Genomic DNA, 52261 nt, shown 5'->3' with positions numbered 1-52261 from the left:
GATAGCAATATAGTCAAGCAAATTTGTGGATATTTTCTTTTTATAAATTGTTGGTTTCACCAACAGTAATGATCAGTTATTTTATTATTATTATTATTATTATTATTATTATTATTATTATTATTATTTTTATTTTTATTTTTTTTAATGTATTTATTTATTTATTTATTTTTAATTTAGTAAATGCCTTTACCTACCAAACATGAACTGAACTGAAGTGAGAACCAGACAAAAACTGTGAATTCAGGTTTAAGAAGTGGTTTTATTTGTTTTTATTTTGCGGTCAGATCAGGCAGCGATCCATGTTTCGCTGTGGTGGAATAATGCCTTTATTAAAAACTGCTTAAATCAGGGTTCACTTGACATGTGGTTATAGTGCAAAAAATGTCAAAACTCCTCCACCCACCCCACTCATAATTAATGGGTGTGGGCAGATTGCTTCCATTGTTGCGATGACTCCCAATCCTTTGTTCCAAATTAGTCGGCGGCCTCCAGCTCGTCCAGTGCATCCTGGAGCCTGTGCAAAACACAAATGAAACATTTTGACTTCCAGAATATTCACATTAAACTGGCCTTGAGACCATGACCAGCTGAGATTTTTGCCTCGCATAATGTCTTGATGCATGCATCAATCATCCAGGTAAGGAAATCCCAGAAAGCTGATTCTGTTCATCTAGATGTAGCGTTTTGATTCTGCTCATCTAGATGTTGCGTTTTCAGAAAACACTACATCTAGATAAACAGAATCAACTTTCTGGGATTACCTTGCATAATGGTGTAGTTATTTTTGGCCATGCAACTCATGCTATCAATTGATTTTCATATTCACCTCCACCATCACCATCATCTTGCCATGACCTGCATTTTTTTTTCTTCCACCACATCTTTATAGCTCTTACTTGAAGTCTCCACCATCCAGCAGAGTCTTGTAAGTGCTGATCTCGCCCTCAAGTTTCATCTTCATGTTGAGCAGCGCCTCGTACTCTTGGGTCTGCTGCTGTATGTTCGCGCGTAAGTTAGCCAGCTCCTCCTCCAGCCGGATAATGAGGGTGTTATACTTCTCCATTTCTATGTTGTTACGTAGCTCTGTGTTGCGCAGGGTGTCTTCTAAAGAGGCTTTCTAATAAAAGGAGAAATAAAAGCTGTAAGTATAAGAAAAGATGAGGAAATATATGCTTTGCTAACTAAGAGTGGGCGCAGTGGTCATGGTATTCAACTGTGCCAATTTTGTAGTAAAAAGATATAGAGAATGCATTATGGAATAGGGTCATAAACTTAGAAAGGATTTGATAATTTCATGTTTATAAATAAAATCAGTGAAAATGCTTACTAAGCTCTGTTGAGATGCAAGTTCAATTTCCAGAGTCTGTATCTGTCGTGATAAGTCGCTCTTCTCCATTTGGGCCCCCTGGAGAGCTTCTGTGTTCTGTGATACCTGCACCTGCACATCTGCAATCTGCCAGGGACACGAAAGGAAGATGGTCAGAAACACAGTGGCTCAGCGTGTCTTTTGAATCAAACTTCTTGATGTCCACCGCACCTGATTTTCATGCCACCGTTTGAGATCTTCTGCGTTTTTCAATGCAATCTTCTCGTAGTTGGCTCTCATGTCCTCCATGATCTGAGACAGGTCCTGACCTTTGGGAGCGTCTACATCCACCTGCACACCTGACTGTGAGATCTGACTCCTCAGCTCCATCACTTCCTGTTGGATCAGCAGAATGAGAAAAGAAATGAAGAAGACAACAAAACGTGTGACTCTATATGTTATTATCAATCTGATGAACCGCAAGCTCACGTTCTCATGGTTCTTCTTTAGGAATAGAAGCTCCTCGTTCACGGCTTCAATCTCGTTCTCGATGTTGAGCCTGCTCATGTTCGTTTCGTCGAGGACTTTCTTCAGCCCGCCAATGTCGGCCTCCACGGACAGGCGGATTGCCATCTCATTCTCAGATCTGTGGGAATGAGCAGACACAGTGTATGAGAGACACAATCGCAGAGTGTAAGAATGACTCCACATGCAAAGACGAGACGATCACATACTTGACTTTGAAGTCGTCGGCAGCGAGGCGGGCGTTGTCAATCTGAAGCACTAAACGGGCGTTATCCATTATTTTATTGAAGATCTGGACAGGAAAATAAAACATTGTTTAAAAAATTATTATTTTATTATTTTCATTTTACTTGATTCTGCTGTTTAGAAAGAACAGAGCTGCTTAACCCGTGCACAAGTCAGTAGCCAGTTCTAATAATTATGTGCTTTGACACAGCATTTTTTGTAGGCCCGACTTGCCTTATGTAACCACCGATACTCAAAAAGTCAAACTGCAAAAACCGACCGCAGCATGATTGAATCCATAGTAACCTGTAGTCATAAAAGAAGAACCATAAACTGAAGAACAGGAAGCGAGGGTGTTCCTGTGCCAAAACAGAATCTGGTTTGTTTTAGCGTTGCCAGAGCAACATGTATCCTGTCTCAATAAATCATAGAGAGAAAGTTTCTCTTCTGTCCACCCAACTGCACATGTCTCTGTCTGTCTGTCTCTGTATGCATCACCGATCGCATCTATGCGTGCACAGAGGGGAAAATTCTTTATCGTGACTGTGGCAGTGAGTCTATGATTTCTTCTTGTTTCCTGTCACAGAGGGGAAGGGGAAATACTTTAGTGTGGTAGAAAAAAAAAAAGAGTAAAAAACTAAAAAACCACCATGTTTATAAGATGCAGAAAAGCGGGACTCTGGAGAAGAATGTGACATTTGACTCTGCTGATTGTTATACAACCACTGCACTGACACGCATCTATCTGTGCGTGTGTGTGTGCACACTCACTCTGGCACTATGAGATCGCTTTGTATGTACGAGTGCCACACATCTGTTTCCCATTGAGCGCCTCCTACACTACGCATGCTTGTAGAATCCACATCTAACAAGCAGAACCATTTAGAAATGCTTTTGTCTGCTGGTTTTCTGAGAGCTTCGCAGTCCGTCTCTCGTGATGATACCCTTGTGTTGGTGATTCATCAGAGGAAGTTGGGGCCAGTCGAGAGTTTTATGGGGGAGGGGACTGGCTACAGTTGAGCTGCCACACCCGTCGTTCTCTTTAAAGAAATTTGATAACTTACAAAGGAAACACTGCTGGTCTCAGTAAAAGCATTCTCCAGCTTCATTTTCAAACACAGGTGATCTTTAAATAAAGATTATGTTAAAACCTTCTTGCTGGAAATATGTAGTGTTGAGTGCTGTCACATGCACTCATTGATTCTCAAATTTTAGCCCAGCTAAACTATTTCTAAAGTATCTTTCTCACTATGTCTTATCAAACACCTTTTCACTTTTCTAACATTTTCATTGTCTTCTCAGTTCTTACCTGTCTGCGTAAGTCGTCTATGATGGGCTCATACTTGCTGTAGTCTCTAATGTCAGGGCCTCCTTTCTCCAGGGCCTCCATGATCTTCATCTCCAGTTCCTTGTTGGCCTTTTCCAGGGTCCTCACCGTCTCCAGGTAATTGGCCAGGCGATCGTTCAGGTTCTGCATGGCTCCCTTCTCATTGCCCAGGATCGAAGCACCGGAGCCACCGCTGGCTGTCACGGACGCGCTGGCACCACCGTAACCGGCGCCCATGCCTCCACTCAATCCACTGCTCAGCTTAAAGGAGGTTGAAGGTCTAAGTGGAATACCAGAACGCAGGGAAGATGCAGAAGCAGAGGAGATGCGAACATCCTGTCCACCAGCACCAGCATAAATACTGGCAGCACGGTACACTGGGGTAGAGCGGGTGAAAGACATCCGACTAGATCTTGTGGTCATGTTGGATAAGTTTAGACACGGCAGAGGATGAAGTGAAAAATGAGATGTGGAGACTCACTGCTGGCTGGTCTAGAAAATGACGCCGGCAGTGGGAAGTGGGGAACTTATACTCCCGCCTCTCTCCCCCAATGAAAGCTGGTGTCTCAGACCCTGCCCACTTCAACATCACCCCAGTCTTTGTTTCCTGTTTCACTCACTCACTCACTCACTCACTCACTCACTCACTCACTCACTCACGCACTCACTCACTCTCTCATATGCTTCCTTTTTAACCCACAATGTTTTTTCTGTCTCCAAGGAAATGTGTTAAACATATTTTGTGGTGTAAACATGTAATAGCCTTCTGAGCAGATAACGGAACTACAGAGACCACATAAACCAACACACACAGCAAATAACAGAAAGCAGCAATGGACAAGCATATGTTTCTAGTGAGAATTAAAAGCAAATATTAAAGGGTAAAATATGGTGAGTATGCAACGAAATACTTTTGGTTTGCCCGAGAAAGGAATAATGCCTAGTACTTGCTGCGTGCTTGCAAGTTTGTGGTCAGCCAGGCCCAAAATAAACAGACTGTGCCAGCCTTCCTATCTTAACTGAACTGAATACAGTATGAAACAGCTACAACTAAAACATGGCGTTAAAGAAATGTCTCGATCAGATTAAGCAGATTTAGAAAAACCACACCAGAAGTGATGCCATCTGATTTACTAACAGACTCAGCCACGACTGTGATCGAATTCCAGCACACTGAGTAGGATATACAATGATGAACAAAGAAATCGGACATAGTGCTATACCTGTGAAACCCAAGCTTCAGCTGGATCTAAAGGCTCTGCAAGAGATGAAAAACAAAGGTTAGCTGATACCCGGGTCAAAGTACAATAAAAAGGAAATAAAAGCTGCCCTCATTCAACTGTCACAGTATAGGCGATTATGTGCACAAATCAATTTCTATTGAGGATTCTGAACAATTATCTTTGAAGTCTTATCTTATTTTGTGCCTCTGGACATTTTCTCTTATCCTTTGAGAACCTCAAAGAAAGTAAAACAGAATACTGCAGTGCTCCTTGTAGCTGTCCTAAAAACGTGTTTGCAACATGATGAAGGTGAATAAATGAAGTGGAACATACAAACATAGAGGACTGATATATACACTGGAGTAAAACCCTGTGATAGACTCTCAAACACAAAAACCTTTAATTTTCTTAAATCCAGTTACAGTATTTAGTGCTCCAGCATGACCTTGGAAGCGCTTAAGTGAACCTAAAGTTGTGGCCAGAGAGGGTTTTCCTCTCTGAGCCCTTAGAGACCTGGATAATGAAGCACCCACAGGGGGAAATTCCAAAGACTCAAACAACCTCCTGCGCCCCCTTACAACCTCATTCTTTTCATTTCTGTTCCTCCCCTCGCCTCCAAGCTTGATCAGCTTTCACCGTGTACATTCCCACCCTATTACTGTGTATGTCTTTACTAATTTAATTTAGTAACACTCAGTAAGAAGAGAAGAGCTTGTACTGTAGAGTGGCAAAATAGCAAAGAAAAAGCAAAGAATGCACTGCAGCAGAGGCAGATTAGAGGAACGATGAATGAAGTCCGCATGACTCATACCTCATGACTTGTGGCTGCCGTCTCGTTTGTTTGAATGTGTGTTGGCAACCTTTTCCCCAGGCCAGTAAGTCCTAAACCTTGCAGTGACAAACAGAGAAATAAACTTGAGCTACAGGTTTATATAAAACAGCTTAATCTCTAAATTGCAGAAAACATCCCAGATTCAATCAAGACTCTTATCTTTAAATCCCGACTCACACCACTAAGATTTCTTTTTAAACCAAAGATAATAAAAGGAAAATAAGGGGATACTGGAGAGAAAGGAGACTGTGAGTCATAGTAACACACAGCAGGAGTCTGGAAACCACTGCAGAAGTTTCTGTTCTTTTACAAATCTTGGCTAACTGTCAGATTACTGCAATGCTCAGACTGCTGCGGCCTCGAATTAATTTTACTTCCCTCCTTCTTTCTCTTTAGTTTCCTTTCTTTACAGCGTAAACCGTATGCTCGTAGATGTATACAAAATCCAAAATCTACATTTGCATAGATGCATTTGCATATTTATTATCATGCATATTGTATCTGTGGTCGTGTCACACATACACAAAACAGTGCTGACATGCATGTGAGTATGATACACTCTAAGTGACTCACATTTCTCCATCCTCCCTTCCTCTTTTTTGTCATTCTTTCACTGACTCATCCAAGATGCTCAAAGATACCAAAGAAGGGACCTTGTTTAAATTTGTACATACAGTACTGTGTAAAAGTTGTGAGCCATCCCTGACTTCTTTATGTTTTGCTTCCCAGGAGCCAGACTTTTATTTTTATTTTTTTAATTTTTTTAAGTGGTCTTGAGCAATAGTTCTCCAGGCTTTCTTAAGGTCTTTCAATTTTTCTTTGGAGATTAGCAGCTGTTATACTTTTAGTCCATTCCTTGCAGCTGACTATTTTTAGAGCATTTTTGTATGTTAAGCCACTCAACACGGACCTATGAATCATTCAAGTATGAAAAAGGTACCTAACTGAAGATATAAACTTAATAGAGAGTACATTTTATGTCTTCAGGCACTTTTTCTCTAGCAGCCTGTAGACTTGTAGTCAAGACTGCCTAAACCAAGACCAAGACAAAGACAGACCGAGTCAAGACCAAGACAAAGTCGAGACGAGCAAAGACCGAGACAAAAAGGTCTTTAAACTGCAGCCAGATGCTGCTTCGTTTACTGGTGTCAGGCATATTTATGTGTTTTTGGGATGCACTCGCACAGCCCTCCTCACCACTGTCTACTGTCTCACTCACTTACTGAGAGGACAGACGCAGCTCCACTTGACTGTCACATCTCTCACCCTCTCTGTTTTTCACATAATGATATTATCCTATATCCTTGCATGTGATTGGCCACAGTATGGAGGGATTGGAGCATAGCTGAGTCACTGTGTGAGAGCTGAGCAGCGAAAGGAAATTAAGTGAGGAGCCGGCTCTCGCTCAATGGGAGTCGACTCTTCTGATTCACTACAAAGCACTCTCTAAGCACGGCTCTTAGAGCTGATGCTTTTGCGCATGACACATTATCGAATGTTACGTTGTGTGTCATGGATACTGTTGACTCCAAGTCTCCCGATCACTATGTCGATCTGAGACAGCAAGACCGAGAAAGCGAGACCAAGACAAGACCAAGATCAAAGTCTGTCGAGACCAAGACAAGATCAAGTGAAGACCAAGACCGGTCTCAAGACATCCTACTCTAGCAGCTTGTCACAAAATATGTTCTCATTTATTTACTTGATTCTATGAAAAATGTCAAAGATAACACATTTTGAAAGGCATAAAATGCTATCTTTGGATCAGTGAGGTAATTCCCAAAGAGCTATTAGCTGAAAATGTGGCATATCTTAACACTGTGTGCAGTGTGTCCTTAGTGTTTCCTGTGACGTAAAAACTATCTACAGCAGATAATCAGTGCCTGAAAGTCATGTCCTCTCCACAGAGCTTGGACCTCGACATTACTGAAGCAGTGTGGGATCATGGCGAGAGAGAATGGAACAAAAGCAAGCAAGCATCCAAAGAAGACTACTTAAAGAAATGATAAGAAAGCTGCCTCAGAGATTCCAGGCTGCGTTAAAGAATAGAGGTGGTCACACTGGATATTGTCAGTAGAATTGTACAAACACATTTATCTTCTAGGTTAAACGTGGACCATTGGCAGACAAGAAAGCTCACACAGCAGAGGTTATTGAATTGTGTCGCCTAAGAGACATTTTCTCTGTGAGATGTCATTTTCATTTCTGGCACAAAGACATTTCACAGGAAGACCTAAAATGAGCCTGAGCTACGAGTTTGAGCTGATGCACTGGAGAGTCACCTACATGCCCCTGTGCACGAGAGATAGATTAGCTTAGGTTCATTGCAGAGTTCAGCAATATAACTGATTTAAAAAACATCTGTTTAAGTGGTAATTTCACGAATTTATCCATTGTGTTTCAAAATGTATTTGAGGAAATGTGCGAGTTTATTCTCTACCAAAGTCCATGCCCTATTTCTCAGTTTTAAAGTGATTCACACTATAATTTTTCAGTTTAATATCTTTTACTATGCACCTCCTGTAAATTAAGATTCACAATGTAGACGTTTTCACAATACCAACAAATAAAGGACTCGCTTTATATATGGGAATGGATTCACTTTACTGAATCTACCTCTGCGCTCCAACCACAAGGGGGCACAAGTCTCAAAGCAAACAAACCTACTGGAGCAGAAGAAGGGTGGTCCTCTGCTTTTAGCGAGTTTATGTCCATTGAGTTTATATACCTCTTACCAAGCGCGTAAATGTGTATTTCATCACTGTATGTGGGTGTTTTTTGTTTGAACAGGCATTCAAGGGTGAAGCAGGAAAAGAGTTTTATAGCACATACTTTTGATTGCTTTCAAGGCTTGGCAAGCTCCTCTAAACACAGCAAAGTCCAACTTTGAAGACCAAAGAAGAAAAAAAATAACAGCAACGCCACTTCTTACTGTAATGAATATTTTTGCATGCCTGCTTTTTATGCCATTTCTAAGTATATGCATTTTAATCTTTTATCATATACCTGTCAAATGATAGCTACACAACGGGGGAAATAATTGGATCACTTGCTGAATTTGTAACTTTTCTCATTTCTAAAGAAATGATCCGTTTGTCATTTTTATTGTAGTTTAATTTTAATGAGGAGAGACAGAATATCAACAATTAAAAACAAAACAAAACACAATATACAGGGTGGGCCATTTATATGGATACACCGTAATAAAATGGGGATGGTTGGTGATATTAAAGTCCTGTTTGTGGCACATTAGTATATGTGAGGGGGCAAACTCCTCAAGATGGGTGGTGACCATGGTGGCCATTTAGAAGTCGGCCATCTTGGATACAGCTTTTGTTTTTTCAATAGGAAGAGGGCCATGTGACACATCAAACTTATTGGTAATGAAAAACAATGGTGTGCTTGGTTTCGACATAACCACTTAAAAAATGTGTTCAATGTGCTGCCCATTGTGTTGGATTGTCAATGCAACCCTCTTCTCCCACTCTTCACACACTGATAGCAACACCGCAGGAGAAATGCCAGCACAGCCATCCAGTATCTGTAGTTTCAGGTGCTGCTCATCTCGTATCTTCACACCATAGAGAATTGCCTTCAGATGACCCCAAAGATAAAAGTCTAAGGGGGTCAGATCGGGAGACCTTGGGGGCCATTCAACTGGCCCGGCTCTGAAGGACTCGGGGGTCCGTGAGCAGTTTTGACTGTTGTTGTTATTATTATTATTATTATTATTACTATCGTTATTATTTGGTGATGTGTGTGTCTTTCTGCACAATGCTGTGTTAGTCTGTGTTCCACTCATTATATGTATAGGCAGGGTGTGTACATGTGTGGCTGGAGGATGGAGAACAGCCACATGCAGGCCTGATGGGTGTGGCCCTGCAGGAGGACTGGCCACACCTGAAGTTCCTGCCACACACCTGTTGGTGGTCAGGGCTCGTCGGGGGAGCTACTTAGGAGAGTGTTGGAGCTCCCACCGGCGTGGGATCATTGAGTTGTCATCCCAAGTCAGTGTGTGTCAGTGTATGACAGTGCTGTTTGTGTATGCCCGCTGGGGTTAGTGTTGACGGCTGTTTCTGTGGTTTTCCTGCAGGAGGAAGAGTGGACCAGAAAGGCAGCACGCACGGGGTGTGCGGAAACACAACAGCGGGGAGCACGAGCACAGACGTCGGAGGGAAGCGCACACACGGGATTCAAAGGAGCAACGGGGATTTATTGTGTTTACAGCTTTCACTGTAAATAAAGAGCACTGTTTGCATCGCAGAGTCTGTGTTTTGGGTCCTCATTCCCCACGGTCTGGCTGGCAGACCGTGGGGACCAGACCTGGCACCAGACCACTTTCCAGGAAACTGTTCATCTAGGAATGCTCGGACCTGGCACCCATAATGTGGTGGTGCACCATCTTGCTGGAAAAACTCAGGGAACGTGCCAGCTTCAGTGCATGAAGAGGGAAACACATCATCATGTAGCAATTTCAAATATCCAGTCGCCTTGAGGTTTCCATTGATGAAGAATGGACCCACTATCGTTGTGCCCAATATACCACACCAAACCATCACTTTTGTTGTTCCAACAGTCTTGGAGGGATCCATCCAATGTGGGTTAGTGTCAGACCAATAGCGGTGGTTTTGTTTGTTAACTTCACCATTCACATAAAAGTTTGCCTCATCACTGAACAAAATCTTCTGCGTGAACTGAGGGTCCTGTTCCAATTTTTGTTTTGCCTATTCTGCAAATTCTGTGCGCCGATCTGGGTCATCCTCGTTGAGATGCTGCAGTAGCTGGAGTTTGTAAGGGTGCCATTTGTGAGTAGCTAATATCCGCCGAAGGGATGTTCAACTAATGCCACTCTCCAGTGACATGCGGCGAGTGCTACGCTGTGAGCTCTTGCTGAATGAAGCTAGGACAGCCACTGATGTTTCTTCATTAGTGACAGTTTTCTTGCGTCCACATTTTGGCAAATCCAACACTGAACCAGTTTCATGAAACTTAGCAAGCAGTTTGTTGACTGTAGCATGGGAGATGGGTGGTCTCGTAGGGTGTCTTGTATTGAAATCTGCTGCAATGACCCGGTTACTGCGTTCACCAGATATCAACACAATTTCGATCCGCTCCTCACGTGTTAACCTCTTCGACATGTCAATGGCTGTGAACAAAGAGAAACTTGTAAATAACTCATGAAAGAATAAAGTTATGTTGAAACCAAGCACACCATTGTTTTTCTTGTGACATTACCAATAAGTTTGATGTGTCACATGGCCCTCTTCCTATTGAAAAAACAAAAGTTGTATTCAAGATGGCCGACTTCTAAATGGCCACCATGGTCACCACCCATCTTGAGGAGTTTGCCCCCTCATATATACTAATGTGCCACAAACAGGACTTTAATATCACCAACCATTCCACTTTTATTACGGTGTATCCATATAAATGGCCCACCCTGTATAACAGTTATAAATTGATTTGCATGTCATTGACTGAAATAAGTATTTGATCCCCTACAATTCAGCCAGAATTCTGGCTCCCTTATACTGGCTATGTTCCCATATGGCACTCAAATTGCAATTAATCAATCACAGATACTCCTGAGCTGAATTCATTATGTGTGTAAAGTTGTCCTCAGAAGTAGTTTCTTCTATTCCAAATGGTACCACCACAGGAAAGACCAAAGAGCCCTTAAAGGATGTCAGGGAGAAGATTTTAGAGCTGTATAAAGCTGCATGGGCACTAAAACCATCAGCAATTGTGATTATTCATAAATGGAAGAATTATACAATGACCATCAGTCGCTTTCGGTCTATAGTTAGATGCCTCATGAGAAAGGTGGCAGATCAGCCCAAAACTACAAGAGATGATCTTGTTAGTGATCTGAAGGCAGTTGGGACTACAGTCACCAAGAACACTATTGGTAACACACGACACCGTTACAGATTAAAATCTTGTAGATTCCCCTGTAACACACACAATCAGTTTCAAGGTCTGACCAACCATTTCAGCTGTGGGAAAAAATGACAACCAATAAAATTCTAAAAGACAACATGTATTAGTACAATGATCAAAAAACGAAGGAATAGTCAAGTCCAGTGTCCCACTTGCAAAAGGATAAAACACACAGTCCAAGGCCAGAGCCAGCTATGCCACAACTCAGTTACACTTTACATGTCGACCACCCTGTAAGTAGAAGGCCGGTAATCACTCTGGCCCCAGCAACACAACTATAGACCCAAGTCTATAAATCTGAGTCTTTATATCTCTGTGAAGGCAGTCCTTTTGTTTTTTCTTGCTGACGTCTAAGTTCTTGATAAATGAGTTCTGTCTCTGCGCCTTCTGGGCCAACTTCTGGAGAGATTCCTGTAGAAAGCCAAAACCCGACCCGGGTGGAGCAGATCTACAAGTCTGTGGCAATTTATTTACAGATTTGAAACTTACTGGTTGATTGTCTCCACATGACTATCAGATTCTGAATTGCAAAGGTCGTTAATGTTTGTTAATGAACATCTAAGTGATTCAGAGAAGGCTTGCGAGAAAGTTCTGTGGTGAGATGAAACCAAAATCGAGCTCTTTGGCGTCAACTTGGCCCGTTGTGTTTGGAGGAAGAGAAATGCTGCGTAGGATCCAATAAACATCGATCTTACAGTCAATCATGAAGGTGGAAACATTATGGTTTGGGGCTGTTTTTCTGCTAAGGGTACAGGATGAGATCACTGCACTGTGGGGCCGATTGAGGGGTCCATCTACCATAAAATCTTGGATAAGAACCTTCCTTCAGGAGTTCTGAAGATGGGCCGTGGAGGGGTCTTCCAGCTCAAACAATCAAACATTATTACCCCAAGTGTATGTATATTGTATAATAATGAGCATATTGGTCTGTAAAAAGAATGAGTCACTGATAACTGCTCATGTAACTATAAGTTAACTTGTTGTGCATCCCACCCTGTCCAAAATGAACTTCTCAGTGAGAGTCAGTGGTTGTGAAATAGCTTTGTTTCTTATCGCTGCTAATTGCGTTCTCATATACCCCACCAGCTCGTCTTCTCAGCACCTCTCCTCACTGGCTTGTAGCATGTGTGTGGATCTTTCTCAGCACATTCCTGTCCTGATGTGTCATCTAGCAGCTTCACACAAACCATAACATCACCAGCCTCAGAGGAGCATTGGGGGATTAACTTCTGAAATGAACCTTTTCACTTTTCTCACACAGAAAAAAAAAGGAATTATCAGGAGAGATGAGACAACTAGCTCTAATCATGTGTTAAAAAATAAAATTAGCACAAAGTGCAGCTCTGTTCATGAGCTAGTGCTCGTCGGAGAGGCTGAGTTAGTGAAACAGCAAAAAGGCTGTACATATGCTGTGCAAAAAGACTTGTACATATATGGTTGTCTCCAACTTTAGCACAAGTGCTCCATTGTGAAGTACCACGTCACCGTTTGAGATTAGCCAAGTGAAACACACATTTTTTGATCAGCTTACAAGTCTTTTTTTCAGGTTGTACTTTCCATAAGATGTACCCCCTTGTGTCTGTTCACATTTATTTTGCACATGGCAGTGTACCATGGGATTTCTCTCTTTCCGTGAGCTCATAAATAGGTGGTCTTTTTTCCCTCCCTGACAGACAAAACCTGAAAAACAAAGAACAGACGTTTGCTAAAAATGTTGTTAGAGGGAAGACGTTGGGTTATTCTGGTTAAATTAGGCAACAGCCATTGAAATGCCCTGAAAAGATTGTGAGTCATAAATCTGCCAAGCGATAAATCAATGAAGATTTCCACAACGTGAATTGATGGAGTTGATGGATGTGTGTATATCAGCAGGTGAAGCGCAAACACAGAAGGAATGTTTATCAATGTGTGTGTGTACATAGCATAGATCGGTGGCAATTATTGCTGATAATGAAACACCCAGCCCATTACATAGTTTCTTTGTGCAAGCTGCACATTTGCACAAATCTGGTCCAACAGGTAACAAAACATTTGGTATAAAATGTTAAAAGACATATTTCAAAAAATACAAAGACAAAAAAGTGGTGGAACATATTCAATGTTTTAAATCTGCAGTTGTTTTGCTGGGTTTACACAGTCGATGCCCACCAGCTAGGAGAGGGCATCATACTGTCCAAGCACAGTTTACTTTGCCATATATCACAGCCTGTCAGAGGTGTTATAAAGTAGAAGGGAAGCTCATAAAGTGGTGTACATGTTCCTTATACCCAGTGTTTGCTGTGTGTGTATAAGTATATGTAAAATACAATGAGGATGTAGATCGTATGTGTCCAAGGTGTGACTAAAGCATGTGAAGTAAACTTGGTTGCAAAATAATTTTAATGCAACTGTAACTATGAAGCATGGAAAATGCAACTTCACAAAGGTTGTTTTCCAGGTTTCCAGAGCTTCTGCTTTCAGAAGCTCTGGAAACCTTTTTTTATATATAAAAAAGGCATTCTGATATTACGTAATTCTTGTGCTTTTAATGTGCTGTAAAAGTGTAACATGATGCAATTTTCTCCCCTGACATTCCCTCATCTCTCCCCCTCTTGCTCTTTCTCCCCCCTTATCCTTCACTCCCCTACTGAGGACACCAGCCAATCGCACCTCAGCAGGGTTCCTCCCCTACTCTAATAAATAGTACACAGGACCAGGGTGGGTCTGTCTGCCTGACTCTCCTCTCAGCAGTCTCTCCTCTCACAAAACCTCAGTGCTACAGACTTCCTCCTACACCATGTCTGTCAGAGCTGTGAAGACCACCGCCTACTCCACTGTGTCCTCACCCAGAAGCCCAACGCAGGGCTTCAGCAGCCGCTCCTTCTCTGGCTATGGAGGTCATGGTGTGGGGAGTGCCAGGCAGAGCTACGGTGTCCGCAGCTCATATGGAGGAGTGGGCAGCAGTGGTGCAGCTGTGGGTGTTGGGGGCTGTAAGACGGTCGGTGGGTTTGCCGCTGGGGGATCCGGACAAAGATTAGGTGGTGTAGAGTTTGGATATTCAGGCTTTGGTGGAGGTGTAGCAGGTGGCATGGCCAATGAATTTGTGGCCCCCATCACAGCAGTGACAGTGAACAAGAGCCTGTTGGCTCCCTTGAACCTGGAGATCGACCCCACCATCCAGGCAATCCGTACTGAAGAGAAGGAGCAGATCAAGACCCTGAACAACCGCTTTGCTTCCTTCATCGACAAGGTCAGTCGAGGTTGTAATGAAATGTGAAATCTTGTGTTTGAAATTCATGCTGCAGAAAAGCACATATAAACTGCAAAACACCAACAGCAAACGATCCACACTTCTATAAGTGACAGGAGTGCTGGGGTGAAACTGAATGTGACGGCAGTAGCAGAACAGCACAGACAAACTGCAGAGATACGCTACAAGCCAAAATGAGTGAAAGATGAAAGAAGTTTCATTTCACAGAAGAGATCATCCTTAAGACATTCCCTGTCAAAACTTCATAACAATCTATACAGTCTGCTGGGAATATTGCCTGGTTTGCTTAATGGCTTTCCTGCTTCCAGTGTTTTCACTCTCAGGCGAGATCATAGAGCTCAGATAAAAGGATCAACCTGGATACAGAGTACAGGAGTGGGATGAAGAGCAGATGAATTTTGCTCAAAGGAGTGCATTCCCCATACGAGCAATATTCTGCAAAACGAGTGGTTGTGAAAGTAGAGAGCGAAGTGTCAGGTGTCTACCGAACAGAATCTCATTTACCGAATTATTTTCAACGTTTATGACCTGAATTTTCACCACCAGAGACCACATTCTTTCGTTATCTGTCGCTGAAACCCATAAACAGACTAAGGTTCACAAAGCTTTCAGGAGAGCAGGGTGGGACAGAAGTTGATATAAAAATCAATCACGCTGAGGGTAATTCTCCTGCTTGTAAAACACAGCTCACTCGTCCACTCCTATGCGCACTGGTGTGATATGGCACACCCACAAACAGCAGTCTGCCTCTCCTGTGTTTGCTGAGTGGTAGCACAGACCCCACCCAAGGTCATGACGCTTAATGAAAGAGCTGTAAAAGGGGCAAGCTGTGTGGCAAGTGAGAAACAGTGCCACTTCGTGTTGAAACGCAACACAGTGGGTTAAACTTGAGATTGGAGTATTTGCTGTGACAGATAGAAGCAGCTGGAGGCCAGAGAAGTCTGGTTACTCATTTTTTCCTTTCAGTTAATCTCTGTATGTTTTGGATTCAAACAAAACTCTTCAGTCACACCCACCCTATCCACCACATATCCCAGTGACCAACCACTCCATTATTTATTGTTTTCTATGGAAAGGTTTTGATATTTGTGTAACTCCCCCATTGTTTTTTTTCATCCACCAAGTCAGAGCTTCAGTCATCACATACACCCACACGTTTCTGCCCATTACATGTTTCCTTCCTTTTTCTTACTAAGCATTCATCCACCTTTCAATCTTCAGGTACGCTTCCTCGAACAGCAAAACAAAATGCTTGAGACCAAATGGAAACTTCTGCATGAGCAGACCATATCTCACTCAAACGTCGATGCTATGTTCGAGGCCTACATTGCCAACCTGCGCAAGCAGCTGGACAACTTGGGTCACGAAAAAGTCAAACTGGAGTCGGACCTGCATAACGTAACGGGCCTGGTGGAGGACTTTAAAACCAAGTGGGTGGAGTTGAGATTTTTCACTTTAATCTTGCACTCAAGCATAAGGCATGCTTTATTTGTCCGAGATTTGGGAAAGTCTTAAACTGCCAACGATACTCTGTTTCCAGTTTTCCTAGACTTGTGCAGTTTGGCTTTTAGAAAGCCTGCAGAGCTATTTTTAACTTCCTGTCAGGAACCCAAAGTTTCAACAAGATAGAGCGGATAAGAAGATAAAAATAATCATTTGCAGTGTGGTGGAGCAAAAATAACAATAACCCTGAATATTCACAGTTAATATTCACTGTCAGCACCACATGTATTCACGGAGGTTTTCTTACTAGAATAGCTTATGATTTAAACAGCTGCTCCTTTATTCAGAAGGGGTTGCCACAGCACACAGATCTGCATGTTTGCCCTGGCAGACTCTGGGATTTTTCACATATTAGGCAAAGATGGTAACTTATGGAACCATTTCCATATTAACTTATGGAGCTATCAGTTCTGACAAAGCACCTTTCCCACCATGATGATTGCACACTGCCGGTTTTTCTTTATATACAGACTAAAAAATTCTCCTTTTCTGCAGGTATGAGGACGAGATCAACAAGCGCAATGAGTGTGAGAACAACTTCGTCTTATTAAAGAAGGTCTGTGCAGACTTTCTAGTAAATGCTTGATCTTGAAACTACAATTAGCCTTCATGAGGAAAAATAATGCCCTCTTTTTAAACTTTGACTGTAATGAACAATGAATGTTCTCAGTGCTGTCTTTTTTCCAATAAAGGATACAGATGCAGCATATATGATGAAAGTGGACCTCGAGGCCAAACTGGATGGACTTTCAGATGAGATTGAATTCTTGAAGCAGCTCTACGATGCAGTAATTACCTCATTTCATTTTTCACTTCCAGCCTAATAAAAAGTGTTTCTACAGGAGGCATCAGTTGTATGTTTTCCCTCTTTTTTGTCCTTCATAGGAAATTAATGAGTTGCAGAGCCAGATAAAGGACACATCTGTTGTGGTGGAGATGGACAACAGCCGTAATCTTGACATGGACGCAATTATCGCTGAAGTGCGTGCCCAATATGAAGACATTGCCAAAAGGAGCAGAGAGGAGGCTGAGTCATGGTATCAGACCAAGGTGGGACCACAAAGCTATGGGAAACTAAAGCCCACAATTATGTAATAGATCATCATCTGTGAGGACAGTCCATTAAGCTTATTTAATGTTCATGAACATTTAAAACTGAAGAGCATGAACTTGAAATCTCTGCATGGTACAAGAGTTTTACTTGTGGCAGATGGTGTGGGATGCCTTCTCTTTTCTGACTTTTCTGACCTCTATTGTCTCCTGATATTCTATCTTAGGCGATTTCCTTTACTTTTATTGCAACATACTGAAAAGTTTCATATACAAAGAAGTCAAAGAGCAGAAAGCCAATATGGATCTGGAGATTGCAAACTGCATGTTGGAGTGCTGCAACATGATTTCCTGATCCCCATGTCAAATTAATTGTGCAAAAAACCTGCCAGCAGTATCACTTTGTGTTTTAAAGTTTCACTATGATCTGTCTCTTTTCATGCCAGTACGCAGAGATGGAGCAGTCGGCGGGTAGATATGGAGAAGACCTCAAGTCAACCAGGGCTGAGATTGCTGACATGAACCGCAGGATGGCGAGGCTCCAGTCTGAAATCGACATGGTTAAAGCTCAGGTGAGGGACAGAGATTTTCTTCTGTTCATTTGAATGATTTGAGGTTTTGACATTAAGGTAATAATTCAAACTGCATTGCCGGGCTTATGAAGGCCATTGAATTCAATGCCTCGCTCTGCTTGGCTTCTCCCACTTTTAGCGAAGCAGTTTGGAAGCTCAGATCACAGAGGTTGAGGAACGCGGCGAACTGGCGGTGAAAGATGCCAAACTCCGCATCAGAGAGTTGGAAGAAGCTCTTCAGAGAGCCAAACAGGATATGGCACTCCAAGTCCGCCAATACCAGGAACTTATGAATGTTAAGCTGGCTCTGGACATTGAGATTGCTACATACAGGAAACTGTTGGAAGGAGAGGAGAACAGGTCATCTAAGAGCACCTATGCTCTCCTACATCTTACATAGCAATATACTCATGCTTTTACTTGTTCTTGTCTTTTATTTATTATTTCTTTCTTCCCAAAGGTTGGCAGCTGGAATTCAGACCACTGTGTCCAAGCAGACTTGTGAGTTCATACTTATGTGCAACTATTTCTAGTTCTGCTTTGTTAATTGTTGCTATATAGAGCATTTTACTGGTCAGACAAGCCCACAACCTTGCCATGACTGAAGCCATCTTATCTAGATATCATATCTGAGGATACAGTTTATATTGTTAGAATCTCATAATATCAACTGTGATATATTAGCATGTGTCAATGTTAATCACTCACTTCTTCCTCTGAATTTGTAGGTGTGAACTACAATGCCTACGGTCTGGAGAGTTCCTACATCCCTTCCTACATCAGCAGTTCCTTTGATAAAGTCAAAGCAAGCAGTGGGTCTACGTCAGCAGTCGAGGGAACGGCAGTGAAGAGCACCACAGTCACCAAGACGGAGACAGTGGTGATGAAGACCGAGGAGAAAAAAGAGAAGGAAGAGAAGAAGGAGGAGGAGAAGGAGCAGGTGGAGGAGGAGAAGCCAGCAGCGGCAGCCGAGGAACCAGAGGCTGTGGAGAAGAAGGAGCCGGAGCACGTGGAGGCTGAAGCTGCAGCCGAAGAGTGATTTTCCATCCTGTTTTGAGAAATTCATGATTTGTCGTTGAAGATTAAGAAAAAGCACATTCTTTTTCATTATCCAATTTTCACCCAAAAAATGTGTGAAGAAGTGTAAACACACCTTTCCTTCAGATATTTTTAACACAGCGGTGCTTATCGAGCTTAAATATCCAAAAACTCTCTAAATTCTCTACTGTCACCTGAAGCAGTGCCAGACTTTAACTCTTTCCCCCTTAAACCTCCCCATACCCTATGATAAGTGTTGACAATCACAATATATATTAAAGGTAAAGATGTGGTTTGACGACCGTTTGAATAGTTTGAGTTTGTTCTATAAGCAGCCCTGAAATAAAGGGAAACCTCCAGGTTAAGAAAATAGCTTCAAGGCTACTCAAACTAGGCTTTCGAGGGCTAAAGAGTTAAACCTTTCACTGCACCACACTTTTTTAGCCAAAAGGCGGCAGTATTGTTTGTGTTTTCACCCTGTGTACTTCAACCAACAGGAGGCACTGCCATCACACCAACCTGTAATTCACAACTTTTAAAAGAAGGCCATTATATGCTGAGCAGGGAGTGACAAACCTTTTGTAGTTAAACTCTAAATTGTGATGAAGAGCAGCCACACGAGTTCTCGTGACTTCTACTTTCCTGTTTGCACAATAATAAACGTTCAAACAGAAATCTACATGATGTGCTTGTGTTGCGTTTGTGCTGAAATTCACTGACACTGTTAATTTTTCTGTAGTTTGTTAACTTGATAAGAAAGTGAAAACAAATAGAAATGTCTTAAAGATGCACAGAACAGTCGTTACAAAGCACTGGAAATCACCTCAAGGGAACTGCTATCTTGGTTTTTCCGGCTGCTAACAGTTGCTTTCTCCAACACAAACAAGTACTGCTTTTGATAAAGGAGGCTTTCGACATCTAACATGAGAAAGGATGATAATCCACACAAATCTTTCCCTGGAATACCTGGCAAGTCCCAGCCTGCCTTGTTCACCCTATTTCAAGAGTTTCTCTTTCACAAAATGAACTGAACGTTAGGCCTTCCTCAAAAATGTCTGCAACTGTCATATTGTCTCTTAACACCAACTAAAAGCTCACATAAAGTGTGACCAAAACAAAGAAATCCAACACATATCCTAAAAAATAAAAAAACAAGCATCAAACAAGCAAACTAAAAAAAGAAAAAACCCAAACCCCTAAAACATACATTTCATACTAAAGCTGACAGTGTTGAGAATCTGCAAGTGCTTTGAAGGAACACATGTAACATATCTGAGGACAGGAAGGGTTTCTCTTACAGTCCATTGTTCCTTAAGAGGCCTTTGAGCCCATCTAGGAACTGGTTTGAACATGAATTATGGGTGGTGGTGGTGGTGCCCCACCCAAGGCCATAGAGCCTCTCATGAGGTTATAGACAGAAAACTTTGCAAATACCACAATCCCACCCACTGTTCACGACACTTAATGTACTGCAGCCAGACACAGGGAGAGACTAGAGCATGTTCAGGGTTTGAAAGCCTGATTGGGAAAAACAGTCAGTGTTTATAACAGCATAGTAACAGCAGAGCTGAAATGAAAGTAGTAGCTATAAACTCAGGCTTATCATGCTTTAGATATCCTCCCAGAACTTAACATGCCCAGCTTTGCTCTAACTGAATTTAGTCAACACTGCATAAGGTTTCACTTTGAAAGGATGAGTATGAGAAATGTACACTGGGCACTTTCATTTGCTTTCCTAGTAGAGAGTTAGATAAGAACACATGATACCATCCATGTCTTCCTGCATATTAACTGCAACCTGCAGTTAGTGTAGCTTAGCAATAAGCCTGGAAACAATGGGAAGCAGCTAGCTTAGTCAAAATGCAACAAAATCCAAGCTCAGTTAAATTAAACACAGTGATTGTTGTTATGTGCAAAAAAACATAGCTGGAAAATGAAAACTAACCATTTTGTGGACTTAACCTCTGGTGGGAGCAGTTTCTTTCTCAAGGATGCTGGTACAGAATTTTTAGTGCTGTAGTTGCTTTCAATGTCTTTGTGAAATACAGCCCTAAAACATTAAACCTTAAACTTGAAATAGCAAAATGCTAAAAAGAAAGAAAAATCTAAGCAAAGTAACTTAACCTGTCCGCCACTGCAGATCACACCCGACAGTCCTGTATCCCCAGTGGCCTCAGTAATTCAGACCCAACCAGGAATAGGTCACAAGTATATTGTCTGGTGTATATGCTCTGTGGTATCTGGTTTCTTTTATGATCTATTCATGCTTATTAACCCAGCAGCCTGTTCTTTATTATTTTATACTTGGTCTTTTTATAAGTACTTACTGAAACTTAAACCAGTGGGTGATGATTTTATTGCCTTGTGCAACCATCTGCTCTGAATGTTTTTTGCTATAGCAATACTCTGCTGTGACACACAGAACAGCACGGCGCTGCATCGTTTGTTGGCCCATCTGTCCCAGAAGCTGTAGACCAGCTACTGTATCCATAACCTCAGGTCCTTGATGCAATTTAATTCATTAATTCAATGTGATGTTGCAACATTCATTCAATCGGTGTCATCTGCCCTGAGGATCCATTGTACTACATTGCAAGTACGCTGTGAATAACAGACTCCTCGCAGCAGTACTGCTGGATTAACGTGCATCATTCTTGTTGAAACAGGAAAAGCTGACTAAGCCACAGGTCGCTGTGTTGAAAAGCACTGACACTGCCCCATTGTGTCATATCTGCCCCAGCACCCCTTTCAGGCCTGTGAAGAAAGACTTTGTCAGAGTGACAAGCACAGAATTTATCATGTCTAAACAAATACTTACCGTAACAAAAAGCACTCATTTCCTAGAAATACCATAAGGTACAGGTGTGAGGTGTAGAATTCAGGATGGATGCACTGAACATGCCCCCTCAATATTTAAGACTCATGCATTTGACGCCTCAGCTCTATAAAACCATAAAAAATAAAACAATTCAAGGGCATATGTAGAAAAATGTTTTTTTCAGAAACTGTAGATCTACTGGGATTTTCCCACACAACTATTTACACATAAGTATTTCAAGAGTTAAGGGTCCAGTATGAGCAAAGTGTACCTAAAAAAGTAGTCAGTGAATGTATCTGAGGACACTTTATTCTTGCTGAAAGTCATCTAAGTTTTGAGACTCAGTATTTGCTAAGTGATTGTAGTGCCAATTCACATAGCACTTTGTACTGTAAGGTAAAGACCCTGCAGTATCTGTGAGAAAGATCCAAAGATCACATGACTGCCTATGAGCATGCACTTTGTGACACTGAGAAGGAAAAACTCCCTTTTAAGAGGAAGAAACCTCAAACTAGCAGGATCAGGGAGGGGCAGTCATCCATCACGCCCGGCTGGGTTGATGGAAAGAGAAAAGAAGAAGAGGGCCTGGGCAGACAGGACAAAAACAGAGAATGGGAGAGATGACTTTAAATTATAATGACATGTTGCAGTCATTTAGAAAATAACTGAATAATAGCAAAGCAAAAATAGAACATTAAGTCATGCCTGTGTGTGTGTGTGTTTGTTGAGAATAATTACATGAAATTAAGAAGGCTTATATTATATATTATCAGCCTAATATTGTAACAATTTAGGATGATTGAGAGACTCAATTAAACACATTAAAGTCATAAGTCACCTAGGCGCTTTTCTTTACATAAAGACATTTCCATCACAAAATGAGGCAGACTCCACCCGCTTGTATTTCCCTCCCAATGCTTAAGCGAAACCTACACCCGTGCTGTGAGGGGTGGGGAGAGGCTATAGTGACAAGAAATATGAAAGAAACTTGGTGGTTGCTGTGTTTGGCTGTGTGAGTCACTGATAGCTTAGGGGGTTAGAACATGTCTGATATTCACAGTTGGTATTTCTATGTTTATGTTATGTAATCTATAGAATGCACCCTTGTCCAACAGCTGAATTCCTTTGAGAGTAAACGTGTTCATGCCTGAATGACATGAAATAATAAATGCTTTCTCCGTGCCACCCACCTGCATACATGCAAATCCTGTAACACTGCGTTCTTAAACCTGTATCGTTACATTAAGAGATCTTTAAACAGTATAAACAGCAATCTAATACTTGCTTTAATCGAATTAGCTTGACACTGCAGTGAATTTTCCGTCAACATGCCCAGCTCGTAATGCACCTGAAGTAACTTTTGTATCACGTAGCCAACCCAACACAAAAACACAGGGCATGCATAAGCCTACTAAAAAAATAGATTACTAAAGTAGCCATGAGTCAGATCATTAGCTCATGAAAGACAAAGTTTTTTTTTCTTCCCAGACTTGTTCAAATGTCTGACATAAACTTTGGCATTGCTTTCAGAAGATAATCAACTTATTGTGCATGATGACATCATTATAAATCAAAAATCTAGCCTGAAGTGGTGACTGATCAAGTTATAACAAGTGCCTGCAATGAAACACGATGACTTGCATCATGTCTTTCCAGTGTTTTTATGATTTAGTGGAGTGAGCAGATTTAGTAGTCTCGGCTCTCTAAAACCACACTAGCGTCAATTTGGGTAATCGCTACCACAATTAGTCTCATCTAGAATTTGTCTGTACAAGTTCTGACACATAACGTTTTAGATGTGTTTCTTTACTATAAAAAAGACCTGCTATTCAACTTGGGTAACAGGTCTTAATGCCTCTGCAGTCTTGGGGTGGAGGTGACTGACAGATAGAGGATGCACATCAACAAAAAGCAAGGGTGAATATTCTGGATGCCTGCTAGAGGTGTGCCTCTTTTCTTTTGTTAAACTGAGGCACGCACCTGCAGCAGGTACTGCTTTCTGAAGATATTATTTCTTCGGGTCATGATGCAGGACACTCACATTGCATTGTGACAATTTCTTGCAGGTACCAAATGAAATTTCATTGCACTGATTTAATCCTGGCCCAGGCCCTCAACTTTTTGGATCTTGAATGGCTTCTTTCCAGTTCTAAATTGAACATAGGTGTGATTGTGAGTGTGAAAGGTTGTCTGTCTCTCTGTACGGGGTGATCGTGTCTCAAGAGTTGGCAGTTCGTCTTGTAATCGGAAGGTTGCTGGTTCGAGCCCCGGCTCGGACAGTCTCGGTCGTTGTGTCCTTGGGCGAGACACTTCACCCGTTGCCTACTGGTGGTGGTCAGAGGGCCCGGTGGCGCCAGTGTCCGGCAGCTTCGCCTCTGTCAGTGCGCCCCAGGGTGGCTGTGGCTACAATGTAGCTTGCCATCACCAGTTTGTGAATGGGTGGATGACTGAATGTGTAAAGCGCTTTGGGGTCCTTAGGGACTAGTAAAGCGCTATACAAATACAGGCCATTTACCATTTACCCCTACAGGATATCTCAGTGTAAGCTGAGATTGGATCAAGCCCATTCTTGCAAACCCAAATTGTATAAGTGGAAGACAATGAATGGATGAATGGAAAATCACCTTAATTGTAAATTTGTATTTGTTGCAACACTTTCTCATCCATCCATCCATGCATACATACATCCTCTTCTGCTTGTCCAATTCAGCATCCTATTCCAACTACCGCAGCTCTAGAGGCAGGGTGGACAAGTCACCAGCCTGTCGCAGAGATTTTATTCTTATTAATTAACAGGTGTATAATCAACTTAATTGGGCCAGTGTTGGCCTAGTAAAAGTAATTTTAGCAAGCACAATATGTCATTCACACCTTCCCTGCACCCCTCTCAGCCATCCAAAGCATTCTTATGTTTGTTTTACTGACATGTCAGAAAAGTTACCTGGTTTATCAAGGCTGTCAGCTGTCATTTTTCACTGACTGAAAAGTTGTTCACTCCCTGCGGGGCATCTGTAGAAGGCAGAAGGAAAAGGACGCTTTGGTTAAACTGCTGCATAACTCTGGGGCAACTGACAGCAGCACCAACTTGTCAGATGGAACCAGTTTGGTTCGAACCCTGTATTGACAGAACTGAGCGTCTTTCCCTGAAGGCAACCACCAATTATGATTGGGTGTGTAGCTCTGAGAATGGAGGAATGTCAGAAGATCTTTCTACAGTTAAATTTTTACTTCTGGTGATAACAGCACAGACTGGTTTTCTGTTTGTTCTGTGCTAGTGATGAATCCACAAAACAACAACTAAAGGCCAAATATTCTTTGCTTATTTGCATGCAGATTAAGTTGTATTGTTTTGGTTCTCAATGGTTATGTTGTTTTCCTAAACCCCTCTTTGTAAGAGCATGTGTTTAGTTAGCAAAGTTTGATTGTGTGTTGACAGAAATGGTGTGTAGGTATGCCAGAAGATAATATTAAAAAGTTGTCCCTATGTTTTAGCCCTGCGACAGACTGGCGACCTGTCCAGGGTGTACCCTGCCTCTCGCCCTATGACAGCTGGGATAGGCTCCAGCGCCCCCCGCGACCCTGAAAAGGATAAGCGGAAGCGAATGGATGGATGGATGGATGGATGTCCCTGAGATGCAGGACAGTCATATTGATTATGCTTACTGATTTATTCAAGGTAGTTCATGCATGAAGAGCTGTTCTGCATGTTCAAATTCTGATCTGTCTGTAAATCACTCATGGTGAGATAATTAAGGTGTGGGCCTCCCCTCCACCCTTAATCACTGATGTTCTCTGATAGAGAAACAGAAGTATTTCTCTTTGTGTTAATCTGTGTCTGGGTCTCACACATAACTTTCACTCCAAAGTATGCACGGGTGTGTCTAATGAACGTTTCCTGGTGTTGCATAAAAGAAAGAATGGTTATTTCAGCTGCTCTGTCGCCACAGCGGGTAGTGGCGCACATTTGATTTGGCAGAATTTCACATTGGATGCCCGATCCCAGTTATCATATGCTGAGAGGCGGGGTACACCATACAAAGGTCACCAGTCTGTCACAGGGCTATTACGGAGAGACAGACAACCATTCACAATCACAAGGCCACTCCTACGGCCAATTAAGGATCACCGGGAAACCTAATCCTGTGCAGGTCTTTGGTCTGTGGGCGGTAGCCGGAGTACTCAGAGATGACCCACAAAGACACACAGTTTCTTAAATTCAGTCTCCCTCTACTTAGCACAAAATGCTTGTTTTGAAAAATTCATGTTGTGAAACCATATATGATCATAATTCCCTGAAATGATCTTCCTGTAGATGGGGCAACCTCATCTTTCTTTATTTGCAAGTTTGGAGTAAGTAATATAGTTTCTTACAAAAAACCCCATTAAAATGTCTTGTTTTTCATCATCGCTACCTAAAAGACTGCATTATATTTGTTTTGGCAGATTTATTGAACTATATTTCAGCATGGGTTTTAATATTTGCTTGTTATTATGTGAAGTAAGGCCATAGGTTTAGCGTTAGTGTCATTTAAGCGCTGATAATCAGCAAACTACAGGCATCCTGATGGCAGAGTGTCTTTTATGAGCACAAGTTAATAATTTACTACTATCAAAGCTGGCATTCACAGTGTATGAGGCTAAAAGTGCTGGGAGGTTTGATGGTATCTCCTCGCTTCTCTTTTACTTGTTCAAACAGGCAACTCTGCGGGTATATGCAAAGCAGGCTTCTGTTTGAATGCTACAATTTTCTTATTCCAGCCCCTCATTTACTGTAACATTTACACTAGGCGCTATCTGAATTATCACTATGAACACGCCCAAGTGTGTATGTGTGTGAGTGCAGGCACACACATACAAACACACACCACAAGCTACGCAACAGACATTATAGAGGAGACGTGTAAGCAATGATGAGAAAGTGGTTGCTAGGCAATACAGTAATAATAACAGTAGACGGCAACACATCACCCAGCATGAGTTATGGTGAAGGAATGTTGTTTGTGTGATGACAGGAAATACACTCATGAGTTAGTTTTACTATATATGGCTATTAAAGGATATTCCTGTTCATTTCACCTGCTTAAACCCCAACATGCTCAAACTTGTACAACACGGTATGAAAAGAATAAACAGTAAATTCTTGCATGAAGTCATTATTAGTCCAACATATTCAGCCTCAAATCATGATGTCATGATGGTTCTAATTCTCTATGAATAGGGAAGGCTAGCACAGTTTACTCTGTGAGAGGAGAGTGAGGTGTCACCCTTTGACTGCGTGTGTTTGACTGTAGTTTACCTGCACAGCCACACACACTTGAGTTAACCTGTAGGTTTCAGTGTATGTGAAGAGCGTATAGGAGTAAATTCTGTTGCTCTCTATTCAAGGTAATGATTGATAAGGAGGCTGAGGTCGGTGCTTGCCTTGTGTAATGTGCTGAATTGAGTCACTGACAGGACACTAACGGTGCTGAACCACCTCCGATCGGGCGGGTGGTGTCCTCAGAATGTGCGTGCTGCAGGCAAAATACAGGGAGTGCAGAATTATTAGGCAAGTTGTATTTTTGAGGAATAATTTTATTATTGAACAACAACCATGTTCTCAATGAACCCAAAAAACTCATTAATATCAAAGCTGAATGTTTTTGGAAGTAGTTTTTAGTTTGTTTTTAGTTTTAGCTATTTTAGGGGGATATCTGTGTGTGCAGGTGACTATTACTGTGCATAATTATCAGGCAACTTAACAAAAAACAAATATATACCCATTTCAATTATTTATTTTTGGAGCTACTGGAGCTCTCTGCCCTTTACCAATCCAGCCACGGGCCCATCCATCTGGCCCATCAAGACTCACTCTCATTTCATCAGTCCATAAAACCTTAGAAAAATCAGTCTTGAGATATTTCTTGGCCCGGTCTTGACGTTTCAGCTTGTGTGTCTTGTTCAGTGGTGGTCGTCTTTCAGCCTTTCTTACCTTGGCCATGTCTCTGAGTATTGCACACCTTGTGCTTTTGGGCACTCCAGTGATGTTGCAGCTCTGAAATATGGCCAAACTGGTGGCAAGTGGCATCTTGGCAGCTGCACGCTTGACTTTTCTCAGTTCATGGGCAGTTATTTTGCGCCTTGGTTTTTCCACACGCTTCTTGCGACCCTGTTGACTATTTTGAATGAAACGCTTGATTGTTCGATGATCACGCTTCAGAAGCTTTGCAATTTTGAGACTGCTGCATCCCTCTGCAAGATATCTCACTATTTTTGACTTTTCTGAGCCTGTCAAGTCCTTCTTTTGACCCATTTTGCCAAAGGAAAGGATGTTGCCTAATAATTATGCACACCTGATATAGGGTGTTGATGTCATTAGACCACACCCCTTCTCATTACAGAGATGCACATCACCTAATATGCTTAATTGGTAGTAGGCTTTCGAGCTTATACAGCTTGGAGTAAGACAACATGCATGAAGAGGATGATGTGGACAAAATACTCATTTGCCTAATAATTCTGCACTCCCTGTAGATAAACCTGCTTCTGCAAGTTTTCTGTGTGGCTGCCCAACACTTAATAGATACATGGGGGCCTTTTCCTTTCTATAATAGTCCAACATGACGTACCCACATGGCGCATATAAACAAAACACTGGTGAAAAATGTTTTCCTATGGTTAAGTGATCTCTTCTTACATGCTTGGAAAGGCCTGGTTTTAGGAAAAGTTATCCACCAGTGCTAGGTGCTACTAAACCCTCACACAGCTGGTTCAGCTGAGTTGCATACTAGAGTGGCTAATAGTCATCTAAAGATTAAAATATGACGGAGAACTGAAACCTAATATAACCCTGATTTAACAATGGAGCTTGCAAGGAGCTAGGCCTGGTATTTGGGAATTGAGTGAGACACTGATTTATTTAAGCCAAAAATATGAGGCTTTTACCTTCAATAATTTTTGAGATATTCATATTCAAACATTAAAAATATTTGATATCATTTCACATCAATCATTTCATATGTCCAAACTTTGGACAGCAGCATATTATTAGGCAAATTATTGCTGGTCGATCAGAACGTGTTCCAAAAATGGAATGATTTGAGATGGAATGACCCATGTGCAAAGCAAAATAATGGGAAAAAAATCACACAGTGGCACTGTTGTATGTAATGCAAAAGGCTGAGTCAGGCTCAACCTTTTCTGATTTCCGGACATTCAACCAGAGCTTGCTGCAACTCCACTGTGACTGTCTTAACTCTGATAAATGGGAGAGACGCTGCTCGAATGCTCAGTCTAAACAAACAGAAGGGTCAGGCCAGCCAGGTGTGCAGGCCTGTGAGGCTGTAGTTACAAGCAGCACTGCTGTGAGATAAATAGTACTGGCATGCACTATGAAAATCCAAACATGCTGAGGGTTAATAATAATAACGGTTAAATATATGACAACTTTGTTATATTTGTTAAACCTCTTAGCATATTAAGATTTGCAGCAAAACAACTGCTAAGGCTGCTGGGAATACCGATAGTTGGTAGGTCTAGTAGGCAAACTGAAAGCTTGAAAGAGTTTGAAAGTTTGGGCGATCACAAAAGTCAGTTGGATTTTGTAGCGGCTTGCTTTGAAATTTGATCTCTCACACACAAACCCACATACCCACAGAGAGACAGAAAGACACACACAGACGCGCGTACAGTTTATATTTGTTCATCACCTCAGACAGAACTGATGCTGTTCAGTTGTGGCACAACTGTTGAAACAACATAAAGAAAATAGAACAGAAATGAGAAAACAGATAGTGCAGGTACTGACTGTGACATCAAAAGCAGGTGTTTTCAAATGCCCACAAGCAAATGAGCTGGTTGCTAGGCTTTCATTTGGCTAGACAACTTTCTTCCCGGTGTGACAAAGGGTGAGTCATCGAGTTAGTCTGCCGTTTGTGCCAGAGTTCCCATGCGTGCCTACAACAGTAGTAAGGTGGTTTTTGAGCACGTCTCTGTGTGTTTCTGTGCGCGTGCATGTGTGTACACTACAAGTTAAAATGTTAAAGTCCAAAACTGTAAAGCAATATCTCTTGGTGATGTCTTACTGAACTGCGTGGGTATGTCTGAGCGTGTGTTAGCATGCCAACAAACTGTCAACATTGTGACTGTGAGAACTTTGTGAACAGCAGCAGCTCTGCAATGCAGCTTAGCATCTTAGCATCGCTTTGTTGCGTTAACCTTTATAAATGTGTCCCAGTTTAACCACATTCTCCTGGTTTGGCATCTACAAGATATTTCAATGCATGACTTGTGGCTTGTGCTGTGTTGTAAGGGTGTGCACCTTGATTTTTTTTTTTTTTTTTCCAGGTGGTGAAATTCTGAGGCCTAAGAGTAAAATCCAGGGCGACATCACTCCCTCCTAAAGAACACACCCACAAACTTAAGCCAAAGCAAGCACAAAGGGGGCCATTGATGTGTCCAAAGGTTTTGGCTTCTCTCTTTTATGTCCACTATTCCTTTCATGTTTAGTCAATAGTTTACATTTGATTGTAAAGTCCACTTAATACATACGGCTTTGATAATTTTCTAGCGAGAATACAAATGAACATTGCAGAGCACAGGACAGAAAATGTGTGCAATTCTATAACATGGAAAGAAATGTGCTTAACATAGAGTAATTGTGGTGCTGTACAAAGACACTGAAGTCACAAATGAAGAAACGTGACCCTGTTTCAGATCTGGATTAAAGTGATCAGACAAGTGTGAATATCTGTTGGTATAGAAGTGAGAGAGACAGATGTACATCCTTTATTAATTCAGTTGCAGAGAGAAGAGAGAACATCACAAATTAGCTGTTTATATGAGCATACTTTATCAGTATGCTAATATACAGAGTGGTACAAATATTCGTTCAACAGGTCAACTTGTGGCAGTGTCTTAATGAATTTCTTTGGATTTCACAGTAATCAAGAGGTTGAATTATTCATGAGTACCAATATTTACTATGAAATGAATATCCACATTAATGCTTTGCTAGGTATGCATTTGTATCACATAATGTTATAAATGCAAGTATTTACCAGGTTACTAAATGCTTCTTAGACAGCTCTGTGTAACTTCCTGGTTTGCTTATGCACAACAAATCTTTCATGATGATGCTATCCTAGCATGGGTGGTGACTTTGTTTGACTTCAGGTGTATCGGCCAAGTTTCTCTGGACCCCCCGAACCCTGGACTCTAACACTAACACACAGTTAATTCTATATTTGTTGTAAGTCTACTTAACATCAAAGGTCGATGTAGCTTGCTGATGTTTCTGTACCCAGTGGTTTAAATGCAAATCTGTATGTAAAATATGTACGTATGCAGGCACGTTAAACGTAATCTAAAGGTTGATATCTGGGTAAAGAATGTAAATAAAAGACACAAGGGCATGCATATTTATAATTCGTTTTTTTGTGGGCGGATGTCATGCATGGTGGTTTTTACTATTAAAAACCACCATACGAAGAATTTGGTATCACCTCTCTGAAAAACTCAAAATAGTTTTATAACTGGTGAAACTGTTGCACAACTGTTTCCTTGGTCACAGACTCAAGAATTCGTAAAGATTAGACTTATTAATCAGACTTTCACAACCTGCTTATTTTGACAGGAATGTGCTCCACCCAAAGTCACATCAGACACGAAGATGACTATCTCACCCACAGTGGACAGATAGTGATCTGATAAACTAAAAGTAAATAAAGTAAAAGGAGCAGCAATTGTTTTAATTATTAAAAGGAGCGACGAAATAATTATGAGCGTCCATTCCAGCTTGACGAAAGAGAATGCACTTTGTTAAGTGCGTTAAGAAAAGAACTGAGTTCAAACTAACAAGATGCAAGGCATAGCTGCTCAGCAGGTTTTCTGCAGCTAGAGGCAAGGCCAGAGGCTAAGCTTCAAAACAACAATGGAAAGTTTAGATCACATTAACAAGAAAAAGAAAATGCGGGTAACGTTTCGGCTCATCAGAAGTGGAGTTCCTTGTTTTGTGCTTCACTTTTACTACCAAACTTTTCTTTGAACTGGACATGAGTAATAAACAGAGAAGGTTGCATGTTTAGCAGATTTTCAATTACAACCTGAAACATTTCATTTTTTAATATATTTGACTTGAATAGGGATCATAATGTAGAAAATGAACATGTTGTTGTATCTAGTAAGACTAGGAAGTAGCAATACTCAGATTCAAATTTTATGCCACCTCATCTGCCTAGATGCTGCTTTATGGATGTAGTTGTTGTCCTAACCATGCAGCAGCGTACCTATTAGTTAACATGTGCCACCAAGTGATCCTAATAAAATGTTTCAATGTGGTGAGGTGGGAACAACTTCTGAAATCAACTCCCCCAGCCTGAACATAAATGTTCAGTTTTGTTAGTATGTTGCCTTAAATGGGATACAGCAATGCAACTTACAGTACTAGTTAGATACTCATCTCAAATGTGCACTGCATTCACAGATTGAACATAGGTTTCATTCACTCCATTTGATTCCTTATTGAAAAAGTCAGTATGAAGAGGCATAGCCTACCAAACCACACCTTCACAGTGTAAAACTGTCCACACCCTGGTCACACATACTACAGTGGTACAAAAGGGAATTCCAGAAACTAGGTTATAATATGTGCCGTAGTTTTTTTTTGTTTATGAGATATAAAATTATATCACTTCACAATGGCACTTTTTAAATGTTTTGAGACCTTTATTCAACCATAACTTGCAGCCTATCACATGTTCCGTCAGTCAGGTGTGCAGCTGGAATAGCGCTGTTACTGAACTCCCCATAATTACTGAGCTATGCTCTGATAGTTTGTTCCTTCACAAGTATGTAAGACAGGCACGAGAAAGCCATTCAGAGTGGGTGGAGACAGGTTTTTAGAGTAAACACTGGAGCCTGGACACATATAAAGAGTTGGTCACAGTTCTTGAAGCCCAAAAGAAATAACACTGACACATTTTAACTCATTTTAAAGGCTTTATACATCTTCACAGGAAGCCTGACTTCAGTGTTTTGGGTTTTGCACTTCAGATTACTCAGACTTGACCAGCTTGAGCTTTTTAATTGTGACAATTGTGTGACAAAATTTAATTGTGTGATGGGTCATGGCTGATGACATTTTAAACAAAGACAGACAAAACGTATAGCGATAGTGATCTGTCGTGATCACTTTGTTGCTACATTTACCAAGATTTTATTTGAATTTTTTATTTTTGTCTTTGCTTTTCTACTGGAACTGCACCACTCCTAATTCCTGTTTATCAAATATCTCAATGAAACAATTGTTTGGACCAGATACCAGGGCCCCACCCTGTTTGGTGATTCCTACTGTGTGGGTTGACTTATTGGCACTCAAGTTTGCACGCTGAGAATTGCTGTGAAAATACCGCACAGCATTAGAGACAGCACTGAAACTGATCTGTTTATGCAGGTAACATAATCCCGGGTCTCTAACTGACTGTAATGCAACTGTTTGAATTCAGTGAGATACAAGAGTGGAACATGCATTTTCTCAGAATCACAGCTGGGCAGCAGCTAGTTGAGCTTTTAGAGTAAATTCCACACCACGGTAGAAATTAAAGGCATGTGCATGTGAAAAGTTGGGGAAGAATGAAAAAGAATGCAGAAAGGTACAGAGGTGAGAAACTAGTGTGCCAGTGTTTAAGTATGGGAGCGGTGGGTGCGGTCAAGTAAGCACAAAAAACAACCACTCAATCTTGAATGCACATTACTGATTCATGGAGCAGATTATTTTCAGTCGAACAAGGAAGAACAAACTATAAGCGTAAAGCATTATTTTATACAACAATGTTCTGGCAGCACTTATGTTGAACTCTGCCTGGGGCATTTGACTAAATAATACTTTATTCTTGAAGTTTATTCCTTTCTTTGCAGTAATCCATGCTTGAATCTCTCAGGTTTGCGTAAATACTGATAACACAGATGAGTTAAGATGTCTAGAATCAGTATTCAAAATGCAAAACAGTGTAAAAGCAAACAAGTCCAATGCAAATGTGTATTTAACTAGATGCACAATGTGATACATGCACTTTTAATTGTAACTACAGGAAAAGATTGTTTGAAGTGAGTGCAGTTTCATGTTGGATTCTTATTGTTTCTGTTGTGATGCAGATGCCTCATTTGCATTTGCATGTAGTGAACTATATGCAGTATATTTTTAAAACTTGTTTTAAGGACTGTGTGGACATTTGTTTTGCTATAGCTATAACTATACTGTACTGTGCAGCATGCTAACACAATGCTAACACAATGCTAACACAATGCTAACAGCACGCTATTCTTTTAGACGCAAACATTTCTCTCTAGAAAACTAGCAACACTAGGCTGGGCCATTTGTTTTGAATCATGACAAATGTCTTTACAAATGGCAATCATAGATGGTAATATTATTCGACTCCACGTACCAGACCATGTATGGCTGCGGTGGTAGATCTGTTATACTAGAATGGGCACTGGTACATTCAACTGCTCATGAATTTAGCCTGTTATAATTAGGTGAATATGGAAATACAAACTTGCTAAATATCAGGTTCTTATAATGCTGTTCGGATGATTGGTTGGGAAATGATTTGTTTGGCAATGCTTCCAATGCTACCTTGATGCCAGGGACAGTAGTCAAACCGCGGGTGCACATCTCAGCTACATATTCTGGCCTATACTCTCTAATAAGTGTTTCATGAATGTCATTACTGCTGAAAAGATTTCATTGTTCATGAGAATTTTAGTCACTTTCTTGTGCTTCCTAAAACTGATCTTGACTTCGAATGATTTAATCGTAGTTTTGATCAGAGAGGACAATACAAACGAAGTGAATACTAGTGATAAAATAGCACATACGACTGTACAAGCACCATCCAAATTTTGGTTATTTATTGATGCATTTTGTTATGATGTCAGTGAAAAGCTTACACAACTTAAACAGTAGTTAGGGTGGAGCCAGCTTCATCTAATTAATATATAATGATGGGTTTTTTTGTTTTGTTTTTTACAACTTTTGGACCATTGTATGGTCTGATCCAGTGCTTTATGTTAAGGTGTTACTAAGAACTAATCAGTAACTGTTATGGTATGTAAGATATTGCCATATAAATTTAGCAAAGGAAAAGTATGGTATGTGCAGCATGACACATGTCACACTTAAATATATTAACCTGATTGCATCTGCTAAATAGACAGTACATAATGAATGCACTAATGAGACAAAGAGTCATAATTTGAGTAAAGCTTAGTATTACTTTGGTGATTTGTTTGTCAGTGGTTGGAATATACAGTATGTGCATGCTTTGATAAGAGAGGAGAAAGCTAGTTTATATGAAAGAATGTACATATCAAGACTACTTGTGTGTTGGTAGTGTATAAGTTTATGTATTTTGTGATATATTTTGACTGTGATTCTAATTTTTATCTTTTGCTTCAGTGGATGCAATAATAAACATAGAGAATCCATAAAAGGTTTTCTTTGTTGTTTTTTTTTATTCCACTTCACTCGGCTCTGCGTTACTTGTTTGCTCCTTCTCCCTTGTCCTGTTGCAGGGTGTGTCCAGGCTTATCTCCCTGACAATCCCTCCCTACCTGTTTTACAAGACTGGCCACTCCTGTCATTGAGAGCAAGAAGCGTGTAAGCTGAGGTGGAGGGAAGGCTTGAAAGCCAAACTCAGAGGGCAGGTGAAGATCCTCCCACCAGCTTGTACAGCCATAAAAGCAGCGAGAGTGTGCTGTCAGACACTCAGAGGGACTTGGCTCTCCTTTTGAAGACTTCTCAGCGTCAGTTTGCTTCTGCTCAACAAGTTGAAAATGTATCAACCCAGGAAGGCAGCATCAGTAGTGAGCTACAGCAGCAGCAGCAGGAGGTCGGTTCCCACCTCAAGCTCCTACTCCATCAAGAGAACCACATATGGTGGTGTTGGTTCGGGTTTTACTCCTAGCATAAGTGCATCAAGCAGTTATGGCCTTTCTAGCCAACCACTACTTGGACAACCAATCACTGCTGTCCAAGTCAACCAGAGCCTGCTGGCTCCTCTGAACCTGGAGATCGACCCCACCATCCAGGCTGTCCGCACCCAGGAGAAGGAGCAGATCAAGACCCTGAACAACCGCTTCGCCTCCTTCATTGACAAGGTTTGTTCCTCTGATCTCTCTGTCTGACTGCCTGTTCTATGTACAATTTACTGCAGGCCTCATTATTGTGGTACAGAGAACTTGCATGCCTCTTGGGCCAGATTTATCTCTTGCTTCTGCTACACGTGAATAGTTCAAAGTTTTCATCTTGGATATGTGAATGAAAACAAAAAGAATTAGAAAGTTAAAAGTAAGTGAATTGTCTAGCACACTAATGGCAATCTGTTTTCAGACGAGTACCACACTCAAAATGCAAATATGCTCTTGACATTAGCAGAACTGACAAAGAAAGGCAGTTGTGACTCTTATCTGGGTGGTGTATTCACCAGTGTCTTACAGCCTTTGCGATTAGAGAAGCATTTGAAAACCTCAATTCTGTCAGAGGTCATGACAGAGTTGATTTTAAACTAGCAGCTCCATTTAAAATCTGCTCTGAATAACAGCTGGCTTATAGCCCCGTCCAAGCCTATCTATCCACTGTCTAAACATGGGTGGCGATTACAATGCAACGACTCGCCTATTCCTCACTTGGCAGACGAGCACAGGGAACAGGGAATTATCTGCACTCTGTCTGCATAGTCCAAAGTCTGCAATTTGCACATTGCACTTATCACCTGGTTGTTATAGGCAACATGAGGACAGAGCTGCAAATCAGCCTTTACTTCATATAGATGTTACAGTCATACTGTCTGCACTGATGGGAACTATGGGTCATGGGTTTCTTCGTGTGAAACTGTAAATGGTATACCTTGACACTCGGACACACAAAACAACAAGTGCTGCAATTCTTTGTCTTCTGTGGTTTAACTGCCACACCCAGTTTTTATGGCTGGAGAGCCAGTGTGGCTTTCAACAATGCACGTAGGATGACTCATAGCCAAATTGCAGACCCAATAAGAGAAATCCTCAAGGCCACGTAGACGTTGGCGAAACATCTGCATGGAATATTCTGCATTATTTAAAGAAAAGAAAAGATAAAATGATACGCGTTCCAAAATAAAAAGGCCTAAAAGTTTACTTTAACACTTTTAGTGTACATTTGAAGAACTGCCTTCACGAGTCACAGCTGTTGTGACTGGGGCGTGGCAAGTCAAATAGATGTCTAGCTGCTCACTCAGTAAAGTTGTGCAATCTTTATATCTGATAACAAAAGTGCTGCACATTATACCCTTCTTTAAAAATTAAAAGAACCAAACCACCAAACAGACCTCAAGCCACATTCATATATGATTCAACGTTAAAAACACATGAAAATGATCAGCATCTGATCTTTTGTCTTAAATTTTGTGCTGTTTTCCAGGTGCGTTTTCTGGAGCAGCAGAACAAGATGCTGGAGACCAAATGGAGCCTCCTGCAGCAACAGACCACCACCCGCTCCAACATCGACGGCATGTTTGAGGCTTACATTGCCAACCTCCGCAGGCAGCTCGATGGGCTGGGTAATGAGAAGGTCAAGCTGGAGTCAGAGCTGAGGAACATGCAGGGCCTGGTTGAAGACTTCAAGAATAAGTAAGTGTTTACATGACACATATACCGACCAGCACCTCCTCTAAAGAGCAGACATAAAAAACGGAGAGGTGCTGATGTATTGCATTGTGTTCCAACAGGTACGAGGATGAAATCAACAAGCGTGCAGCAGCAGAGAATGAGTTTGTGCTCCTGAAGAAGGTGGGAAAATGTCAAGATGACCCTTTAAGTTTTTTAAAAAATGTGTGACTTTTGATGTGGTAAAAGTGACCATTTTTTGTTTGTATGTGACATCATTTCCAGGATGTTGATGCTGCCTACATGAACAAGGTGGAGCTGGAGGCCAAGGTGGATGCTCTTCAGGATGAAATCAACTTCCTCAGGGCTATCTATGAGGCTGTATGTAGTTTCTAATGTCTAATTTAACCAACTTATTGTGATTTCTTTTTTTGCACCCTAATAATTGTTTTTAACTTAACTGTTTTCCATAAACAATTTGTTCTGTAGGAGCTTCGTGAGCTGCAGAGCCAGATCAAGGACACCTCTGTCATTGTGGAGATGGACAACAGTCGCAACCTTGACATGGATGCTATTGTGGCTGAAGTGCGTGCTCAGTATGAGGACATTGCTAACCGCAGCAGGGCTGAAGCTGAGAGCTGGTACAAACAGAAGGTGAGGGAGCAAAGCTGATGCTCATCCCCTCTCTGCTTTTAATACACACTACAAAAGGTCTACTCTCTGGATTATGTTTCTGATGCACCTTGTATTTTTTTCATAATAGTATGAGGAAATGCAGACCTCTGCTGGACAGTATGGTGATGACTTGCGCACAACCAAGGCTGAAATCGCTGAGCTGAACCGTATGATTGCCCGTCTTCAGAATGAGATCGAGGCTGTCAAGGGACAGGTACATTTCAAGGCCTTTTACTCTGAGTACACCTTATAGTGTAAAAAGATTGGCAACTATTAAAGAATGCGTGACATGATTCTCCACAGAGGGCCAACCTCGAGGCTCAGATTGCAGAAGCCGAGGAGCGCGGTGAGCTGGCAGTGAAAGACGCCAAGCTCCGCATCAGGGACCTGGAGGAGGCTCTGCAGAAAGCCAAGCAGGACATGGCCCGCCAGGTGCGCGAATACCAGGAGCTCATGAACGTCAAGCTCGCCCTGGATATTGAAATCGCCACCTACAGGAAACTGCTGGAAGGAGAGGAATCCAGGTGAGATAAACTGAATTGTTTAGTTTCATGGCCCATGCATTAGACTCATATCTAAATTAAACACTAACTCTCTATTATTAAACCATTAGACTGGCCAGCGGAGGCGCCAGTGCAACCATCCATGTGCAGCAGAGCAGTGGTGGTAAGTTTTTTTATAAAAAAAAAAAAATCATGTATAAAACGTAAGCTAATAGATGACATAGAGAGGATGGATCATCACTTTACATTCATGCTTTGCTTTCTTCTCCAGGACTGTCCAATTCCTACGGTGGTTATAGTAGCGGTGGTGCCATCACCAAGTCTACAGTGTCATCTGTCAGCAGCAGAAGATACTTCTGAAGTCTTTCAAAAAAGGAGAGCCGTCCCCCTTTCCCTTCAGAAACTCTTGAACTTACTCTAAATCTCTAGCTTTTTCATGGTGCTATTCAATGCTGTTAAACATGTTCAACCAGAGTGCTGAATATGCCCCCAAAATCTGTGATTCCTAACACGGAAACTCTTGACTTTGTTCTGTTCAACAACATTGTAGCAGGAGTTTCTGAAGGGATTCTTAGCCTTTAACACACAAGGCCCAGGTCAGTTAGCGAGGGATCATTTTGTTTCTTTCTGCACTGACTTCCTGAGAAAAATAAATAAATAAAAAATGGAGTGCTAAAAACTAGGCAAGGAAAGACCTTTAAAATCGTGTCAGGAAGAAGAGCAAGTCACTGACCAGATCTGATCACTGGAAAAAATACAGGAGTTTGAAATTTGTGTCTTTACATGTTTACAGTTAAACTTTGAACTGATTGGTTATTGTCTCGCTCTTTTTTTTGTTGGTTTTTTTGTTGGTTTTTTACTGTTCTGTTCATTTTTTCCCTGCTTGGTTTTGCTTTCAGACTAAAACTACTTTGAAACCAGATTTATTTTGTAAAGCGACACGACTGAGTGTTGCTGCAAACAACATCGAATAAATCCAAATGAAATAAATCTGAGATTAAAAAAAAAGGTTGTCTCTTACTCTTGTTATTGTTGTTGTAAATGAAATTATTCCTGACTACTTCAAGCTGAGGAAGTTTTTTTTTTTGGTTTTTTAAACAGGAAGATTTCTTTGCTGAGATTTCACATGGGGGCAGTGCTGCCACAGTTTTAGACTTTGAACTCAACCAGGTAGCATTCTCCAAATATCAAAGTCATAATTCATGTTTCAGAGGTTTATTACGTTATCGCTCAGAGTGATCACACAACAGCTGTAAAAAGGACAAAAAATCTGACCTTTTTAATCCAACAATCACTTTGACAGACTGCTGTGTCAGCAAAAGAGAATATCTGTGTAACATGAGCAGTAGAGATAACAGAAACGTAGCGTGGGAGGTTTCAGTTGGGAATTTACTGCATCTGCAACCATATGACACAAACATAGAAAATAGGAAGTGGAAGGCTCCAAAGCAAAGGGTTAGGCAAACAATGGCATTTCTATGATGGTAAGAAATAAGTAATGCCGCAAATCTACGTCTCTGTTTTTCATATTGTGAATGACTTAACAATAGACCGCAGGCTTTTTCTCTAAAATATTAGTTTGTGAAACCAACATGCCTCAATGCTTCAGATTAGAACAATAACACTCTCCACAAAGAGGTGGACAAAAGAGTAGGGAAGAAGAAACACAAGTACTACAGTCTACCCTACATTCACCACGAAATCCAAACACTGTGTCAACATACAGTATTTATATTCAACACATGTTGCAGAACAACTGCTTGCAGGATTTTACGCCTTGACCTTCATATTGTGTGAGCTCAAAAACCAACAACAAAACAGGCCGAGTTATTTTTAAGTGTGCTATTTTCTGCACACTCAAAGGTGTATTTTTAAATGTGCCTCCCGCAATTTAAGTCTACATTGGCAGGTTAACAAGAAAAATCCCTTTTATTAGCTTCACCTGGAGCACAAAACTTCTGGCAGTGATCGTACAATTTATTGACTTTAATCCCAGAGGAATTAACGTCAGATCGACTCAACATAATTGTTCCAGACACACGCCAATTGCTGTATTCACTCGTGTTTTCACGTTAAACCAGTTACATCACAGCTGAAACAGTTGTGAGGGAGTTGTCTTTTCACCCTGAGGTGGCCAGAAGGAAATCACACTTCCTACAATTATAAATGCTACATTTATCCCCAGGACAAACCAACAGTTTTGGCTGAAACACGTTAATACTTGCACAGCTTGCATACCTGCTTTTCAGTGGCACGGTGTTTCCTGCTGTGCAGCACTGTTATTATCCAGTATATGTCTATTTGGGCAATTAAGACAGACTCAATGAACATTCATTGGCAAATGAGAACAGCTACTCCTGTAATGTTGAGCATGAAAACACAAGAGGCGCAAGGATGGAAAGGCACCGGTCATTAACCTCCCTGGAGAGACTGTAGAGTCTATGAGCAGCTTGTCCTTGAAAAGGATCAGTGGTCTTATTGTTTCACACGTAACAATTTCTCTGTGTCAGCAGGGATGGGACAGAAAACAGGTACTGTGCCCCCGTTTTCAAGGAGAGACAACCTTGCAGGAGCACAGATGAAAAAAAAAAATGCACCATCCCCTCTAATTAACTAGGCTATTCTTTTTTATACATATATAGATAATCAGGATAATAATAGTGATCTTGAACAATAGCAGAAGAATTAAAATGATGACGAATGCTTGAATTAGAACTATGGTGTCTACAAGTACGCGTGGCGCTAACACCTGCGGCCTCAGACAAGTGTGGCTGCAGTAGAGAATAAATCAAAAGACACGGGGGAAAAAAGAATTGTCTATGCAGTACTTACTACAACATATTTGTAGTAAAACACAATTATCTGATAATAAACGCCATTTTAAAACATATTTAGTGCTAGGTGAACAAATTCATATTTAAAAACTCACATTGTTAAATATTAATATATTGATTTTAAACAGGATTTGTTCAGTATTACAATAAGTTCCTACTTTTTTTTTTCATTTTTGTTACACTCTGGGTTTGATAAATCTTCAGTTTAGAAGTTTAGTCTTCATTAATTTAACAAATCTGAGAATAAATATGTTTGTTTACAAGAACCCGCTGAACCTGCTGCCTTTGGATTATAGCAGTTAAAGCTGATTTGTAACATGGCATCAATTGTGTTTATAAGTAATACTTTTGAAAAACATAGACGATGCTACTTTTAGCTTCTCCCTTTGCTCTTCCTGATGCAACCCTGATGGATTTGTGTCTTCTCCCAGGATTCAGCTGGGACGTTTTTCTTGTTAGGCGAATTTGCGAACAACTACACTATTAAGCCACTTAAAAAACATTCACGCACCTATATAAAATTATTTGACACAAAGGTCAACCAGTGATGAGAGTATAAAGATCAGCCACTGTTTACAGCATTAGCAAATTCCCTGGTATAAGGCAGTCATATATTTTATTAGAGTAATAAAAAAAAGCTGCTTGATGTAAGTGATTGTTAATAGACCTTTGTGTGTGAATGCATGCTTATGAACATTACAAGTTTGAACTTTTTTTTGAACTGCTAACTGGGTGTGAAGACTAATTATTTAGAAATCTTACAAGGCATGTATGAGCTTTTATATTCAGACAACACACAACAGACCCGAGAGCACAAGATCTCATTCAAAATGAAGCAAATTTCATTAGGAGTCAGATCTATCATAGAAGATGACCTTTGTTTTCTTTGCCCTTACTGCTGTGTGAAGAAACACACTAATGAGCTATTGATTAAAAGTGGGTGGGTGGGTGGGGGGTGCAAGCTCTTAGACAGCATTGGAAGAAATCCTCCGGAGTGATAGCCAAGACTGACCGGACCCTTAACCCAAGTCCTGCACCACGATCGATAAACATTACACCTTCCACAAACCCTAACACCTCTGCCAGTGCTGGTGAATATCAGCAGCCGCGACTGGAAACACCAATAAGCTGTGCGCTGCATGTGGAGTGAGCACGGGTCAGATCACTTAGTGTCTCTGTCAGGTGGTAATGGGGGGGGCAATGTGTAAGTGTGGGAATGTGGACTGAATTTGACTCAATCCTGAGTGCAGGACTGAATTAAGGACGTGGATGCAAATCCACATTTGCTAGATTGACATTCTTCAGCCACTGCATTTGATTCTGTTTCGAATCATCTAATCGGAGAATCCCGACTGTTTTGGCGTCACACCTCCGGCAACATTTTCTAAAGATGACTCTTGTCCCATCAGCGTAAACAGACAAAACCCCCTCAAAAACAGGATATATCTGACAAAAGGGGAAATATTTACAGCTATAATCTGCTGTAACAGGTAAGCAAGTGAAAGTCAAGGTTTCACAGCCACAGCAAGAAGCATGGAGTAATTGGAAACATGCAGACGGAATGAAGTTCAATGTTAAAAAAAAAATCTTTAAAAGAGAAGAAATCAAAAAAAAGAAAAAAAAAGCAATGTTTACAAATGTTGGACCTCAGCTGTGTTATTCCAGTCTGTCCTGGTACAACAAAATGAGGTGCGTGTGTAATGTCACGCTATATTAACCCAGTCAGTCCACAGCAGGTGAGAGATAGGCTGTCTTGTGTTAGCGCAGCTGCTTTGTGCCCTCCAGCTGATCTGTTGTAGCTCCTTTCCAGTGTTCAGACACTCCAGCTCTTAAATAGGGTTAGATTTATAGTGATGTCAGCTCTGTTCTTGCAGCTTTGGCCTCAGTAAGAAGCCACTCTTAAGGAATTTTTTCCTTTTTCGTAATTCTTTTATAAAATTTGCATGTACATTTTGGGTGTTAAGCTGTAAAATATGTAACACAATCAGATATTTTCGATTAGTTCTTAATTGTACTTATTAAACAATCATCTGTCCATTTTCCTGAATGCATATCCAGATCAGGGTCATGGGGATATCTTAAACAGTGATAACTAATTCATAGCGTTTTTTCAGTTCCGTTTCATTGGATACAAAGTGATGCTTCCTCTTTTCTTTTGACGCTCGCCACAGAACATGCATTGAAGCAATTGCCTGAATGTTTGCTTATGTATCCTACAGCAATATTTCACTTCTCCGCAGGCACTGGCTCTGTCGTCAGTGACAAGGCACCGTGTTTGAGTGATGGCGCTGTGAGGCGGGACAGACTGATGTGTGGAGACAGATTACCTGTGCCAGGGCACCTATACCAACCTATTCAGCCTGTGGGAAATGATAGATGCCCGGACTAATTTTAAACTCTGAACTAAATTCCTGTTACCAGAGGCAGTGACGGGGAACTGGGACACAGCTGGAGGGTATAGATAAGACCTGCACTCACCTGAGCCTCCACTCTTTCGGTGCCCTTTCAGCTGCCGCGTCGGAAAAAATAAAATAAATAATGACAGGGCATAAATGACTGATTGAACTGAGTGGAGAGTCATTGGGGGCACGTGCTTGTGATGTTGGCTTTGGGCAGCAGCAGTAAAACAATACTATATTAAAACAGCGCAGCTTCAAATACTGATTACAAGACAAAGAAATCATTTTTGTTGACCTCCCAAATTCATGCAACAACTGAAGAAATCCAGAAAACCTTAAAAACTATTGAATAAAAACTTTAAAACATGATCCCCGGAGGATGAATAGTGAATTTGGTGATCTTTGTCTTTTAATTTTAGTCCATAATGAGGTTGCTAACTACTAATGTGAAATGGACTGCCATGAAATGTGCATTATATCCTGGTTCCTAGTGAGTCTTATAGCACCGCTAGAATCTTGTTTTCACTTACCCAATAAAACAGCTTAGACCTCCAAAAATGATGGGACACTGGTGGAGAAGTTGCAGTAGCACTGTCACCTCATAGCAAGAAGGTCCTGGGTTTGAACAGTTGGCCGTAGGTGTGAATGGTTGTCTCTCTGCCCTGTGAGACACTAGGCAAGCAGAAGAAAATGAAATATCCTAGGATATTTCCTCATGATGTGCGCGTCTTTGTTTGTGCTGGTTGTCATAAGTCTTCAAAAATATACAATTTATTTTGTATTTTAGTGCCAACATTATTTCCAAATTCTTATTTTCTCCAGTATTTTTGTTTATTGCATTATAGGAAACCCAATCACAGTGTGCCGTTTAGCACTTCATAAAACAAGATTGTGAACGTGGTGCCATTTGCTCAAAGGACCTCTGAGCCTAGCCTGGCTGAAAACTGAAGTTGTGAGGCGTAACATACTTACATGTAATGTGAATGCAATGTGATTGTACCTGAGGGGGAAAGTGCTTAATCATTTTAATCCCAAAAAGATAAGCATTTACTAAAAATGCTGTTCTTTGTTAAACTGCTGTTAAACCGAGAGCTCTACCATCACTACTGCTTTCTATCCTCTTATTTATTTATAGATTTTTATCTTTGATAAAAGTAAGCTGAGAGTTAATCTTGTTTTTGTTTTTTTTTTGGCTTGCTGAGAAATGATTCTTTATAAACAGAAAAAGCACAAATTTTCTGCTTTAGTTAGAGTGAATTGTTGAGTTCCACTGAATTTGATTTGTTCTTATTAGACCAAAAAGGGAAGAAAATTAGTTTGAAGTGCTCGTAGCTTTGGTGAGATTATTGGAAGCATGTGCTCTGTTATATCTCAAGCAACTTTAATGCTCCTCTCTTATTTATTAACTAGTCAGAGAAAAAAAAATCCCTTTATGGTCTTTCCATAATTTATGTCCTGTGGCTTTATTTCCTGGGTTACAGAAGTAAATGTGAAAAGCAATATAATTTGAATAGAACTCATAACCACAAGGTTACCATAAGGTTACCTTGTGTGCTGTTTCATGCGTCCATCCAGGTTTCAGCATGTAGGTAGTTTCATAAAAGAGAGTTTATACTTTGCTGATAAGTTAGTGTGAGTCATTTTATTTTATGATTTACTAGATGCTCTTTTCTTGGGGAAGAAGGGAAAAGCTAGTTGATAGTCTAATTGAACAAGACTGCATGTGGGGAAGTTTTCCACTTGAGGCTAATATAAAATAAAATAGTAAACATCTTAAAACTACACATATAATACCTCAGCACTCCTCAGCACTCTATGCAGCAGAACTCCTATGTGCTTAGTGATCAAGACAAATTTATTTGTTTTATCTCTCACAAGCAAAGATGTTCAGATAGGAGCTTCCCCTCTTGCTTCCACTACGACGGATATTGGAAAACAGCTTCTTTTTTTTTTTGCCTGTCCCATTTGGATCTTTAGCCATGAGAATTGTTGTCTGAAGGCCAAGAAAGATGCCAAGCGGATTTATTTTACCAATTGGATCATCATGACCATGCCATATCGGTCCATTTGATTGACCTTTATTATAATTAGGTATTTATTTGATTTGATTTTCAGTTGTTACAGACGGGACAGACATGACTGGGGGACAGGAAAGGGAGGAAGAATGAACGAAAGAGCGGGAGAGAAAGAAAAACAGAGGGGAGAAGAGATGGTGAGAAGGGGGAAGAAAAAAAAGAAAAACAAACAAAACACCTGGATCACCTGTATGGAGATAAGAAAAAACAGAAGAGAAAGCAAACAAAAAAGTACAACACCATCACAATAAACTAGCTAACAGTAGATAACAGTAGATACTAAAAAGTACACGTTATTGTGCAGCACACAAGATCGACAGCGCACAATGTGCTTTGAGGTAGCAGCCAAGAAAGGTGTAGTTTGTGTCTGTGTACACCAGTGTGCACACCTGTGTGCATCAGCACACTTGTATTCAAAAGGTTTCTCCATGTAATGATCTGCTAGGGAGTGTGAGGAGCCATAGCCCCGTCCGCCAGAGCATGAAGCAGGTATGGAGGAGATCCAGGCCCCAGACATCCAGAGGCCCCAGAGTACGAGGACCCAAGGAGGACCACCAGGCAAACGGCTTTATAGTGACTGGGATGATTGTATGTGGCCAGTTTGCACACACTTCAGTGACTGATCAGAACGTTTTTTCAGCTGCAAAATGATTAACTTTAGCAATTTTTTTCTATTTGTTTCTTTCTGTCTTACTCGCTCTTTCTTGATCACATGCTTATTACTTTTTTTTTTTTTTTACCATTTTATATACATTTTTGAACAGGACCACGTTAATTAAATCACAACATGTCATCTATGAAGTATCAGCAAAGCTTTCATGTGTAACCAATTAATGAAAGCAGCCTTAAAGTTGTATGTATGTTTTCATGAGCACTGACAACGGAAACGTTTTTAAATGCAGTATTGATCTGATAGTCCTTTGGGCTCTGTGGAGACAGGATATAAGACTCATTATCAGACAAATCAATGGGTTTGCTAATGCTGATTGGTGTCTTTAACTTTGCAATCTATAGCAAGGAAATCTCTATCTAGGCTTAAGGACATAGTGCATTACAGAGGCATTACAGAACAGACCGATTTGCGAAAGCAGGGAAAGGATACATGGAGGAAATTATTTCAAACTTTCTAGTTTTAGTATAATTTTTTAACCCCATATCTGACTTAAGTAAGATCAAATTTATCTGGAGCCCCATGCAGTGTGAACAATAAAGGGAACAGGACAAATACACCTGAGCACTTTAGAGGCTTCTCAAAGAGGTTGCTTAACACTCTGCAGTTGTATGTTTTTCTAAGGTGCTTAACAGATCTGTCAAAAAAGGTTTCTTTTGACCTAATTTCATTATTGAAATTAGGTCAAGAGAACCAGCCCTGAGTTATATTTAACTCACAATGAACAATGAAATGAGTTCTGCTCAGTGTACACGCTTGCTGAAATGGATGAAACCATTTCACAGCTATCCCCCAGGTGAGTCCTGTCTGTCGTGGTGATGGAGGATTTCTCCTGGTATGTGCAGATAAAAACAGTCCCAATGATCATTTAGCCATCCTGGCGATCGCGCTCCGTCCACCTCATCCCCGTGTCTGATCTTCACACTACAACCTCCCTGCTCGCCCGCCTGCCAACACCTCATGGGGTGTTTAAGGGAGATAAATGAGCGGCGGCCTTATCGGGTAATAGATATCCTATAGTGGAAGTTGGATAATTGTTCTGTGTTTTCATTCTCCCTTCCCTCAGAGTTTTTTATGGCAGTAAAAGGAAAAAAAAAAGCTCCTCTGGTCATCACTTCATACACACCTACAACACTGACAAACACAGGGGAGGATATTTCAAGAATTTCATCAATCCAAAAAGTGAGTTATATAGAAGTGTTTTTGTAGATTTTAAAGTATGTAATCTATTTAATAAAACACATAAATAAATAATAGTGTGTGTGTGTGTGTGTGTGTGTGTGGGGGGGGGGGGTCTAATAAATTTGGGCTTTTTTCTTCCAAACATGATTTATTTCTGCACAAAATCTGAATATCGGCCAATTCAAAATTTGACTAAACGTCGTCTAAAAGCACAAACTCCCGGGATTCAAATCATATCCTATTTTAAGATATGAACACCGAAGCAACAATAGTTCCTTACTTTGTAAAAATTAAGTGCAGTGCTGCAGACTATTGTCAGTGTAATACCACAAAAAACAAGCTGCTTTCAGGCTTTTAGGTACTTAATAATAACACACAAGTCTCGCAAACCTGTAGTTCCCAGCCCTGAAATTTAACCAAGTTAGCTGATTTTTCCTGCATTCTCACTTCTTTCTGCACACACGTTCTTACTATTTAAAGCAGCTGTACACCATTCTCTCATTTTAAATGGTAAATACTGTAGTGTATCTGTTGCTGATTAATATTCTACCAGGTATCAAACCTTATCATCTCTGCTGAGGTTTGATGGCGTTTACATCTACGCCCTTTTTAACTGCACAGGGGGGGGGGGGGGAGGCAGCTACAGAGACATCGCGCTGATCAACTTTGCGTGTTTTCTTTGAAAAAGTGTAGGTTATTGCTGAAGACAAATTGAGCAAGAGAAAACGAGAAAACCAGATTAAATTGTGTGGTGTTATTGAGGTTATGCAAGACTAATGGGATGTCAGCCCCTATCAGATCAGCCTGGCTCATGACCCTGGGTCAAACTGAAAAGCTTTACAGAAAACACTGTCACTGTGCTTTCACAGCAGCTTTTAAGATTTACTTCCTCGGCGCCTATAAAGAACATGCTGGTTTTAACAATCTAAATTGAAAACTGCTGGAGGGGAAAATGATAGTGTGTCACTGGCAGGGGGGTGCCAGCAGTGGAGGGGACCGTAAAGAGGCAGTGACAGGTCGACGCGTTGGTACCTATCGGGGGAAATGATTGCCTCCGTTAGGAGAAAACAGAGGAGGGGGATGGGAGGATCGGACGTGCAATGTCATCCACACATAGTTTAAAACTTCACAATTCAAACTGTCTTTTTGAGAAGTTTCAAAGACTCAAATCAAGTATAGTAACTTTTACCAAGTATTGCTGTGATACCCTCAAAGCCCAAAATAATAGTTATAGGTCACGGGCCATAAAGACAAGAAATAAAAGACACAAACAAAATCTACAGCAAGGAGAAATATCACCTCAACTCATCACAAGGTCAGTCAGGTGATCTACAGAGATTGAGAAGTCACTGATGACATCTACTGGACAGGTGTTGCACTACCACTCTTAGAAACTATAAAACTACATTCATTTTGTGCCACTTTTGTGCTAGTCATGGATTATAGACACACATTCACCATCAAAGTCTGCGCACAGCTGCAAGTTCTAGAAGTTACTTCTGAATATGCATTTCCTTTTATTTACACCTCAGATCTTTCACCTTTGGCCAAAATAAGCAAACCAAACATAGCTCAAGCTGTATCGGTGAAACTAACCCCCAATGGTTATCATAAGAAACTGCAAACACTGTTATTAAAGACTTGGCTCTAGCAGCTTATGTTTAAACAAAGCATATGCAAAAAAACCTACCCCCATAAACACATGGCTGAGCTTCCCCATCAGCTCGCTCTTCTTTACAGTCGGATGAGATGCAGCAAGCTGCAGCAATCTGCTGTGACTGAGAGAACTGAATGCTGCTTTGTGATCAGCTACAAATATAGAAAATCCATTTGTTCTCCTCCAGCCACAGAACATCAGTCATACAGACAGTCCCAGTCCACCAGGAGTTCACAAGCCTTTGGCCAACTTTCTTGGAGGTCTGTGGTCCATGAAAGGTTTAAAAATAATTGCCCTTTCTCCTCAGTTCTTCTGTGAGTGTATGTGTGTGAGAGAGTGCACTTGAGTTCAGTCGAGTTGTTCAGAAAATCAAAAACAGAAATAGATGTTCAGCAACAAAATTAAACTCAGCTGAAAGATAGCAGCTGTGTAAAATGAAGCCCACACAGTGCAATCCACTGGCAAGGCACTTCATAGTGCTGTAGCTTCACGTCTCTTTTTGTCTTTTCTTTTTGTCATCATATATTTCCAGTAGTGAAGCTACACTGAAGCTATCACATTCAAAGCATTTTTTTTAAATTTTAAACACATTTAAAAAGAGAATTTAACTACTTATATTTCCATGTGTAGTTTACATAAGTGAGCAGATGTTTTAATAGAAGCACTTGTTTTATATTCATCCTTTAAAATGAAGATATTCTGAAAAACAGTTGAGCAGTGTTTAATAAAGTAATGTGAAAAAGTTTTATAGGACATCACGTTGGAACGAACTGATCAACAGCAAATATGAGCACCTCTAGAAAAGCACAAGTATTGGCAGTTGATGGTTTCACCACATTCTTCCCAACAGCGCACAGCCAAGCAAATTCAGCCCAAGGTCAAACCGTGCAATGCTCAGGAAAACAGCAAAAAACCAGTAGCTACATCCCAGACTTCACAGGCTTCTGTTAGCATTTTAAATGTTTAAAGATGATGACAGCAGAAAAAAAGACTGAAAAACAAGGGAAATGACAGCAGAGCTTAAGTTTGCAAAGTTTATAAGATGTCAGGAAGACCAAAGTGGAGATGTTTGACCATAATACATTGCACCATATTTTGTGAAAAGCAAGCACAGCATATCAGCACAAACACCTCACACCAGCTGTCAAGCACAGTCTTGTTTTGCTGCAAAAGGATCTGGTTCACCAACAGGACAATGACCCCAAGCACTCCAGCAAATCTACAACAGAATGGCTGAAACAAAAAAAGGAATCAAGTTGTTGCAGTAGGCTAGACCTCAACCCAACTGCGTATTAATGAAGTCCTGAAAACCTGAATGAACTCAAGTGATGTTTTAATGGAGATTAGGCCAAAAAATTCCTCCACAATGATGTCAGAGAGTGATAAAGTCATAGAGAAAGTGAACATTTCAGTTAAGTTATTGCTGCTAAAGATGGTTCAACTAATCTCCCTCCAGGTACACAGCTAATATACAGGGAGTGCAGAATTATTAGGCAAGTTGTATTTTTGAGGAATAATTTTATTATTGAACAACAACCATGTTCTCAATGAACCCAAAAAACTCATTAATATCAAAGCTGAATGTTTTTGGAAGTAGTTTTTAGTTTTAGCTATTTTAGGGGGATATCTGTGTGCAGGTGACTATTACTGTGCATAATTATTAGGCAACTTAACAAAAAACAAATATATACCCATTACAATTATTTATTTTTACCAGTGACACCAATATAACATCTCCACATTCACAAATATACATTTCTGACATTCAAAAACAAAACAAAAACAAATCAGCGACCAATATAGCCACCTTTCTTTGCAAGGACACTCAAAAGCCTGCCATCCATGGATTCTGTCAGTGTTTTGATCTGTTCACCATCAACATTGCGTGCAGCAGCAACCACAGCCTCCCAGACACTGTTCAGAGAGGTGTACTGTTTTCCCTCCTTGTAAATCTCACATTTGATGATGGACCACAGGTTCTCAATGGGGTTCAGATCAGGTGAACAAGGAGGCCATGTCATTAGTTTTTCTTCTTTTATACCCTTTCTTGCCAGCCACGCTGTGGAGTACTTGGACGCGTGTGATGGAGCATTGTCCTGCATGAAAATCATGTTTTTCTTGAAGGATGCAGACTTCTTCCTGTACCACTGCTTGAAGAAGGTGTCTTCCAGAAACTGGCAGTAGGACTGGGAGTTGAGCTTGACTCCATCCTCAACCCGAAAAGGCCCCACAAGCTCATCATTGATGATACCAGCCCAAACCAGTACTCCAGGTTGATGTGGACAAAATACTAATTTGCCTAATAATTCTGCACTCCCTGTATTGGAGATTATGAATCGGAATTTCAGGAGCAGGACCACGCCTCCAAACACGCTCCTTCTGGCTGTCATCTATATAGGTTCCCCCAGTTCTGCAAGCTGTTCATTCTCGTTTACGTGGCCCACCCTCCCTCCCTCCTTGTTCTCAATTCTTTAACGTCTTCATTTCTATTTAGTGCGTGGGGATCTGCCAGGCCCGGGAGCCATCGCCTGTCCCCTTCAAGGTCTTCCCCAAACCGCAGCTCAATTCATGTCAAAGCATTCACTTTTACCTACTAAAACGCTGTCAAACCTAAAATGAGGACGTGGGCCCAGCTAGTGAAATGAGCTATTGTACATTTGTACGAAAGCATCTGTTTGTCAAACTCATCTGCGAATTCCCCCTGAAAAACACCAGCCGCTCTCTTTGCTCTCATCTGTACCACTGACCCAAACTTTGATGAGGAGATGCCTGATTTAATAGCACAGAGTGTAAATTAAAAATGTAGATTTTAGACCAGAAAGTAAAAGTAACATGGAGTTGTTCTTTTCTCTCCATGTCCAGAGAAGGGCAACGATTCCAGTTGCTAGTTCCTTTGACCAACAGTCTTAGCAAATGCTTTTCCTAATTTCAGGTCTTATTGATTACAGCATGTTATCTATTAAAAGTAAAAAAGCAGTGTGAGTATGCAGTGTTCTTCAGTTTCCCAGTCTAATCCATCCCTCGCTTGTC

The 52261-nt window shown here is 40.9% G+C and overlaps 3 protein-coding genes across 4 annotated transcripts; 2 read left to right on the top strand and 1 right to left on the bottom strand.

Moving 5' to 3' along the window:
* Window positions 1-242: 242 nt before the first annotated feature.
* Window positions 243-3899, bottom strand: LOC146574006 (keratin, type I cytoskeletal 18-like). 2 transcript variants are annotated; one of them, XR_014892453.1, is made up of 7 exons: window positions 3369-3899; window positions 2044-2126; window positions 1799-1955; window positions 1541-1705; window positions 1331-1456; window positions 830-1120; window positions 243-517 (listed from the first exon to the last, which is right to left on the bottom strand). XR_014892453.1 is itself a non-coding variant. In XM_085273535.1 (7 exons), the coding sequence occupies exons 1-7, from the start codon at window positions 3807-3809 to the stop codon at window positions 478-480; spliced, it is 1233 nt and encodes a 410-aa protein (XP_085129661.1). In that variant the 5' UTR covers window positions 3810-3899; the 3' UTR covers window positions 243-477. The 2 variants fall into 2 exon arrangements, 1 of the variants encoding a protein (XP_085129661.1); XM_085273535.1 differs by having other exon boundaries at window positions 900-1120.
* A 10198-nt stretch (window positions 3900-14097) lies between these two features.
* Window positions 14098-19473, top strand: LOC146574005 (keratin, type II cytoskeletal 8-like). The gene is made up of 9 exons (XM_085273533.1): window positions 14098-14610; window positions 15853-16061; window positions 16630-16690; window positions 16827-16922; window positions 17020-17184; window positions 17631-17756; window positions 17896-18116; window positions 18217-18257; window positions 18485-19473. Exons 1-9 carry the CDS (start codon window positions 14158-14160, stop codon window positions 18793-18795), a joined length of 1683 nt encoding a protein of 560 aa, XP_085129659.1. The 5' UTR covers window positions 14098-14157; the 3' UTR covers window positions 18796-19473.
* A 15873-nt stretch (window positions 19474-35346) lies between these two features.
* LOC146574004 (keratin, type II cytoskeletal 8-like) lies at window positions 35347-39422 on the top strand. Its single transcript, XM_085273534.1, has 9 exons — window positions 35347-35751; window positions 37052-37260; window positions 37359-37419; window positions 37522-37617; window positions 37726-37890; window positions 38000-38125; window positions 38215-38435; window positions 38525-38577; window positions 38686-39422. Exons 1-9 carry the CDS (start codon window positions 35428-35430, stop codon window positions 38772-38774), a joined length of 1344 nt encoding a protein of 447 aa, XP_085129660.1. The 5' UTR covers window positions 35347-35427; the 3' UTR covers window positions 38775-39422.
* Window positions 39423-52261: the final 12839 nt, after the last annotated feature.

Source organism: Mchenga conophoros, linkage group LG5, assembly GCF_057382185.1.
Source record: "Mchenga conophoros isolate Kocher_MC1m ecotype Shallow Benthic linkage group LG5, M_conophoros_male_GT1.1, whole genome shotgun sequence".
NCBI lineage: Eukaryota > Metazoa > Chordata > Actinopteri > Cichliformes > Cichlidae > Mchenga > Mchenga conophoros.
Note: the sequence above shows the minus strand (reverse complement) of the source record. Positions and strands in the feature narration are given on the sequence as shown.

Excerpts from the sequence above, each read along its gene's own strand:
- LOC146574005 (XM_085273533.1), top strand. The coding sequence starts at position 14,158 with ATGTCTGTCAGAGCTGTGAAGACCACCGCCTACTCCACTGTGTCCTCA. Across the intron at positions 16,691-16,826 it reads ACTTCGTCTTATTAAAGAAG|GATACAGATGCAGCATATAT; the intron begins GTCTGTGCAGAC and ends TTTCCAATAAAG. Across the intron at positions 18,117-18,216 it reads TTGGAAGGAGAGGAGAACAG|GTTGGCAGCTGGAATTCAGA; the intron begins GTCATCTAAGAG and ends TTCTTCCCAAAG.
- LOC146574006 (XM_085273535.1), bottom strand. The coding sequence starts at position 3,809 with ATGACCACAAGATCTAGTCGGATGTCTTTCACCCGCTCTACCCCAGTG. Across the intron at positions 1,956-2,043 it reads GCCGACGACTTCAAAGTCAA|ATCTGAGAATGAGATGGCAA; the intron begins GTATGTGATCGT and ends TCATTCCCACAG. Across the intron at positions 1,457-1,540 it reads AACGGTGGCATGAAAATCAG|ATTGCAGATGTGCAGGTGCA; the intron begins GTGCGGTGGACA and ends TGTCCCTGGCAG.
- LOC146574004 (XM_085273534.1), top strand. The coding sequence starts at position 35,428 with ATGTATCAACCCAGGAAGGCAGCATCAGTAGTGAGCTACAGCAGCAGC. Across the intron at positions 35,752-37,051 it reads TCGCCTCCTTCATTGACAAG|GTGCGTTTTCTGGAGCAGCA; the intron begins GTTTGTTCCTCT and ends GCTGTTTTCCAG. Across the intron at positions 37,618-37,725 it reads TCAGGGCTATCTATGAGGCT|GAGCTTCGTGAGCTGCAGAG; the intron begins GTATGTAGTTTC and ends TTTGTTCTGTAG.